Raw genomic sequence first — 70644 nt, 5'->3', positions numbered from 1 at the left:
GTGTACCTCGAGGAATTTAAAACAGATGTTCACACAAAAACTTGTTCATGCATGTCTGACAGCACTAGTCACAATCGCCAAAAGGTGGAAATAACCCAATTGTCCACCATCGGATGAATGGATAAGCAAAATGTGCCCCAGCCGCGGGCGGAGTATTACTCGGCCATAATAAGGCGGGAAGCCCTGACACCTGCTGCAACATGGACAGACCTTGGAAACATTCTGGTCCACGGAAGATGCCAGACACAGAGGCCACGTACTGTGTGATCACATTTGTATGAAATGTCCTGACCAGGCAAATCTGTACACACAGAAAGCGGATTCGCGGCCGCCAGGGGCCGGGGGAGGGGGAGTGGACTGTGACGGCTGATGGGTCTGAGTGTTTGGGGAAGGGTGATGAACGTGTTTGGAACTACATAGAGGTGGGGAACTGCTCACTTCAAAATGGTTCATTTTAGGGGCGCCTGGGTGGCTCACTCGGTTAAGCATCCGACTATTTTGGCTCAGGTCATGATCTCGGGGGTCGTGGGATCAAGCCCCATGACGGGCCCCATGCTCAGCAAGGAGTCTGCTTGAGGTTCTCTCTCTCTCTCTCTCTCTCTCAAATAAATAAATAAATAATTAAAATCTTACCAAAAAAAAGAGAAAAGTTCATTTTATGTTAGTTGAATTTCAATAAAAAGAAAAGAGGCCAACAGCCAGGACATACCAACAGGAAATATGAAAATACGGAAACTCTTCAGGGAGGCACAACCTCTTTTTTGCAGGAGGAGGCCCAGCAGCCTTCGCTTCTCTTTGGAACACCCGGCCAGTGGGGAGAACAGCAAGGGGGAAAGGGCAGGCTTGCACTGAACCCGAAAAACAGAGCCAGAAAGCACGACCAGAAAACGGCCACAGCAGCGTTTGGGGTGCCTCTCGCCCCACAAGCCACGCACCCCACGGTGACGGCCGCACACATCAGAATGTCACCAGTTTGCTCTCCAGAATTCCCGAGGAGGGAGGAGCGAACCTGGAGCACAGTTTAGTAACGTGCATTTTCCGTAAGGACAGCGAACACGGGGTAAATGTGTGCTTGACGCCCAAGCATTTTCTGCAGTAACTAATTTTATCTGCTTAACAGCCCTATGAGTTGGGAATTTACATTTTACAGATGGGGAAACTGAGGCATAGTGGGGCTGGGGAACTTGCCCAAGTCACAGTAGGGAAGCAGTGGAGCACATGTGCAGATCAGTGAAGGCTAGACACCATGTTCCTTAGCAATTTCTGAGTCGTGTCCTCCATAAACGGTCAATTACAAATGACTCTAGCGACGACAGCAGGCCCGCGATAGGCCCTTGCTGTGTCTGGGCATCGTGCATGGCCGCCTTTCCTCACTGAATTCAGTGCCTAGGAGCACCGAGTCAGGTGGGAAATTAAACCCCCACCCAGAGGAAGGGACGGAGGCCTTGCCTGGAGAAGGGGGAGCTGGGATCTTCCATCGGTGGCCTGCCACCTGGGAACCGGCCGGGGGGGGGGGTCTCCCGTAGGTGCTCACTAAATCCCCAGGGGGTGTCGTCATGACTTGGCTATGCGCCCCTCCGGTAGCAGCCACCCCCGCCTGACAGCGGCTGGGATTGCATGGTTCTAGAATTCAAGAACTTGGCAGGCCTGGCCTCCTCCAAACACAGGGCCAGCCCTTTCTTATTGTCAGTAAGGCCCGAGCCAATTTCCGTTTGCAATCTTATGCAGTCAAGGCTCCAGGGCAGTGAGAAAAGTGTCATTATGAACCCATTTTTAGGGAGTGGGGACTGAGGCTCAGAGAGGCTGAGAGAATGTGCAATGGCCCTGGGCTGGTGAGGACGGTGGGGAGCAGGCCTGGGTTCCTCTGGCTTCAAGCTCAGGGATGTGTGTCCCCTCGGGCCCTCCAGGGCTGCAGAGAGTGGGGCTGGCTTCCCAGGGAAGGGATGCTTGGGTTGTCCGGGACCCCGTGCCCAGAAGGGTCTGCCCTGGGTGTGAGGTTCAGCTGTTGCCATCTCGAAATTCTTACGTGTTTGAAGAAGGGGCCCACGTTTTCGGTTTGCACGGGGCCTTGCAATGGTGTAACCGATTTTGTGCACAGCCGTGCCTCAGCCTCCCGAGCTGCAGGATGAAGGAGCGGGGCCAGGCCAGGGTTTCCCAGTGTGTGTTCACGGGGCCCTGAGACACAGGGGCCTCTCACCGGCGAGTCTGTGAATCCCAGGGCCGCTCCACATGGTCAGGCATCTGTGTAGCCTGCATCCTGGCCACAGAAAAGCCTGTCTTAGGGGGAAAGGCTGTGCATGCTCTCTAAACATATTAGACCCTCCAAGCCCTTAGACAGTGGAATGCATGCAGGGTACGCCCTGGAAAACAGGGGTCAGCAGGTGCCCCAACTCCCTCCTGCATGCCACCTTCATTTCCCCTTCCCTGTCAGGGGTCATGCCACGCAGGGAAGCTCAGGGCAGGTCAACCAGGCACAGATCAATGATGGAAGTGCCAGCAGTCCTGGAGAAGGTTCCAGAAACAGGGAAGTGGCTTGCATTGTCCTCTGTTCCCCCTTCCATGGCTCCCGGGTGTCTGACGTGACGCTGTGAGAGCAGACACTGGAAGCAGCCACATCTTGGTTAGGGGCTGGTGCGCTGAGGTGGGGTGGGGGACGACCCGCTAGTTTCGGGGCATCAGGAGATCCTTCGGCCACGCTCAGGGCCGCTGCTCAGGGCTCACGATGCGTGGAATCTCCAAGCCGTCCCGTGTAGGGTGGCACCGAGGCAGAAGAAGTGCCCCCTCCCCCGGATCTGCTGGGTCTTTAACGGCTGAGGCCTCGAGGGCCCGGCTGTTGCCTGTTCACCTGCCCCAGAGCTGAGACAAACACCTGTCCCGGCTGCCCTCCCGAGCTGAGGCTGCCACCCTGACCTTGCGAATCTGACTCTGAACTTTCTGGATTGGACTAAGGTTTGGGAGACACGCCAAGTGCCACCTAGCATCCTTCTTCCGACTTGTCACCCATTGTGTATCTCTGATAAATGTCTGTCCCATCCTCTGGGGATTTCAGACGTAGATTGTTGAGTTGTAAGAGTTCCTAACGCGTTCTATGTGTCCCTTATCAAGGTATCTGATTTGCAAATATTTTCTCTCCTTCTGCAGGTTTTTGTACTTTCTCAAAGCACAGACCTTTTCAGTTCGATGAAATCAGATTTACCTATTTTTTCTTTTGTTGTGTAGTGCTTGGGAAGGTTTCGACTAACGAAGGTTTCTCGGCTGAACATGGGTTTGGAAACACTTGGCTTCATGGGGGAGGATGTGTGTCCTCAGCCTGGTGCCCAGCTGTGAATATACAGCCCTGCCTCCTGCACTCTAAGCCCCCCACCTGTGCCCTGAGCACCCCAAGCCCATCTTACCTGGGCTTTGTCTCAGTGCCCACAGCTCCCTCTGTCCAGGAGTCCTCGTTCTCCTTTCTTATTTGGAGGCAAACTGATATGCATTCATTCATTCATTCATTATCTAAGAGGCGCTGGTTCTAATTCCAGTTCCTGGGAATATAGTGGTTAGAACAACAAAACAAAACAAAGGAGGGGCGCCTGGGTGGCTCAGTCACTACGCGTCTGCCTTTGGCCCAGTGCGTGATCCCAGGGTCTTGGGATCAAGCCCCGCATCGGGTTCCCTGCTTCGCTGGGAGCCTGCTTCTTCCTCTCTCACTCCCCCTGCTTATGTTCCCTCTCTCGCTGGCTCTCTCTCTCTCTGTCAAATAAATAAATAAAATCTTTAAAAAAACAAAAATAAAAACAAAGGAAATCAGGAAACCTCAGCCCCAGGGAAGACCTTTCCAAGGCGGACACAGACGGCTGGAGCTTCCCTCTTCGGAGAAGCCTTTCCCGACCTCTCCATGGCCCGGCCACCGTCAGTTCATGCCACCACCACGCTGCACACAGCCGTGTGCAAGGGACCTGACACCTGTCGTGGCAGTAGCAATTATTTATTCCCTAGTGATCTCCCTACCCGATCACTGAGTTCTTGAGACACGGGCGGACCTGGTCATCCTGAAGTCCCAGAGCCACACCCAGGTTCCTGGCACCTACAGGCAAGAAGTGGTGGCTCTTGCTTGCTGTGTTTCTGCCAGAGTTTGCCCAGAGCGGCACCCGGTGCGGGCTCAACACGGATCAGGTCAGCGGACACACACGTGCTCACGTCTTCTGAGTGTAGTTGTTGACGGACTGAAGCCCTGCGCCCTGACGGTGGGGCGATTTCCTGTGCTGTAGGATGGAAACTACTATGAGAAGCACTCTTGTTTGTAAAATAAAAGTGTACAATGAGGCTAAACGTATTTGTGGTAAAAACCCCTCGGAACAAAGGTTCGAACCGCATTTCGAGTCGGAGGACAAGGATAATTACATTTGCATCATTTATGTGAGAAGTAACTCATTGCTCAGAATATCAAGCTTACTGACAGTCCAGACGATGGGGCTGGGTCTCCAGCCTCTACGCGTACCTGTGTTCAGGACACATAATCAGAATGCGTGTCAGGTCTTCCGAGTAAAGAGGGACTTTGCAGTGACACGTGTCAAAATGTTCTTGAGAAGCTGTGCTTGGAAGCTGAAGGTCCCGTTGGCGGCAGGCAGAGCAGCTGGGAAGTGGCTGGACCCTAGGACTGCAGTGCCGAACTAAGCCCTCCACCGAGTGTTCCAGAAAATCCCTTAACGGAAACAGAAACATCTTTCCTTTCTTGCCTTGAGCGGTTGAGGAAGGATCGCCCCAGGACAGCCCTGAGGATGCAGAGGGGGAGAGGGACAAGGTGCCCTTTCCTGAAATCCCTGCTTCTGGACTCGGGGTCCCTCTAGGCACCCCCAGGGTCGGTGGGTGGGGAGACCAGTTTCAAAGCACCCACTGAGGAGTGCAGGACTTACACAACCAAATGATCGTTTGGTCAACTTGATGTCCCAGAGCCAGTGGTGGGGCTGTCTCTTCCTGGGCCTGGATGAGCTGGCTGTTCACCGCCACCGCGGACCCTGGAAAACCACGGACAACGGTGCAGGTGTCTGCCTCCAGGGACCATGGGCTGGAGAATGGGGGGACGGCGGAATTACCCTCAGGCTCTTGAGTGCCCCCGGTGAGGGCAGCGAGGCTCCACGTAGCGCTTTCCTGACTCCACCAGCGCAAGGAATATCAGATTCCTTCACAACGGGCACATCTTATCCTCAGCATAAGTTCTCAGACCTGTAACCGGCTCGCTCAGACGCAGGGAGGGCACCTGCGTGTTGCTTTAAAATCCTATAGTCTCGGGGCCTCCGGGTGGCTCAGTCATAAGCAACACGAGGCCGCGGACACACAGTGTCCCCTTAGCCTGTGTTTGGAGCACAGCGAGAGGGACTGCTGCCTCTGAGCCTCGTTCTCAGCCCCCTGGGCCAACTGGACGTCCAAGGCTGCCAGGGTTTTCTCCGGGGTCACCACGGTCATCAGGCTTCGTCATGCATGGGAAGGTCACCCTCAGTGACCAGTACGCTTATCCTCATGATGTCTGGAGTGTTTGTGGGCAGACTGAGTGATTAGGAAGCCACACAAACCTCTCTTTCCCAGATGGGGGCAGGCCCCAGACAGCTGCAGCAGCGGAAGGGGAGGACTCAGGGCCAGGGGATGGTCACACAGGGGGACAATGTGGATCGCTGCCCTCAAAGTCAGCCTGGTCACCGTCTTGTGCTGGGGGAGGGGCCCCTCTGGCTTCTCCAGACAGGGCAGCAGCTGAACAGCTGAGCGCAGACACGGGGGGCTGGGAGAGCACCAGGTAGGGGTCCCTCTATCCCACTGCTTCTCGCCAAAAACTGGGTGAGGACCTACCTCGCAGGTGGGAGCGCATGGAAGCTGTCTGGCTGGTCTCCCAGGCCAGCACCACGGCCACATTCCACATTGACGGCCGGGCTCTGGTCTGGGGCTGGCTCGCACCTGCTGAACCCTTGTCACCTCAGTGAGTCACCTCAGGCCCTGCACCTGTTCCACAGGGACAGAACCCGGGACACAGGAGGAGTGCGTGTTAGAGCTTGCGTTCGACAGGTTCCCAGCCCACCCCAGCAGGGACACAGGGACCCCCAACCATCCATCCGCCTGGCATTCCTCGGGAACCTGGCCCACCCTAGGCCCATCTCAGAACTGCCGGACTGTGGGTGGGGCCTGGAAACAGGTTTGGAGAGCCTTACTTTGGGCATGAGGAGTCTGGGGGTGGGTCTTAGGCAGAGGTGGGGCTGCCCAGGGGTGGGGCTGTCTGGGGGGCAGGGCTACCTGAAATAAGAAACCCTCATGCCTGGCCCCTGAGAACCTCTTCCCGTCAGCCTCAGGTGCCCAGCCTTGACTGACTTCATGGGAACCCCAGCTTGGGACATTCGGGGCTCACCTTGGGGCTTTCCAGGGTCAGAACCCCAGCTTTTTTGGTCTAGAGCCCTCCACAAGAACTCTGGCCCTCATTCCCAGCATTCCAGGTCCACAGACATTCCATCAGTCATTCAACAAACGTTTGTGGCTGTGGACACTGGGGACACAGCTCTGAATAAGACAGACTCAGTCCCAGCCCAGGCTCTTACCTTCTTGGGGGGGATGGGGATGGACACTAAGCAAGAAACCATGACACAGGAAAGGCCATGTCCGGGAGGGGAAGGAAGTGCTCTGTGGGGAGAGTGTGGCCACACCTGGAGGTCCCTCCCAGGCCTGGCAGGGAGCCCAGCCTTCCCCCTGGTGCTGTCTCCTGGGTTTTCCTTTGAAGACAGCATTAAAGGTCTCATGATACCATCCATCTGCAACAATTTTGTTGCCACCGGTTAAGAGGGAGAGGTGGAAAGGCATTTCAGGCAAAGGGAACAGCATAAGCAAAACACAGAGACATTGACACAGCCTCACAATGCAGGCGTCACTCACACTTAGAACGGGAGGAACAGGACAGGTGGGGACTTGCCAGCAGGACGGCGGCAGCGCCCCCTGTGGGGTCACCCCAGTGCAGGTCCTCAGTGTTTGCCACTGGGGATCTGGCACAGTGTTGGTCCATATTTACGTTTTTAAGAGAAACTAGAAGTCTGAACGTTTATTATGTGACATCTCCAAACTTTTAATGTTAGACGATTAGAATTAAAAATAAAACGCAGGCCAACCAAAACATGGCTTCCAGGTGAAACTTCCAGTTTGGGCAGCCTCGCGTCCTGGATCTTGTCTTTGCATTTGGAATTGTAATGATAGTATATGTGTAATTTTTTCCCACTTAACAGGTCATGAATATTTTCCGTGTTTATGTAATCCTTTAAAAGCCATTTACGATGGTTACATAATATTTTGGATGTGTCATGATTTGCTTTACATTTCCCTCCTGGTAGAAGTCGAGGTTTCGGGGTGGAGTTTACACCCGTTTCCGCCACGGTTCTTTGTTCTGTTCCCCCCTGGTGGGCAATGCAGGGAAGGAGTGACCGACACGGGTCAAGTTCATCTTATCTGCCCCCCCCCCCACCCTGGCCCGCTGGCCCCCCCGGAGAGACTCCGAGATCTTAGGATTTCAGGTCAGGAAGGGACTTTACAGACCATCTGTTTCCATTCTCTTGTTTTTTGGGTGAGGAAACTCTGACCTTGTCCATGTTTTCAGGGCCAGGGTATAATTATTCTTTTTTGGTGAGAATAAACACACTTCAATGAAATACATTAACGAAGAGTTAAAGCATTATTTCTTTTTGTATTGAAACAGCAAAAATCTACAGACAATTTTGGGGAGAATTGAATCTTTTATCTGAAAACATGCGGCATGTAGCTACATTTTTGTCAGATTTACTCCTGGGTAACTTGTGCACGTGCCCAGCATTTCTCTTTGTTTTTGTTGCTATTGCAAATGGCATCTTTTTAAACCTTGTGTTTTCTAACCAACTGCTGCTGCTCTCTAGGAATGCAGTTGAGTTTCGTTTATTGGTTTTGTATAGTTGACCTTGTTTAGTTCTCTTGTTGATAATTTTCCACAGGTTATTTTTTTATTTTCTACGTAGACGATAATTTCATCTGCATCTAATAAGGATTTTTCTTTACTTTATCGTATTACCTTTTCATGTCTTATTTCATAAGTTAGGACCATGAGTTTGAGATTATATGGACGTCTCTGATCCTTGATCTTAAAAGGAATCCTTTTAGCATTTCTACATTAACTATAGTGATTATTGTACGTAATTTTGATAGATGCTCTTTTTAGATAAATGAAGTTCCCTTCTATTCCTTTTTCGGCTAAGATTTATTTTTAAAGATTTATTTATTTTTGCGAGAGAGAGAGAAAGAGAGAGAGTGCACATGAGCAGGGGGAGGGAGGGGCAGAGGGAGAAACAGACTCTCCACCCAGCAGGGAGCTTGAAGAGGGACTCCATCCCAGGACCCTGGGATCATGACCTGAGTCAAAGGCAGACGCTTAACCAACTGAGACACCCAGGTGCCCTTGGCTAAAACCATGATTAGATATTGAATTTTATTGAATGCTTCCTTTTTGCATTTATTTTATTTTATTTTTTTTAAAGATTTTATTTATTTATTTGACAGAGATAGAGACAGCCAGCGAGAGAGGGAACACAAGCAGGGGGAGTGGGAGAGGAAGAAGCAGGCTCATAGTGGAGGAGCCTGATGTGGGGCTCGATCCCACAACGCCGGGATCACGCCCTGAGCCGAAGGCAGACGCTTAACCACTGTGCCACCCAGGCGCCCCACTTTTTGCATTTATTAAGATAATCATTTGGTTTTCCTCTTTTAATCTACTATTGTGGTAAATTATGTTAATAGATTTTCTTTTCTTTTTCTTTTTTTCTTTTAAAGATATTATTTTTTTTTAGGTAATCTCTACACCCAATGTGGGGCTTGAACTCATAACCCCGAGATCAAGAGCCACATGCTCTAAGACTCAGCCAGCCAGGTGCCCCAAGATTTTTTAAACCGATCTTGTATTCCTGGGATAGACCCAACTTGAACATGACTTATTATCAAATATTTTAGGACTCTAAATTTCCTTTTCAGTATCATATGTACTGTGTCTTAGTTAACTCAGGGTGTTATAACAGAATGCCATAAATAAGGGGTATTGAACAGCAGAAATTTATTTCTCACGGTCCCGGAGACTGACTTCTTGCAGTGTTCTTACACGATGGAGAGAGAGAGCTCTGGTCCCTTCCTTTTCTTATAAGGGTGCTAATCCCATCATGGGGGCTCTACCTTCATGATCTCATATAAACCTGACCACCTCCCAAAGGCCCATCTCCAAACACCATCACCTTGGCAGTTAGGGCTTCAACATATGAATTTGGGAGGGACATAAGCATTCAGTCCATGACATGCTGCATCTGATAATTTGTGATATGAAATATGTATTTTTTAATCACTCGGTTCTAGGCATTTAAAATATTCCACTGTGATGTTTTTCCTTGATTTTTAGATGCATGTTTTCTAGTGCAAAGTCTTGGGTTTTCCTAGGTATTGTTCTGCTCAAGTCTTGCACACACATTTCAATTTGGTATTTTGTTTTCTTACTATTGAGTTTTGAAAATTCTTTTTTTTGAAAATTCTTTGTATATTCTGAATATAAGTCCTTTGTTGGATGTATGATTTGCAAATATTTTTTTCTCGGTCTGTAGTTTGCATTTTTTATTCTTTTAATGATGTCATCCTCAGAGCAAATGCTTTTACTTTTAATGAAGTTTGATTTATTGGTTTCCTATTTTATGCCTTTGGTGTCATGTCTAGTATCTCTTTGCCTAGCTCCAAGCCACAGAGAGGTTCTCATCTATCTTTTGGTAAAATTGTTATAGTTTTATGTATTACATTTAGATCTGTGATCTACTCTGAGTTATGTAAAAGACATGAAGTTTTGGTTTAAGTTTATTATTATTATTTTGTATGTGGATGTTCCAGCACCATCTGTTGAAAAGATTATTCGTCATCAGATTTTATGTGGGTGTATTTCTGGGGCTTCTATCCTATTCTATTGGTCTATGTCTCCAATCCTTAGCCAATATTACATTGTCTTGATTACTGTAGCTTTATAGTATATCATAAAATTGGATAGTATTATCCTTCCAACTTTAATGTTTTCTAATTATTTTTAGCTATTTTAGTTCCTTTGCCGTCCCATCTAAGTGTTAGAACCAGTTCGTGCATGTCTACAAAAAAAGTCACACTAGGATGTTATTTGGACCTGCACTAAATCTACGATGAGCTTGGGAAAATTGGCACCTGGACTGGGTTGAATTCCAGTTCTTAAACACGGTGTATCTATTTAGGTCTTCTCTGATTTCTTTCCTATCCACTTAGCAGTTTTCAGAATGTAAATACTGTACATATTTAGATTTATACCTAAATATTTCATTTTTAAGGCCCTATTGTAAATCATGTTGTTTAAAAATTTTTAGTTACCAGTTGTGTGTTGCCAGCACATAAATATACAATTGATTTTTGTATTGACAATTGACTTTGTATCTTATGACCTTGCTAAACCCACTCAGTAGTCCTAGGAGAGTTTTGTTGTTGTTGTAGATTTCTTGGGATTTTCCATGTCGATGGTCTTTTTACTGGGAGTAAGGATAGTTTTATTTCTTTCTTTCCAATCTATATTCCTCTCATTTCTTTTTCTTGCCTTATTGTATTGGCTAAGATTTCTGCTATGATGCTGATTAGGAGTGGTGAGAGTGGACATCCTCACCTTATTCACAAACTTTGAAGAAAAGTCATTTGCTATAAAGTATGATGCAGAAGAAGTTGATATTTCAGCAGACAAACTTTTTTTTTTAATCTAGGAGACATTGATAAAACATAAAACCAACCATTTTAATGTGAACAATTCCATGGCCTTTTATACACACATGATGTCATGCAACCACTACCTCTGTCTAGTTCCAAAATATTTTCATCACCCTGGAAGGAAAACTGTAGCCACTGAGTCCTCACTCCCCATCAGGTTAATTTTAAGGAGCGGGAAACGAGACGGGAGCCACTCTGAGATGCAGTTGCTGCCCAGACACCTGGGTGTTTCTGCATAGAGTCCTCCTTTCCTGCGCATCTTGCCTTGCTTCACACTCCTTTTCCCTCACTCCCACCACCGTGGACTTGCACATCCCTCACAAAGGATCAGGATTGAATTTCTCCCTCAGGCTCTGGTTTCTAGAACAGAGCTTCTCAATTCTTAGGGATCTTGTCCCAAAGATTCTTGTTCGGTGGGTCCGGGTGGGGCATTTTTAACAAGCTTCTATGATGCTGAAGCAGGACCCAGGCCAAGACAAGTGCCAACCCTTGTAGACAGGAGCAGGATACTCTCCCTAGGGGATGGTGACACTTGTCACTTCTCTCTCATTCTTTTGGAATGCCTCTTTTTTTTTTTAAAGATTTATTTATTTATTTATGTGACAGAGAGACAGCCAGCGAGAGAGGGAACACAACAGGGGAGTGGAAGAGGAAGAAGCAGGCTCCCAGCGGAGGAGCCCGATGTGGGACTTGGTCCCGGAACGCCAGGGTCACGTCCTAAGCTGAAGGCAGACGCTTAATGACTGCGCTACCCAGGCGCCCCTGGAATGCCTCTTGGAAGCGAGTCATAGGGCCACACCTAAGTTCAAGTGGACGGGGAAGGGCAACCCCACCATGCGCTGGCAGGAAAGCAGGCTGGAAGTCACCGGGGAATAGCATTCATAGCGAGTGCTCCACATCTGAGTGACGTATTGGAGCTCACTTTCAGATACCTGCATTTCTGGGCTGGATTGTCTTACCTACCTTTGCAGAATCATGAGAACTAACAAGGCAATGGACAAAAAGCTCTCTCAAACCCACATGTAAATCCCAAGTCCCACGCATGGTGAGGAAAGGTGCATGTGCTCTGGGCCTCGGTGGGGCCTGCCGCCTGCCTCTTGCCCTCTGTGCCAGCCACTTGGCCTACTTTTGGCATGTGTCTCATTCAAGATGGGTGCACTGGCTCTCCCTCTGCCCAGAGCAATGGTCGTGTGGCTCCCATACGCAGTTGTCGCCTCCTCAAAGAGGCCTTTCTGAGCTGCTCTGTAGACCACGGCAACACCATCGCACTGGAGTTCCTTAGCTTATTTCTTTTCATAGTGCTTATCCTGACTGGATGGACATTCTATCAGATGTTTGGCTGTTTGTTTTAATCTATCTCCCTCCCCAGAATTGTGAGCTCGTGAAGACAGAGGCTCAAGCACTGCTTGCTCTTAGAACATCCTTGTGCTGGGTTGAATAGTGTCCCCACAACATGCGAGCACCTCCCAGAACCTCAGAAGGTGACCCCACTTGGAAATGGGGGTGTTGCAGATGCAATAAGTGAAGATGAGGTCAAAATGGAGTAGGGTGGCTTATGTGACTTATGTCCTTATAAGGAAAGGGACACGTGGTCACATAGACAGGGAGAAATCCATGTGATTACAGATGCAGAGACTGGAAAGACGCTGCCGCACATCAAAGAACAGTGAGAAGAAGCTGGAAGAACAAAGAAGGATCCTCCCCTAGAGCCTTTGGAGAGAGCACAGCCCTGCCAACACCTTGATTTTGGACTTCTGGTTTCCAGGACTGTGAGAAAATACTGTAGTTTCAAGTTGCTCAGTTTGTGGCAATTTGTTACAACAGTCACAGAAACGAACACACTTCTCAATAAGTATTTGTTGGCTGGATAGATGAGGAGATGGATGTGTGAATGGGTGGGAGGGAGGATGGGTGGATGGATGGGAGGATGGGTGGGAGGATGGGTGGAAGGATGGGTGGGTGGATGGGTGGGAGGATGGGAAGATGGGTGGAAGGATGGGTGGGTGGATGGGTGGGTGGGAGGATGGGTGGATGGGAGGATGGGAGGATGGATGGGAGGATGGATGGAAGGATGGGTCAGAGGATGGGTGGAAGGATGGGTGAGTGGATGGGTGGGTGGGAGGATGGGTGGGTGGATGGGAGGATGGGTGGATGGGTGGGAGGATGGATGGGAGGATGGATGGGAGAATGGGTGGGTGGGAGGATGGGTGGATGGATGAGAAGTTGGGTGCGTGGATGAACAATAAATACATTCCACTTCTTACAGTGATCTTTAATGATCTCTTGCGTTGCTCAAGAACACGGGCTGTGTCTTTTTTGTCCAGGTGTCTCTGACACGTTGTTGGCCATGACATATCTGCTGGGCAGATGTCTATGGGAACATGGGTGGGCAGTGCTGGTGGCCAGGAGGCTCACAGGGACCTGCTTCACAAAATGTGGCAAAAGTCGCACCTTGAGCCCTGAGACGTGGTGGGAATGGAGCATGGGAAACTGTTCAGGCCATCCCTGGCTGCCTGCAGGCAGCAGGAAAAGACAAGGCTCCAGGCAGGGAAGTTCTGAGCAAAATCGTAGACACAGCACCCGGCTTACGGCCAACGGAGTGCAGTGTCGCCTTTGCCCCAGAAATGGGCCAGGGCAGCTCTTTCTTTCCCGGCTGCAGATACTGGCAGGGGATTTCCTGGAAACCATTGTGATGTTTCGGCCCGTGCCCTCGAGGGCTTCTTGGAACCCTCTTGACCACAAGGAGCAGCGTCATTACACAATGATAGCACGGTCGCTGGTGAAGATTGTGTGTGTGTGGGTGGGTGGGTGGGTGGTGGGGTTGTTTTTTTAATTTGTTAATCAAGATCAAAAGTTTCTAGTCTTGAAAGCAATGGAATCATCTAAAATATTTCTTTAAAAGTCCCCCAGGAACTAGCACCCCGGTATCTACGGCTGAGGCTTTAGAACTGGAGGACCACGAAATCCATCCCAGTGGAAGCCAGAAGCTGGGGTCTTTGGGGAAACCCTCTCCCTGCCCAGGTCAGTTTGATTCCTAGATGTTTAAGGGAGGAAAAAACCTCAAAGCCGACAGGCCTTGCGGGGTTTCGGGCACGTGGCCTCCAGCTGTCACTCACCGACCACTGTCCTCACTGAAAGGATGGGCCACACCCAGGGTTGGGATTACTCAGACATCTTTTCAAATGCTCTGGGTACAGCAAAACCCCATATCTATCTGCCAAGTTATTTTTCATTTAATTATTAAACCTGAGCGTAGTCCAAGAGAAATTTAATCCTCATGTTTCTGATTCATGTATATTTAATTCATCAACACGCTTTATAAGCCCTCGCTGGTGTCCAAGACGCCTTCGGAATCCCTTAAAAGGCTCTCCTCACCCCCCTCTCCGCTCACCCCCTTGTAAACAGGAAGCTGAATTTTGCCAGCATTGAATGAACTTGAACAGCAGAAGGACTGAGCTGAGCTTGAAATCCAGGACCCTGGAATTTCAAGAGGGTTCTCAGGCTGTGGTGGGCAATCTCAACTGCAGGACGACCACCGGGAGGAAGGATCCAGAATGTTAGCAGATCACGTGCACTCTGGATCAAGCAGCTAACGGGGCGAGTGGTGTGCGTGTTGGGTGTGTGTGACCGCTCGGTGGCCTTGCCTCGTCTAGAGTCCCGAGACGTGAGAAGAATCTAATCGTGATCTCTCCGTTTTCTGTTCAGAGGCACTGAGAAGACCCTCAGGGTCTGCCCCAGCCTCACTCCTCACACGGGATCTGGGGGGAGGGTGTCCTAAAGCCCCTGGCTTTTCCCTCCACATTATGCACGTGTCCACTCAGCCGCCAGACCCACTGTGCAGGTCCCCCCTCCTCCAGGAAGCCCTCTCCCGGCAGCCCCATCCGTCACCGGATGATTCTCAGTGCGTTTGCAACGTAGCACGGTGGCAAGTGGACCAGGCAGGTTCGCTACCACCTTGCGCCACGTCCCTCAATACCCCAAGCAGAGACGCGGTGCCTCTCTAGGCCTCATTTTCCCACTTGTAAAACCTTCCCCAGGTCTAGGTCCTGTCTGATGTGATAATTCCATGAATCTTAAAGTGGAATGTTCTGGCCCAAGTTGCGGCCCCGGCAAACCTGCCTTTTCTATCACTGATTATGTGGTTCAGTGACTCATTTGTCAACAGCCCAAGGTCCTGAGAAATGTTTTCAGGAGATGGGCGGTCCTCTAAATAAATGCCCAGCCCATTGGTTCCTAGGCTGGAGGACGGCAGACGTGAAGAGCACGACACAGGTTTTCCCCGTGATTCCGCCGGGGTGGGGTGTGACCGAGGCAGGGTTTGGCTTGGCAGTCTCCTCCCACCAAGTTGCAGGGGTGCTCTGGTCCCTTCCAACACTTCTCCCTGGTGGAAGGCTCAGCACGGTGGTGGTGGCAGCGGAGGAGAGGCGGCCAAGCCTTGGACCCTCCGCCAACCTCGCGGTGGCAGAAGGCTGTCCCCTGGGCGTGGAGGCACTGGCGCTGTCAGCTCCGAGAAATCAGCACTGCAGAGTGTGTGTGGGTGCAGGGTGGGGGGTTAGGGGGAACGTGGAGGGAGAGGGGGCAGCGGGGGACAGGTGGGCCAGCGGTGATGGTGGGGGCTGGGCCCCCAGGATACTTCCCCCCATCTGCAAAGCCCTCTATCATAGGAATGGTATTTTTCCTACTTGGAGGCCAAATGGGCTTGCCTGGCTGGGTAATCCTGAGGGGACAATCTTGGGGAAGGGGGAAGGCCTGCCCTACACCCAGCAGCTGCTTCCGGAGGTGCTCTCTACCCCCAGGGATTCCCACGGAGCTGCCCAGGTCCCCAGGCTTCCTGCCAGGCAGCCGCCTGGGCTCCATGCTGGCTTGGCTCTTCCCACCCTGGGGCCGGAAGGTTGTCATCTTAGCTCTCCCAGGGCCTTTGTCTTCTCAGGGCAAGTTGATGCGTCCCAGGAGGGGATCAGGTCCTTGGAAAAGGGTGGGGTGGGAAGCTGGCCTCCAGCACCAAAAAACAGCCGTCTCTTTCCTATCAGTTTGTAAAAATGGTTGGTAGAGCCTGGGCAGAGGGATCACGCTGATTTTCAATTCCTTCTATGCAATTCTGGTCAGGCGATTCTCCAGCAGAGCCTTCTTCCCCTCTGAGACGTGGAAGTCACTTTTGTGGGGGGCAGGGTCTCCAGTCTGGGGGTTTGGTGCTGGTGCCCTGAGGGGTGCATTTTCTGCAGATGCCCGGGGTCCTGGGGACACAGAGCCCACCGGCTGAGCTACAGGGTCCTGCCTGGGGCTCCCGGCCTTGGGCTCTCATGTGGCAGCCCCCCCCATTTCCTCCCCCGCAGGGCCTCGGTTCCGTAGCTCCTCTGTGGGTCTGGGCTCTCCCACACGACTAGGAATCAGCAGGGGCCTTCTATTTATTTGTTCGATCATACATTTATATCGGTTTTGCAGACCTGTAAGTTTAATTATTGTGAATGGCTGACGTGTTCACGTGGTCACAAAATCTGAAAGCAGGCAGGAAGTGAAGCCACAGCCTCCGCCTGCTCTCCCTCTGCAGCCAACCTGCTGGCCTCTCCCTCCCACCGGGCCGCATGCACACGCCACCAAATGCCTTCTCCGTCCCTCCTCTCTTCACACGGGGTGGCGGATACCAGTCACAGGGGAACATGTTGCTTTGCTCATGCCACCTGCCTTTGGGGGGAGCACTTGGGAGTCTCCAAGACGGATATGGCCTGCGGGCTGGTTCTGATGGTGGATCAGGCACGGGGACAGATGGGGACGTTACTGGGCAGCAGGCGCTCCAGCCAGATGAAATCAGGCTCCCTCTTCCTCCCCCGGAGGCTGGTCTGAGCCCCATCCCCGCAGCCCCGGACACGGCCACCTAGTGCTTCAGCCCCCCATGCCGTGCTCTCAGGGGGTTGCCTGTGGTCAAGCTCAGCAGGCCCCGCTGCTCCAGGATGCTGGGTGAAGCAAAGATCTGGTGGCTGGGGCCATGGCAGGGATGGGGGGCCTCGGCAACCAGCTTAGCTCACAGGCAGAAATTTTGATGCATGAGAATTTCCTGCTTGATCCTGTGCCCTAATCAATCCCCCCAGCTCTCACCAAGTTATATTGCAGGATTGTTCTTATCCTGATGAGAAGGGATGAGCACGTTCTGCGGGGTCTTCCCAGTTTCCCTCTAGCCCTTCTGTTGGCTCTGACTCCCAGGGGAAAGGAGGCAGCCCCCTCCACTTTCTGGGAGGGCTAGTCCCCTTCAATGTCTGGTGGTCATAACCAGGATTCTGGCTCCCTGGGCTGGGTCGGGGGCTCTGAGACCCTGCGGGGAGCCCCTGTACAGTGGTGGAGCCACGTTGGGTGCCTTGGGGACCCTCCTGGACCAGCTGTGCTGAGTACCCTGGAGAAGCTGCCCAAGAGGTGTGCTGCTCGGGATGGACCCACCACCTGCATCGACCACTCACATCCAGAGTTCTAGTATGTGGACTAGGCTTCTGTGTGTCTTTAGGGGAAGGGGATGTGAGGACCGTCCTTTCCAGGAGACAAGTGGGCAGGAGTAAGATTTCACCCTTTGGCTCTGAAATGGAGCATTTCAGACCTCTGGAGACTGCACCTTTAAGTCAACGTAGGATCTATAAATTCCATCAGGCTTTGAGGGCTTTCCCCTCCATAGAAAAAAATCCAAGGATTCTTTCTACACCTTGGGTAACTTTAAGAACCAAGGCATTTAATCATCTATCCATCCAACCATCATCCATCCATCATCCATCCATCCATCATCCATCCATCATTCATCATCCATCCAACTGTCCATCCATCCACCCAACCATCCATCCACCCAACCATCCATCCACCCACCCATCCATCCATCTGTCCATCCCTTTGTTGAAGTAACAGCACTGAGTGTGGCTCCTGGGAGCAGACACTGGGCTGGGGAGACAGCCATGACTATGACATATCACTAATCCTGGGGAGGATGCGTCTGGGGGGACACATGGCCATGGTCAGTGACAGAGCAGGGGAGGCCTTTTGCCCACCAGCCCCGGAGAGCTGGGGATGAGGTCAGGAGCAGTGGTGCTGGGTATGGATCCTAGAGCAGCAGGAAGGAGTTCATCCCACAAGGCTGGGGTGCAGGTCCCGTGCTTCCTGGCTCCCAGCCCTCCAGCAACCCTGCTGGGTGCTCTCTGTGCTGAGGGGCCAGAGCCAGACTCAGGTCTGGGTCCCCGATCCCAGCCTGTCACCTTTCGCCCTGTATCTTCACCAAAGCCTCACTCTTGGGAACCACTCAACAGGAAACAGCGCATCTGCAGGGCAATGTCCCTGGGGAGCCCCGGAGCTGACTCCCTGCTCTGCTGTTCTTGGGACCCTCCAGGCCGAGGATGGAGGAAATGGCTTTGTGGTGGCCTTGGAGAGGAAGGCGGGAGTTTGGGGTCACAGGAAGTGCTCTCCAGAGGAGCGGGGGCAGGAGGGACGCGGGAGGGACTGCATGCTGGGAAAGTGAGTGGGATGGAGCAAAGTGCTCCCTGTGGGTGGGCTCGCTGAAGCTCCATCCAGAACGTTCTGTCATCACTCTCCAAGCACCCACGGGGGGCCGGGCCAGGGGTCTCAAGCTGTAGAATGTTGGGGGAACTTTAGCAGCCCCACAATCTCCATCAGTTTCGTCTGCAAAGCCATCCCGAATCTAAACAGACACTTCGATATGGACAACGACACACTGTTTTGAGAAAGCACACTCAGACCATCTTGGTTTCCTTTTGTCAATTTGTAACATTCCAATAGATGAAAGTGTCATTTTGGTTACAGAGGCCCCCGGACCAAGCGGGCCGCCTAGGGTCCTCAGTCCCCCCACAGTGCCTCCCTGGCCCCAGGGGCTCAGCCACGCGACACTGAGAAGATGAATGAGAAGGGGCCTGCCCTCGGTGATTCTCTCACAGCCGCCGCCCCCCAAGCTGTCAGCTACATTTTGGAAGCACTGCCCTAGAGCACCTGCCCCTTAGGCAGTTTTCCTGCATTTACATACATGCATAATCATATAGTCGCACGCAGGTCTGCGGTGTTGACATAATTAGCACCACAGTCACCGACATCGATTACTATCATTTACAACAGTACTTACACATAGTTGGTTGGTAAAAGCGGTGACCATGACATTTCATAGTGCGTGTTGAATGAATGAATGCAGGTGAGCTGGGGCCTGCTGACTCTATGCTCCAGGAGATGCCCCAGCAGAGGGAGGAAGCGTGGCAGACATGGAGGCAGGAAGAGCCACTAGTTCATTTACTGACCCTCTGAGCACCAGCTGTATACCAGCTGTATACCGGTGGAGACCTAGGCTCAGCAGCTTCCCTCCTGCCAGTGCTGCGCCCCAGTGGGGGCAGGTGGGAGCGAGCAGAGGCGTCCCAGAGGGGAGCCCAGGCCAGGAGGGGGTGCCAGGCACGACGCAAACGGCGGGGGTGTTCCAGCAGGGTAAGGTCTCAGCAGGCATTCGAGGGAAAGCGGGGCAGGGGGCAGTGAGGCTGGATTGCGGGGTCCAGGAACAGGTCAGCAAAGGAGGCTGGCGCCACGTCACGCCAGGGTGAGTGAGAGCTGTAGATTTTGTTATGAGTGCCCCTGACCTTTGCAGGTATGTTTGTCACCTTGGGCTGTCATAGCAGAATACCATGGACCGGCCAGCTTAAATTAACAACAGTCATTTCTTCTCACAGTCTTGGAAGCTGGAGATCCAAGATCAAGGTTCTGGCCAATTTGGTTCTCACTGTGTCTCCACGAGGCAGAGAGAGAGAGAGCATGCAAGCTCTGGTGTTTCTTCTTCTGATAAGGGCACTAACCCCATTGCGGGGCCCCACCCTGATGACCTCATCTGTACCTAACCATCTCCCAAAGGCCCATCTCCAGACGCCATCCCATGGGGGGCTAGGACCTCCACATAGGGATCATGGGGAACACAGACGTTCAGTCTACACCAGAAGAGTTTGAAGCAGGGCAGGACCCGATCTGATTCCGCTACTACCACCATCTCACTGGGCAGCCAGGGGCCCGTGGCTGTAGCTGTCTCGCCCGCCAGAGGCTGGGGAGGGGCTCCAGAGGAGGGACTGAAGACACAGAGGACAGAATGGAGGTGCTATGCGGGGGAAGGGGCAGTGCTTAAATGGTGGGATGGGCCTGGAGCCAGATGAGGAGGGAGTCGCTGGGTGGGGCCAGGGGCAGGGGGTTTGGGGCGACCAGAAGCCTGGGGGCGAGGTGGGTGACACCAAAGAGCACTGTGGAGTAGTTGGGACTGGGGAGGAGGAGCCTGGGACGCCGGGGGGGTGTTGGAGGTGTCGACGGAGGGATGGTGGGATGTCACGATCAGGTCATCACTTGCCTCTGTTGTGGGGGTGAAACAGAGAAGTGATTTTTACACTCTTTTTCAACAAATGTTTTTATGCGTAGAGTCATTTTTTAATTGTGATTTTTTACTTTTCCGGTGCTTTATTTGTTACATAAAGCTTTGAAGAGGAGGTCCCCCATGACTGCACAGCACCTCTTCCATCTCATCTCAAAGGAACTCTATTCTAGAGTTTGGGGCAGGTGGCATTTTATTGTGTTTTGTTGTAGTAAAATAGCCATACCATCCAGTTTACCATCTTAACTGTGTTCAGGAGCACAGTTCTGCAGCGTTCAGTACACGGGCACTGTTGTGCAACCATCAGTACCATCCGTTTCCAGAACCTTCCGTTTTCCTGAACTGAAACTCTGTCCCCGCGAATCACTGAGTCCCCGTGTCTGGCTCATTTCACTGAGCATAATGTCCTCCACATTCACCCGTGTAGTTGCAGACGGCAAGATCTCCTATGTTACGGCTGAATAATCTCTCGTTGCAATTTTGTACCACAATTTCTTTATCCGTTCATCCCCCGACAGGCACTTGGGCTGTTTCTGTATCTTGGCTGTTGTGAACCGTGCTGCAGCAAATGTGGGGTAGGGATGCCTCGTCAGGACGGCACTCTGACTTCGCTCAGATGTATACCCGGAAGAGGGATTGCAGGATCGCTTGGTGGGTCTGTGTTTGATCTTTTGAGGAACGAACTTCCATACTGTTTTCCGTTATGGCTGCACCGTACTTACATTCCCGCCTACAGTGCACATGGGTCTCCGTTTCTCCACATCCTCGCCAACTCCTGGTGTCTTTTACCCATCTATCCATCTATCCATCCATCATCTATCATATATCCATCTATCCATCCATCATCTATCATATATCCATCCATCCATCAGCCATCATCTGTCTATCTATCATCTATCTATCATCTATCTATCTATCATCTATCTATCATCTATCATCTATCTATCTATCATCTATCTATCTATCATCTATCTATCTATCTATCTATCTATCTATCATCTATCTATCATCTATCTATCTATCTATCTATCATCTATCTATCTATCTATCTATCTATCTATCTATCTATCATCTATCTATCTATCTATCTATCTATCATCTATCTATCTATCTATCTATCATCTATCTATCTATCTATCTATCTATCATCTATCTAGGATAATAGCCATTCTAACAGGCGGAAGGTGATATCTCATTGTGGTTTTGATTTGCATTTCCCTGATGATCAGTGATGTTGAGCATGTTTTCATACGTCTGTTGGCCGTCTGTATGTCTTCTTCAGAAAAATGTCTGTTCAGGTCCTTTTTCCAAACTGCATGATTGCATGTATACGAGAGTTGAATACATAGAAACAGAAGGTAGAATCGTGGTTGCCAGGGGCTGGGGGAGGTGGAGGGGGAGATGTGGATCACGGAGTGCAAGTTGTATAAGTCTGAAGCTTGGACGTTGAGCGTGGTGACAATGGTTAATGTCGTACTGAATGTGGGAGATGTGCTGAGAGAGTAGGTCGTGAGCAGCCGCCACGCACGTGCACTGGTAATCATGGGAGGAGACGATGTGTTATCTGGTTTGACTGTAGTCTTCCTGTCACTATGTGTATGTTTATCAAATCATCATATCATACACCTTAAATGTATACCATTTTTATATAAAAACCCCACTAACCCCCCACTTCCCCTTCCCTCCAGCCCCCGGTGCCTGCCCCTCTACTTCCTGTCTCTGTGAGTTGATGACTCTAGGACGTGGAATTGCAGACTGTCTGTCTTCGTGTCTGGCTTATTGCTCTGAGCATAAAGCCTTGAGGTTCATCCGTGTTGTAGCCAGAGCCATTTTTCAAAGAAACTCTACAAAGTCTCCCAGTGTAATAGCTGTGAAGGGAATGGGGGCCTGAAGCCCTTTCCACTTACCCCCACCGCAGTCCCTGGGGCATTTTCACAGAACTCCTGGATCAAAGACTGGGCTGGGGCACCGGCTGGCACCTGGCAGAGGCTGGACCAGGGGGACAAGGCTGAGAACAGCGCTGGTGGCTGGCGGCACTCCCCGTGGGTAACCCAAGCAGCTCCGCTCAGCCTTCACAATGCTGGGCTCGTGGCCGATAACAGAATGGCTGTCCCTTGGGTCAGGTCACCGACAACTTGCATTTGGATGGGGGCCAGGGAATGGGTCCTACGGGAATGTGACACAGTCCCTCAGTCACAGGAGAGCTCTGTCTACACTCCAGGGGAGCCAGATGTGCAGGAAGGGCTGGTCTTACCTTCACAGCCAGATAGGGGGTTATAGGCACGGAGACGCAACCCAAGTGCCCAGGTGTGGCTCAGAGACAGACGATGGAGATGGGTGCAGACCCAGTCAACTCCACCACCTTTGGCCTCTGATGCCTGGACGGATGGAGCCCCTGGGCTGGCAGCTGCCACCGTGCCTTGACCACAGGTGGAGGGCATGGGGACGGCAGTGAGCAGGCCCCAGCTCTTCCTGCTGTCCTAGCTCCTGGTCCCGTCTCAGAGCTGCAGGAGGAACTGAGTGGGGCTGGGTGGGTTGAGGGGCATTCCCACCAACCAGAGGAGTCTGTGGTCCCCAGGGGCCCATGCCAGCTACAGCCACTGCCAACAGTGTGGGTCATAAGGCATCAGGTTTTTGTTGTTTTTTGGGGTTTAGAACAAAATAGAGCAGAAAGTTCAGAGAGCTCCCCTCGATCACCTGCTGCCCCAGGTGTCCCTATTATTAACATTTTGTGCTGGCGTGGTACATTTGTCAAAACTATTCGACCAACACTGCTAGATTATAACCAAATCATCATTTACATGAGGGCTCGCTCTTGGTGTTCTCTAGGGGTTTGGACAGAGGCATGGTGACAGGTGTCCTCCCTCCACAGCGGCACACGCAGTAGGTCCGCCGCCCAAAAAACCTTCCGTGCTCCACCCGCTCATCCCTCCCTGTGCCCCAGCCCCTGCCAACCACTGGTCACTTTACTGTCTCCATGGGTTTGCCTTTTTCAGAATGTCCTGTACTTGGAATCACACACCATGCAGTCGTTCGGATTGGCTTCCCTCACCGGTAATATACATTTAAGGTTCCCCATGTTTTTTCATGGCTTGAGAGCTCATTCTTGTTGGCGCTGAACAATATCCCATTGTCTGGATGGACCACGGTTTATTTATCTGTCCGCCTACTGGAGGACATCTTGGCTGCTTCCAAGTTTCAGCAATTACGGATAAAAGCTGCTATAAACATCCGTGTGCAGCTTTCTGTGTGGACATAGGTTTTAGCTCCTTTGGGTAAATACCAAGGAGCGCAATTGCTGGATCATAGGGTGAGACTATGTTTAGCTTTGTAAGAAAGTGCTTTTTTTTTGTAAGTCCAAAACATGATGACATTTTAAAACAGGAAAAAAAGGACTTACCCTTTATCCCATTGGGATACGATTAAACTGTGTCCTTCACAGTCTGAACACGAGAGCTCTGTGTGCTCCCCATGAGCCAGGAAGCCTCCCCAGTGCTGGCGTTCTCACGCCAGGCATTCTGCCGCTCTGCCCGGATGTTCAGGACCAGCCCCACCAAGCCCCCTCTCCTGTCACCTCGTCCCCGTGAGACGCCCAGGGCACCCCTTGTGCCCTGGAGGCACAGCCCACACCTCCATTCTTTATCTCATGGGCTCCCTCCCCCTCTTCTCCCCAACCTTACCCCACAAGTCCGGCCTGAGATAGGGGCTTGGGGACAGGTACTTTATTCGGGAGGTGATCCCAGGAAGGTGAAGGGAGGGAGGGGCTACAGGACAGGACAGGAGTCACAGTGTGTGCTTTCATGAGCGGGTGACTATGGTGGGCACCTGGGGCTCTGACCCACTGAGGACCCTCTGGGGAGCTGTGCACAATGCCCTTTGGGGCTTGTCCCCAAAGATGGAGCAGGCTGGGGATGGGGGTCTTCATCTGACCCTTTCCCTGGCAGGCTGAGAGTTGTCCCCTGGGTGCTGAAAGGGGGCGACTCCAGGAGCCCCGTGCACACACTGAGCTGGAGAACACCAGGCAGAGGCGCCGAGAGGGGCGAGTGCAGAGTGGGGGGGGGCATGAGCAGTGCCCACCTGCCCCTCTGCCTCTCCTGGGTGTGGCCCTTCACCTTCCTGTCAGCCTGAGGCTGCCTGTTCCGTGGGCACCCCCGTGGCACTGTCTTCTCTTATGCATCCCCCCACCCCGGAGGGCCAGGAGGTCGGGGTGCATGTCCTCACTCACTCCTGTGCCAGGTCGTTCTCCCCTGACTCTAAACTTGGGCCCTTGGACTCTGCTTTCCATGCCGGGATCATCCACAGACCCGGGTTATCCCTCGTTCCTGGAAGAATTCCATCCCTGGATTCACTGTCACTTCCCCTCTGCACATCTGCGCCTGGCTTCCCAGATATTCACCTCCTCCCTTCCACATGGGTCCCACCTCGGCCTCCAACCCCGCAGCAATGTCCAGCATCACTATTCATCCCTTCCAGCATCCCAACACCCAAATCCCCACCCTCTGTCCTTCCCATCCCCCCATGGTCCCCGCCCTCACCCCCTCACCTCTACGCTGGGTTCCCGGATCCGCCATAACCATTGCTTCTTTCCAGCCCCCACTGCCCTGCAGAGCCACCTCTGTTTCCCTTCGGCTGCACCTGGCAAGAGTTTGGCTAGCAGGCTGGTGGGAAACACCAGCCTGACCATCTTTCGTGGAGTCACGACCGTGGACCTCCGAGCATCTTGTGCTGTGCCACCAGCTGACCTCCTGGTCAGACGTCCCCTCTCTCTGACCAGGACTCTTCTGATGCCCTCTGTCCTCTCCCCACGGTCAGTGTGACCCTTTCCTGCTTCCACCAGAAGCCACCAGAACTGGCCAGCCCCCACCCACGGCACCACCCTCTGCTCTCCCTCTCCCCTCCCTGCTCAGCACCCCCTTCCCGCACATCACCCAGCTCTGGGCTGTTCCCTCTGCGCCTAAACACATCCTCACCTCACAAAAGCGCAGGAAGCCTGCATTGAGCCCACTTCTCCGCCTGGTCCTGCCCGTGTCTGTTCCCCTTTACGACAGAACCTTTCCAAGTTGGCTCCGCTCCCGCCTCTCAGCCACGCTCTGCGCCCAGGGCAAGCAGCAAGTGCCCCACGGCGACCCCTATCCTGAAGGCTCAGGTTGGGGCCAGAGGGGCCATGGCAGGGTCAGGCGGGGTCCGCACCTTGCCGGGCACGGCCGCGCTGGCCTCCTTTTACCCTCTGGCTGGGTCGCACTGCACGTTCTGCCTCGTTCCCGCTTCTTTTTCTTTCCCCCAAAGATTTATTTATTTATTTGAGGGGGGAGGGGGAGGGGGAGGGGCAGAGGGAGAGAGAATCTCAAGCAGACTCAGCACTGAGCGCGGAGCCCCACGCAGGGCTCGATCCCGGGACCCTGAGATCATGACCTGAGCCGAAACCGAGAGCCGGACACTCCTCCGACTGGGTTACCGGGCGCCCCCTCATTCCCGCTTCTAAGGTCTGAGTGCCCTGGATTGGCCCAGAGCTTCGCACTTCTCCCCGCCTCCCCCACCCGTGCCCTCGTTTCAAACACCTGCTGTGTGGGGAAGGCGCCCCAACCTCCTTCCTGATCTCCCAGCTCAGAGATCAGACGTCCCCACGGGGCTGCCAAACAGACTCCTCAGGTCCCTGTGTCCAGAGCCACACTGTTGACCCCTGGGGACTGCTTATCCCAGCACCTCCGGCCAAGCCCTGGGGCCTTCCACCTCCCGCTCCAGATTTGGACACCCGAGCCTCTCCTCTCCCCTTTGCATTCTGCCCTCGGTTCACCTGCCCGTGACTTCCCACTTCCGTCCTGCCCCCTGCAGCCCCTTCTGGACCACGAACAACACGGGCTTTCGAGGTCGGCGAAGTCTTGAACCACTCTTCTGTCTCTCAGAGTCAGAGCTGGAGTCCCAAACGCACTTGCCAGGCTTCCCTGCTCCCGTCCCCTCTGCGACCTCGCCTCCGGCTCTCCTGGGCCAACGTGCCGGCCTCCTCTCTCTTCCTTGTACCAGGCATACCTCTGCCACCGGGACTTTTTCTCCTCTGCTCGGAACGTGGTCTCCCAGCGAGCCCAGGGCGTATTCTCCCATTTCCTCCAGATCTTTGCCCAGACGTCATCTGAGCGGCAGGGTCTCCCCTGACACCTTTATCTAGGGCACGGCCCTCCCCTGTGAATACTAGCTGCCCCCCTCTATAGACAGGGACGCTGCTGACCTCCTGCACCCTTGGGCCCAGAATGACCCAACACAGCAGGAGCCACAAGTACAAATAGGTGGTGTGGATCAATGAGTGGCTCACTTCTGCGTGGTGACACAGGGACCCAGGCACCTTGCATCTTGTGGCTGTTCCATCCCCGTCCCCGCGGTCTTGGAGGCCTCTTGCCGTGCACGTGGCAGGTTTCCGTGGACCAAGCCTGGACATCTTCACAGAGCCGACCGTCCAACAACACGGTTTAAACTGCACGGTTCACTTACAGGCAGATTCTTTTCAATGACCACAGTCCAGTACAGTACTGTACTTTCTCTTCCTTATGATTTCCTTAATATCATTCTCTTCTCTAGCTTACTTCCCAGTAAGAATGCATGCGGCACGCGGCGTATAATCCACGTAACATGTAAAGTCCGTGTTAATAGACTGTTTCTGTTACCTGTCAGGCTTCCGGTCAACAGTAAGCTATGATTAGTTAAGTTTTGGGGGAGTCGAAAGTTATGCTCGGGTTTCAACTGCATGGAGGAGGACACCCCAACCCCCACGTCGTCCCAGGGTCAGCTGCACTATATTCTCCTGGCCAGGACACGGTCACAGGGCTGCACATAACTCCAAGGAGATGACGGCCAGCCATGTTCCCGGGAAAAACGCAGCCCCTGGCAGCCTCCCCGCCCCGCCCCACCTGCCTTGGCTTTCTCTTTCCTTGACGCCCACCTCCTGACTTAGTCTATATTTCTTTTTGCCAGCTTCCCCCTGGACATGCGGTGGAGGGCAAGCTCCTCCAGGGCGGGACCCTGTCTGTTTCCGCTGCACTGTGATCATCAGCGGGCCCGGGAGCAGTCCGTCGGGCATCGGACACTCAGCGAGGGAACCCGCGGCTCAGCCCCCCTCCTGTCCGTCGGCTCACAGCATGAGGGGGCAGTGGCTTTGGGGCCCACCCCCGCCTTTCTACTCGGTTTGCTTCATATTTAACAGGACATCTTTTTCCTGTTTCTGGGTAGTCTCCCCGGTGATGCTTTGCGATGGCCGCATTTGGGATCATCTCACGAAGGGGCCGTCACGTCTCCCAATATTGCCAGGCTGTAGGACGTTACGCTGGTGGCATTTCTCAGCAGTTTGAGCAAGAACGCTGCAATCCACACAGTAACACTTGCGGAGCTTCTAAAAAAAAGTTTTTATTTATTTTAGATTTATATCTGAAATCTTTTAGATTTTATTTATTTAGATTTTATTTATTTATTTAGATTTTATTTATTTATTTGAAAGAGAGCTCATGTATGCTTTAGGGAGGGGGGTGACGGCAGAGGGAGAGGGAGAGAGAGAATCTCAAGCAGGCTCTGCCCTGAGTGCGGAGCCCGATGCAGCGCTCGATCCCACAACCTTGAGATCATGACCTGAGCCGAAACCAAGAGTAGGACAGTCAACTGATTGAACCACCCAGGCACCCCTCTGATTCTAATTTTGTAGAAAACTAGGGACATACGGAAAACAACAAAGAAACAAATAAACCTCACATAGAAGAAGAGAGAGAGAGAGAAAATCACCTGTGATGGAAATATCTTTTTTTTTTTTAAAGATTTTATTTATTTGACAGAGATAGAGACAGCCAGCGAGAGAGGGAACACAAGCAGGGGGAGTGGGAGAGGAAGAAGCAGGCTCATAGCAGAGGAGCCTGATGTGGGGCTCGATCCCGTAACGCCGGGATCACGCCCTGAGCCGAAGGCAGACACTTAACCGCTGTGCCACCCAGGCGCCCCTGGAAATATCTTTTTTAATTAAGAAAGAAACGTAGAGGCACTTGGTCTTCTCTTCAAGAAAATTTGGGCTCCTGACATAAAATACACGTGAAGGAGCCTGTTCCCCACGGGCCAGCTCACACTTAAGGGACCTTCCGAGGAGCATGGGGGGCACAGGAGTGTCGTCTCTTTTGCAGGAAGTCGGGACACAGGCCTCACTGCTCTGCACCCCCAGCCCTGCAGGAGCTCCCTGGTCCTGCCTGAGCGCAGGCCTCCACCCTCCTACACAGCCCGGACTCCTCGACCCACCCCTCCTCTCTGCCCCTCCCATCTCAGTCCCACACATCTGTGTGAGCTCCTGGAGGGCAGGGGACCCGTGTCACTCCCCCCTTGCTGCCCCACGGCCTGGAGCACAGAGCTGTGCACGGAAATAACAGAGCACGGGAAGGGCAAGCTGAACACAGTCATTCGCTCCTTTATTCCTCCATCCTGCATCATTGCACGTGCGCCTCGAATGCTCCAGGCTTTGTTCTAGGCACAGGGCACGGCAGGGAACGAGGCATGGGGTGAACCTTCTAGTTGGAGAAAATGCTAGGTAGACCAACAAGTAGATAATGAAAGTGTGAAGAGAAGTGAAGAGGAGTAGGGGGTGGGGGTCGGGGGCTGGCGCTGCTCTTGGATACAGGTGCCTAGGAGGAGGCGTGTTCTGGGTGGGGGAACTGCAGATGCAAATGTCCTGGGGCAGGATTATGCTTGGCGTTCCTGAGGAAGAGGGAGGAGACCCCGGGCTAGCGTGGAGCAGGGTGGAGAGGCTCTGGGAGGTGGGGTCATGGACGGCTGGGCAGACCCCCAGCAGGGCTCTCTGGATCTCCTCCAATGAGGGTGAGCTTCTAAATAATTAACAGACAAGCGTGACCATCCAGACTCCCGAAGCAGGACCGAGGTCCCCACTCCCTTGCCCCAGGTACTAACCTCTTAGTTGTCAGATCATGGGGGAGAGTCAGCTCGGTGCCCACCACCGTGGACGTCAGGATGTATTCACAGAGCCCGCACGGCCATCCCCGTGCTGGTCAGAACACCAGCCTCCACGCTGAGGACGCCTCTGCCTTGTGCTTCTGGCGACGCAGAGGGTCTTAGGAGGTGGCCTTGCCTCAATCACACCTCGTGGCATGAGAATTCCCCATCTGGGACGTTCCGCTGGGTTTGCCCCCAAGGGGACTGTAAGCTCTGCCCCGGGCAGACTAATTCCATCTCCAGTCTCCCCACCTCTCCCGACCCCCTCGCCTTCTCTGAACATGGGGTGACGCCTGCCTTTCCGACCTTGCTGTGCAGACACCGTGCAGGGCGAGCGAGTCACGGGGCTGCACCTAGTAGGTGCTCAGGACGAGGGAGCCGGCGGCTGTGCTCCCCACAGTGCCCTCCCCAGCCCCTCAGCAGCAGGACGGCCACCTTGGTTGGAAGCCCGCGCCTCCTCGGCCCTGGGAGGGAAAGGCTACATTCCTGGAAGAAACCCATGCTTTATTTATCTATTTATCTATTTACTCAGCCACACATCTATTTATTTTCGACTCCAACGTCGTCTCATTAGGGAGGCACCAAGAAGGAAAAAAAAGTGAAATGGATACGGGGTCCTTTTCAAGTGGGGAGCAGGCCGCCTGCGGCCTCGGGAGAAAGGCTGCCTTCTGATCTGCTTCCAGTGTGTGGGTGCCCTGGGGCTTCTGCGGAGCGTTTTCTAAGATCCCTCTCCATACCAGGCCAGCCACCTCCATCCTTGACCACATCAGGGGAAGGCCGCACGCTGCTTCAAAGTCCCAACAATACTGTGCAATTGGAAACATGCATGTTTTGCAAAGTATCAATTTAGCAGCTAGGTTCAGTTGGCCAGGCTGGGCAGGCCAGCTGGCTGAAATTTTGTTCAGGAATGCCATATAGTCAGGAGTCCAGAAGGCCCCGGGTTCAAATCCCAGATTTGGCGCTGACGAGCTTGGGTAAGCCCCTGCCCCGTTCTAGGCCCCGGTTTCTTGTTCAGCTGACAGTTGATGGAAGACTAGCGAGGAGACATCTGTTGATCGATTGGTTCAGATCATACGGCAGACCCAGAAGAAAGAGTTTCCAAGAACAAATCTCAGGACACCGGGCAGAGAGGGCTCCTTACGTGTTACCAGGCCCAGGCCTTGAATGGGGTTCAGGCTCCTATGTCTCAGGAAGCAGAAAACCCTACCCCAAGCAGTTCATCGGCCGAGAAGTCTGGCGAAAGGCGGGGTCCGGGTGCAGCTGAACCAGAGCGTGGTTCCCACTCTCCAGCTCCGTCGGCCTCTGGGTGTTGGAGTTGTCATGGGGCTGGGTTGCCTCATGGCTACAAAGTGTCTGCAGGAGTTCCAGACTTCGCTTCTGCATCTTTCATTGGTCAGAGAAGGAGAGCGGGCTCAGTGAACAGAAGTCCTGAGCCTTTCTGGTTGGACCAACCCAGGGCCAATCACAAATGGGTCAGGGAAATGTAATTTCTTTTATTTCTCGTCCCTTAAGAATCATCTGGGAGGGGGGTTGACGTTATCATCACGGGCTCAGACCGATCAGAGCCCATTCCTGGAGCTCTGCATGAGGTCAGTCCCACACAAACCACATAGTGGCCCCCTGTGGGTAGGCTGGAGAGTCCCCCCACCCCCGGCCACTGTCCTGCCCCGCAAGGATCCAGACCTGCTATGGGGGCCGCTCCCGCTGTCAGTCTTTGCTCAAGGGTCGATCTGGCTCACAGCCCATGCCCACTGTCCAGGCGCTAAGCCCAGGCCTTCCATTCAGCTTCCCCTCCGGGACGCCATGGAACCTGGGCTCCCGAATGTGGCTGACCCTGGCCAGATGCCTTTGGGCAGGTGGCTGCCGTAGGGCTGTCCGTTAGAGGAACCGTCCCAGGGTAGGGGCACCCAGATGCTCAGCTCTTTCTCTCGTTTCCCCCACATTAAACAGCTGCTCTGTTGAACTTGATTTGTGCAGATGGCTCTGAGACCCAAGGTCAGACAACCCCGAGAGCTTCGCTGACTGTGGCTTTCAGTGCAACTGGAGTCCGGAGGGCCCGGGCTGCACTGAGGTCAGCCCAGAGCACCCAGGCAGCCCTGGGTGAGGGAGCTCAGGGGGAGCTGCCTCCCGGCATTGGGCTGGGCGGCTCTGTCTCAGTTTGGTGGCCGACAGGACGAGCTGCTCCCGGGCATGTCCAATGCCAGAGCCGTGCTTCAGGGTGATGAGACCCAATTTCCAGGCCTGTCTCTTCCGCTGCAGGCTGTGTGCCTCTGGGCAAGTAGCACAACCTCTCTGAGCTCTGGTTTGCTCCTCTGCTCCGTGGTCATCAGGGCCTGTAGCCCACTGTACTCGGAGGGCTCATGCCAGAAGACCCACGCCATGCTGCTGAGTCCCCGTCACAGCCCCGACCACACAATGCTTTCAAGCCCAGCTGTGGACATCAGCATCCTGCTGCACTGAAGGCACCATGAGGGGAGGACCACGTTGTGGTGGACCTCTGCCCTCCTGCCCCTTTTCTGGCTGCCCAGGATCCAACCACCTGTCTGCTGGCACATGGCTCAATTTATGACCTTGGTGGTACTTTGGTCTGGGAGCTGCTGTTGCCAAGAAGCAGGAATCAGTGCAGAGGCTGGGGTCTGCCAGGGTGCATGCAGGTGGAGGGAGCCATATCCAGAAGCTTCCAGAGGCTTCCAGAGGCTCCGGTTATGTCTGACCCCCCTTCTCTGTAACTTCTAAGAGGCTGTGTCTGTCTGTTGCCTGGTGTCTGGGTCAAAAGCCAAGGGCAGGGAAGCATTCCACGGAGCACCTCCAGGCGGGCTTCCCAGGTCTCTTTGTGCCTGGGGGGACACACTTGAAACTGGGGTATTCGGGCTGGACGAGAGCGGGGGAGCAGGGCTGGAGCTGCTTGGTTTGCGAGGGGGGCTGACCAGGGCCAGAGAGAAGCTCCGGATAGCGAGATGTCAGCTGAGGGTAAGAAAAGCTTTCTCGCAGTTGAGTGTCCCCAGATGGGATGGCAGCCCGTGCAGATAGTGAGCCTTCCATCCCCAGGGCTATTCAAGCAGAGGTTCTTTCCGTGGTGGAGCCTCAGAGCAGCCCCATGCCTCTACCTGGAATTTCCTTGCTTCCTCTTCAGGCCGGCTTGCTCCCCTCCACGTGAGAAGGGCACGTGACCTCTGCTCTCCTCGCAGACTTGGCAAATTGTCCCTGATGTCAGCCAGACTTGGGCTGGTGGGGCGTGGGTGCCCCAGTCTCGCTGGCCTTGCATGGCGCTGTGAGCAGAGCCCCCGGCCCCCAGACAACCCAGCATGAGGCGTCCAGGGGTCCGCTCTCCAGCCGGGGAGACGAGCCCACAAAGGTGGGCCCAGCGGGAGCCAGAGAGTTCTGTGTCCTCACAGGGGAGGGCTCTGCTGTCTGGCCTTGGAGGGGGAGACAGAAAGTAGGGTAAGAAAGAGTCCACAGGCACCCAGAGCCACACAGGGGGACGTGGAGGGGCTGGTCGCAGTCAGAGTGTCCCCCGCAGGGTGGGGTCGAGGCGTCTGTCCATGCAGCCAGCTGCCTGCACAGGTGCACAGGGCTCAGCAGGTGCTGAAGGAGCCCTGGGTGGGGGGATGGCCCTCCTGGAGGCCTGTGGCTTCAGGGAGCTGAAGGGCCGTTGGGGGAAGAGGGAGAGGCTTGCTCTGTGGGCTAGGGGTCCGCCCGGGAGCGTGCAGACCAGCGGTGAGGCGGTGGCCCCTCTATCGGCCCCACCCTGGGAGGCTGGCAGGTGACACCTCGGACTCCCAGGACAGACTAGTGGGTGGCAAGGGGGGTGTCCTCCTGTGGCTTCTGAAGAGCAGGTCCTAGATCTGTCCTGCACTTCGGGGTGGCCTGAGGGGCCTCCCACCACAGAGAGCATGCTGGCCTGCTGCTGGGATCATGGAAGGCACCACTGTCTCCCCTCGGTGGCCCCCCGCCCTACCCTGGCCTGCGGTCACTTTCTGTGGCCTTCCTTGCCCAGCCAGGGCCTCCTCCCTCCTGGGCCCCCAGACCTCCAACTGGAGTCACCAAGCAGCCAAGCATCTGGCTTTGGAGTCAGACGGGTGGGGATGGGCGTCTTCACTTTCCCTTCGATGGGGGGAAATGACACTTGGAAAAGTAGTGAAATCAGGACCTAATCCTCCATCTTCTTCGTGGGCTTCGGGCGGGGCCCCTAGAGGCTTATACCAGGCATGATCGGGAAGCGAACGCTTCCTCCAGTGTCAGCAACTTAGGACCTTAAGTGTGGCCGCCAGGCCTGGCCCGGGGCCCCCACAGCAGCACGGGGATGACAGGCTGTTTCCAGATGCATCGCTCTCCCACGTTCGACGTTCTGATTCGGAGCATGGAGCAGTTAAAAATAACCCCGTGGCAATGGGGAGACACCCCCGGCGGGGATCTCACTGGGATGCTTGGCGAGAAGCCACCAGAAGACTTCATGTGTTATTCTCCCGGCCACATGTGACATAAATAAGTCCAACCTGAGGAGCTTGTCTCAAAATAAGAAATAACTACATTATTTGCAGGCATTTGAACTGGATGTTACCGTGAGACATTTGGAAATATGGGCATCCGTGTATCATTTCAGTCTGTGCATTGAACTCCAACTTGACAGATTCCCGATTTCTCTCCCCGGTGAGCGGCAGCGGCTACCAATTCCTAACCCCACACGGTGTTCCGCATCGTGTGAGGAGCCTCGTGCAGGGAGGCCAGGCCACCAACCTGGAATGCAGGGGGGTGGTTTCGAGCCCCTACTCTGGATTGGCTCCGTCTTGACCCATCACCCCCCAGCCTCTGTCTGGACCTCAGAGAGGCCGGCTCAGAGGCTGCCCCCACCCAGGGGCCCATCCGGGGGCCAGAGAGAAGGAGTTTCGATCTTGCGCCTTGGCCCCTCTCTGTGGCCACGAGGATTTCTGAGGTCCCAGGGATGCCCCCATTTCTTGTGAGCAGAGCCCCTTCACCCTTTGGCCCCAAGACTCCCTTGGCTCCTGCAGCCCTAGTGTGGCTGTTTGCTGGTGACAGAGCTATGGCACCGAGCATTGTACAGCTGGTGACAGACGTCAGAGGAACCCCCAGCGATGCCAGTCTGCCTGCAGCTGGCGACGGGTCTCCAGAGAAGGGACGCAGGTATTCACGGAAGCCAGGCCAGAGACAGCTGTGGGATGGGGCTGCAGGTCGGCCCTGTCCGGCCCATGTGACCAATACAGTGGTCTCAGGCCAGCCGTCCCAGACCACATCCCCTCCAGAGATGGGGAGTTAGGGGCTCACTAACCCAGACACACCTGAGCGGGGTCCAGGACTCTCTGGGGATTTGCCTGCCGTCTGTCCAGGGGGGACACTGCCCAGGGGGGCCGAGCCAGTGGCCCTGCACTCACCGTTCACAGCTCACCGCAGCGCTTTGCCACTCTCCGTGAAACGTGGACGCTGGCTCCTACCTCCTTCTGAGGCTGGGTGGTGGTACAGGTGCACAGGAGCAAGGTGATGGCATTTCCGGAGGGCCCGCCCTCTCATGAGCAGGTGGTGCTCACGCCCCTCAGGCAGCCGGAAGGGGAGGGGCTGCAGCCCTGGGGACAGGGCTACACATTTCAGCTCTCCCAGCCTCAGTCTTCCCAGGTGTAAAATGGGACAGTGGCCTAAATCCTGGGTACTTACCAGATCCCATATACCCTGGTCGTACAAATGTTTCTGCTCAAGCCGGTGTGGGGACCGGGATGGGAGAAAACATGCAGGGAGAAATCAGGAGATATAGCCCATTCCAGTGGGGGGAGGCATACCTGCCCGATGTGCTCAGATGGGGGTGGGGTGGGGGCAAAACTTTGTGAAGCAAAGTGAAAACCAGGTTTTCCCGTTCTGGTGTTTCGAGCTGCCTGAAGTCCTGGAAGATGGGACCGTCTGGCTGTCTGGGTGTCCTGTGGACGCCCCCCGGAACGGGCCGCTGGAGGGAGCTGACATCACGCCCCACCGCTGACATCGCCAGTCATCTCTGCCGGGACTTCACCCAGACTCAGTCCACAGTGCTCCCCACAGCCTCCAGCGCCTGCATGGGGCCGTCTCTTAACGCACAAGTACCGAACCAGTGGCCAGAAGACCTCTGCTGGAAGCACTGGGCTGGTATGGATCCCTGATATTTATGTGCAGAAACTCTTGACCCCCAGCATCCATGGGCCCGCAGGGGGGAGGCGGTTGGTCTGGGCTGCCATGGGCACAGGGAGGCCTGGGGAACAGCGTGTCACCTGACGCTAGGTACCAAGCCCACAGAGGGAGAACAGAGGCCCCCCTTGTGTGTGCCAGGGGTCTGCACCTGGAGCTGCTTCTTGCACCCACTAAGTGGGAGCCTCAGGGTTCTAGGCCCTTCTGCGGGGGCCTGGGTCACGGTGCCCTCGGGCAGGCTGGAGGGTAGATGCTGGGTCTAAGCTCCCGGCTGTGCCCTGTTGGCCCAGGGACAGACATTATAGACTTGAAACCTCCTGGGGACCCGGACACTGGAAGCACTACCTGATGGCATCCCAAGTCCGAGTGCCCGAGAAGGCCAGCAGCATCTGATTCTCGGGCGCTGTGCTCCTTGTAGAGTAAGTCCCGTCCATTATCGCCTTTAAAACTCGCCATAACCTGTCAAAACAGGACCGGAAAGGACTCGGCTTTGTGGATTGCTCGCAGCGTGCCGGTGAGCTGCCCTCACGCCATGCTCTGCCCATGCCCCTGTGGTACCCTCCTATCCCTCCTCTCCAGCAGAGACAATCGCCCCAGCCCACCCATCCGTCTCCCAGGGTGACCATGACAAATGACCACAACAGCAGACAATTACTCTCTCACAGCCGGGAGCCCAGAAGTCAAAAATCAAGGTGTGGGCAAGGCCGTGCTCCCTCCAGAGGCTCTAGGGGAGGGTCCTTCCTGCCTCCTCCAGCTGCTGGGGGCTCCAGGCACTCTTGGGCAGGTGGCTGCGTCCCTCCTGTTTCCGCCTCCAAGATCACATGGCCTTCTCCCCTGTGCGTCTCCAAAATTCCCTCTTCTTATCACTGGGCGGGCCCACTCTTCATCCAGCGTGACATCGTCTTTACTTGATCTGTCTTGATTTTGCAGTATTATGTCTGCAAAGACCCTACTTCCAAATCAGGTCACGTTCACTGTGCTGTGCGCTCAGCCCGCTCTGCGCTCAGAGGACAGGGTGTTGTTCCTCTGCACAAGCCTCCAGCGGTTTCCCTTCCCACTCAGAGCTGGACCAGGGTCTTCATAACGGTCCACAGGCTCTCCCCTGCCTGGGCTCCTTGCTGTACTCCAGGCTCATTCCTGCCCCAGGGCCTTTGCACGGCCATTCTCGCTCCTGAATGTGATCCCCATGGCTCGCTGCCTCTTCCAATCTTTGCTCAACCATCACTGTCTCAGCCAGACATCACATTTAACAGTGGACCTTCGGTCTTGGTCTTCCGAGCCCCTGCTCTTGCTTTGTTTTTCTACACAGCATTTATTATCATGTGCCATGCTCCACTGTGTGTGTGTGTGTGTGTGTGTGTGTGTGTGTGCATGCATGTGTCCTTCCCCCACTAGAATCTAAGCTCCTGAAGAGCAGAGATTTTGGAGGTTTTCTGTAAGTTGCTGAATCTTTAGTGCCTAGAACAGTGCCTGGCATAGAGTATGTGCTCAGTAAACGGTGAAGTGAAGGCGTGGCCTTTCAGATCGGCCCGTCGCCCACTCCCAAGAGCCCCTTCTAGACTTAACTTAGAAGGTATTCATTGTCAGACCCCAGGTGTGGCCTTGGGAGACCTTGCCCCCTCCCAGCTCTGCCACCTCCCAGCTCTGTGGCCTTGACCTGCAGGTCCTGCACACTCAGGACAGCTTGAGCTCCTCTTTCCTGCTAAGCCTGCTTCCTCTTACTATAGCACCTGGGTCTCCTCCTGGTTTCTGTGGCCTTGCATGTCCAGCCTGACCAGTGTGGCCTCACATTGTTCACTCACTTTTGCAAAAGGCTTCTCTCCATTCTGCTAAACTCCTTTGCACCTGCCTCACCCAGGCCAGCTCCTCCTCGTCTCCTCAGGGCTAGATGTCCCCATCCCAATCATAAGGAAAACTGCATGCAGTCCAGTTACCATCTGCAACTCTAAGCCCCAAGAGGTGAGGGTGGGTCTTATTCATTCAGTTGCCCCTAGAACCCCACACAGTACACCACCTCCCCTTCTTGCCCCTGACCACCAATGTCTCCCCTCTGCAGGGCATCCTGGACAACACGATCAGGCTGGATCACATCTTCAGTCAGTAAAGACCTTCTGAGCACATGCTCCCATATAAGACTACATCTGGCATATATTTAGAGTTGATGTCTGCATATTAATGTACTAATATATTTTATACCCAGATGCAAAATTGGATGATGTTAAACATATGCCCACATATGACCCAGTGATTTCACTCCTGAGTATATACTCAAGAGAAGTAAGTGCAGTGTATACATAAGGGTGTGCAAATAAGTGTGTACAGAAAGACACATACCAGAAGGTTCCAAACTGGAAACAGCTCAGGTGTCCAATAGGAGAATAAACAGACTGGGACAATGGAATATTTCTCAGTAATAAGAAAGAAAAATTATGACCCATGCAATAATACGGCTGGATCTCAAAAACACTAGGAGAAACAATAAAGTTCATAGTCTACGATTTCATTTATACGAGATTCGGGACAGGGGAAACTCATTTGTGTTGATGGAAAATAGCCAGTGGTAAAATACAGGAGGCTCAGATGCAATGTGAATTTCAGATGAACAATGGATATTTTTTAGTATAACTATACCCCCAATTTATGTCTCAAATATTGCATGGGACACACTTCAACTAAAATTATTCGTTGTGCATCTGAAATTGATTTGCAGCCGTGCATCTTGTATTTGTGTGTGTAAAATCCACAACCCTAATGAGAAAGAGAGACATTAGTGGATTTTCTGGATGAATGGAAACACTCTATAACTGGATCTTGGTTCCGTGTGTGTGTGTGTGTGTGTGTGTGTGTGTGTGTGTAAATTCACTAAGCTCTTCACTTCAGATTTGTTAATTTTCCTGCATAGAAATTGTGTCTCAGTAAAATGGTATGAGGAGGGCACTTCCTCAACCTGATAAGGGGCACCTGTAGAAAACCTACAGCTACCATCATACTTATGGTGAAAACTGGATACTTTTCCTCTATGATCAGGAGTAAGAAAGAATGTTTGCTCTCATCATTTCTATTCAACAATGTGCTGGAGGTTCTAGTCAGGGCAATTAGGCAAGAAAAAGAAATAAAAGGCATCCAGATTGGATAAGAAGAAGTATAGCCCTCTCTGTTTCCAGATGACATGAAACTTCTAATAAATTCACTAAAAAATGATCTAAAATAATTAACAAGTTCAGCAACGTGGCAGGATACAAGATCAATATACAAAAACCCATTGTGTTTTATGCACACCTGCAATGAACAAGCCAAAAATGAAATCAAGAAAATAATTCCATTTACAGGAGTATCAAATGAATAAAATACTTGAGAATAAATTTAACAAAAGAAGATCAAAGTTGTGCTCTGAAAACTCGGGGCGCCCGGGTGGCTCAGTTGCTTAAGGGTCTGCTTTCAGCTCAGATCATGATCTCAGGGTCCTGTGATGGAGCCCTGCATCGGGTGTCCCTGCTTAGCGGGGAGTCTGCTTCTCCCTCTCCCTATGCCCCTCCCCCTTCGGCTTGTGCTCTCTCTCTCTCAAATAAATAAAATCTTTTTTAAAAAAGAAATTTAAAAAGATGTAAGTGAATGGAAAGGCAACCTGTATTCATGGATCAAATATTTTATTACAAATATTTATTATTATCAAGGATCGATATTTTTAAGAAGATAATAATTTCTTGGGGCGCCTGGGTGGCACAGCGGTTAAGCGTCTGCCTTTGGCTCAGGGCGTGATCCCAGCGATCTGGGATCGAGCCCCACATCAGGCTCTTCTGCTATGAGCCTGCTTCTTCCTCTCCCACTCCCCGTGCTTGTGTTCCCTCTCTCGCTGGCTGTCTCTATCTCTGTCGAATAAATAAATAAAATCTTAAAAAAAAAAAAGAAGATAATAATCTCTTAATTGATCTACAAATTCAGTGAATCTCTGCCAAGCTCTCAGCTGGCTTTTTTTTTTTTTGCAGAAATTGACAGATTGATCCTAAAATTCATATGGTAATGCCAGGGACTCAAAATAGCCCAACAATCTTGAAAAAAGAACAAAGTTGGAACACTTCCTGATTTCAACTTGCTCCAAAACTACAGTAATAAGACAGTGCAGCACTGGCATGAGGATAGACTTGTAGATCAGTGAAACAGGATAGGCAGTCCAGAAATAAACCCCGTGAATATGGTCAATTGATTTTCAAAAAGACTGTCGAGACCATTCAGTAGGAGAGATAAGAGTCTTTTCAACAGATATGCTGGAGTAACTGGATATCCACATGCAAAACATTAAATTTGAACCCCTACCTCATATAATACACAAAAATTAAAACATGTCAAAGACATAAATGTGAGAGCTAAAATCATAAAAGTCTTAGAAGAAAAAGTCTTAGAATCAGAGTAAATCTTTGTGACCTTGGATTCTTAGCTATGACATGAAAAGCACAAGTAACCAAAGAAAAATTAGGTAAATTGGACTTGATCAAAATTAAAACTCATGTGCATCGGAGAACACCAGCAAGAAAGTGAAAAGACAACCTGCAGAATGGGAGAAAATATTTACCAATCCTCTATCTGACAGGAGTCTAGTACCCAGAATATACAAAGAACTCTTGAAGACAACCCAATTAAAAATGGGCAAAGAGTTGGAACAGACACTTCTCCAAAGAAGAGATAGAAGTGGCCAACGAGCCCATGAGAAGATGTTCAGCATTATTAATCATCAGGAAAATGCAAACCAAAGCCACAATGACACACCACTTCACACCCACTAGGATGGCTGTAATAATTTTTAAAAAGGCAGACAACAGCAAGTGTTGGTGAGGAGGTGGAGAAATTGGAAGCTCGTCCACTGCTAATGAGAATGTAAAAGAGCACCATCAGTTCAGAAAATAGTTCAGCAGGTGCTCTAAATGTTCAGCGTGGTGCTGTGTGTGATTCAGCCACCCTGCTCCACGGTACACGTCCAAGAGAAATGACAGCAGAAGCCCACAGAAACGTTGTGCATGAATGTTCATACCAGCGTAATAACCAGAAAGTGTGAATGACCCTACATACCCGTCAGCTGAGGGACGGGTGAGCAGACTGTGGTGTATCCATACGATGGAATATTTTTCAGCCTTAGAATGAATGAAGCACCGATACGTGTTAGAGTGTGGAGGGGCCTTGAAAACGTGGTGCAAAGTGAGAGAAGCCAGTCACAGAAGACCATAGTGCATGATTCCATCTACAAGAAAAGTCCAGAATAGGCAAATCCAAAGAGAGACAGTAGGTTAGCGGTTGCCAGGGAGGCGGATGTGGAGTGACTGCCAGTGGGGATGGGGTTTCTCTCTGGGGTGATGAGAATGTTCCAAAATTAGATCTTGGTGATGGTTGCACAACTCTGTGAACGTACTAAAAACCACGGAATTGTACACTCTGAATGGGTGAATTGTATGGTATGTGAATTATGTCTCAATAAAGCTGTTTTTTTTTTAAGTATGAGAAAATAAAAATAAATGTGTACTCTTTCTTCCTACCCCGTTGGCTTATCTTGTCACTCCTGGGTGTGTGGTCTGATGAGTAAGGCCCAGCTTCCAGGCCCTTGGCAATGTGCTCGGACCTCTTCATCTCCCTGTGTGCACCCTGTGGGTAAAGGGCCACCAGAAGTTCCAGAACTTTCCCTCCCTGAGCTTCACTTCCCTTCACCTCTGTGCCTCACTCACTCAGATCCAGCTTGGCCTCCTCTGGGTTCAAAATGATTTGACCTTGATAGGAAAGATTTCCTGGGTAGGTTGCCCCAGACCCTGGGATATGGCCGAAACAGGTCACAGGGGGACAAGCCCACCCGCATTCGGGAAAGAAGAAGGTTCGGGGTCCCCGGCAATGTCCCACCCAGAGCACACGACTGAGGACCAGCGGGGGCAGGGGAAAGCCGCCACAACCGCCCCGCCCACGAGGGAGGCATGGGGGTGTGGCTGTGTGGAGCAGCCCCACCGCATGCTTCTGACTTCTGCTGGACCCGTTGAGGGCTCTTGTAGGCTCAGGAAAGGCCAAGGTCTTTCCAGAACTGGGTAACAGAAAATGGTGCTTAAGAAGAAAGTTACACCCGAGGAACTGAATAACTGTAGAGTCCGTTGTGGGAGGCGGCAGCCAGCGCAGGGCTCCGTCCACCTTGGGAATGACCTCAGAAGAGACCGAGCCACCACTGTCTCTGTGCAGCACCCCATAAAGCAGTAAAACTTGCACAGTGGTGTTTAGACACACATTTCTTTCCAATCGTGCAGGGTTTGGCTCTGGAAAGACAGAACATCCAAATAATCGGAAAACATTTTAAGTTTCGCGGGTTTGACATTCAGTGTGATGGGGACGAGGGTGGGGGCAGTGAGGAGACTGGAGTCCCGGGGTGGGGTGTGGAATATAGGTACATTTGAGGAAAGGGAGCGAGCCTTCCATTAAGTTCTGCCGGCTCAAGGATTTGCCCCAGTCACACTTGCAGGGCTCTAGAAAATCTTTTATCTGGGTCAGTTGTTCTCAACCTGTGGTCATTTTCCCCCCACTAGGGGACATTTGGCAATGTCAGAAGACTCGTTCCTTTGTCACAACTCAGGTAGGGGGTGCTACTGGCCTCTGGAGGAGCTAAACACCCTACTATGCACAGGACAGCCTCGCCACCTCCCCCCCAACAAAGAACAACTGGGCTCCAAATGTCCACAGCAGCCTGGTTGAGAAATGCCCATTTTATCCCGAGCAGTGACAAGGCACCCACCCTGGCAGATGTCCCTGGGGGACCGCAGTTCCCCTACTGCACTGACACCGGTTAAACACGTGTGTTTTCTTTCTGATGATAAAAATGGTACACGCCTTGTTGGAGAAAGATGGGAATTGCAGAAAAATACAAAGATGAAAGGAAAAATCACCCGCCATCCCAGAAGAGCTGTGCCAAACCTTTCGGGGAGACAACTGCCTTCTGCACCACGGTCCAGCAGAAGGCTGACGAGCAGGCCATTCCACGCAGAGGAGACCATCAGCGTGCTGCGGGCTCACAGCTGACACTTGGCTCGAGCCTCGGGGTGTAGCCACACCCTCAACGGGCTTGCTTACTGCCTGGGGGTCCACATCATCCTCCCAGCCCGGAGTGTGCTCATCATCACCTGTTTCCATTCCTCAAAGGTGAAGGAAAAGCTTCACGATTTGATTCTCCAGCCACATTCAGAATTTTTCTACCACGTGATGAATGTTTACCATGCTTGCTTCCCGCCTGCCTGACCCATCACTCAGCCAAAGCTTCTTTTCCAGCAACTCCCCAGCGTCCATGTTTTCTGAAGTTTAGCTTGCATAGAATTAAAAACTGCCTTTTGCGCTCAGATTTCATCGGTTTACATAATGGCTGATGAAAGTCGATGAACTCTAAGCACAGGAGCACCAGCAGATGTGTGAACATCTGCCCTGGGATGCACACAGGGGGAGCACACAGGCAGGGGTGTCCCCGAGCAGCTGCCCGCCGCGAGCGGTCGGCAGGGTGCGGGCATCAGTGGAGACACTACAGCAGGGGTGGGGCATGTGAGTCCAGCTCCATGGAGGTCCTGTAGGTGTGGGTGGTAGGCCCCTGTTTTCTATGGTCTTCCAGTCCCTGTCTCTATGGATGGATAGGTGGATGGATGGGTGGGTGGATGGAAGAATGGATGGGTGGGTGGATGGAGATAGAGACGTGCAAAATCGGGATTCTATTGCACGTGCTACTTCGTAACCCGACTCTACGTACTGGTACCTGCATTTTCAGATCATTGTGTTTTGATATTTTGTCGGATCTCAAAGATCCCACCCTCCACCCCAGACCCTGGGGCTTAAGAAAAGAAACCCCATGAACTGGGTGTTAAGGTAGGGATGTGATGAGTGGCCAGGCCAGTTTAGCTATCGAGGGTCCTGTCGTTTAGAACACAGTAGAGAGGAACCCACCCCAGGCCTCCGCACCTGGGACAGGCAGGCAATGGGTGGACTTTGGAGCCTCCTGGTAAGGGCTGTTTCTGTGGGAAGTGCTGTCCTAGACAGCATAGCTGGGCCCTGTTTGGGGGATGGCACCTCTCTCTCCTGGACAGTGGGGTTGGTCAGTGCGGCAGGTGGCCATGTGATGGACGGCCCGAGAGATTGGAGGGAGCTCTCAATTCTGGAGGTCACCGCTGCTCTGGAAATTCTGTGACCACTTGTATATGACTGTGAATCTTTCTCACTGGCAAAATAAAATCCAGTCTAAAAAAATCCCCAGGATTCTGGTGCTTTCCACACTGAGCAGGGGATTTCAGAGTACACAGGAACGTGGACCGTCCTGTTTTGGCAAGCGATCCCAACTGCCAGCATTGATGGCATCATTTGGGGGGTAAATTAGGTCTTTACAATAATCCTCACCTCCCCAGTGCAGGGTAATTCAATAATGATCCCAGAGATCATCTCACTTGTCAAGGGGGAGGACATAACTGAGTGGAGGCTAATCAGCTTCCATCCAACACCATCCCCCCAAACCCAACAAATGCATCGATCTACTCATCCATTCACCCATCCATCCTTTAGTCCATCTGTCCACCCACCCACCCATCCATCCATCTGTCCATCTGCCCATCCATCCATCCATCCATCCATCCAAACATCCATCTGTCTATCCATTCATCCATCCATCCAGTCATCATCTGTCCATCCATCCATCCATCCATCAATCCACCCACCCACCCTTCCATCTACCCATCCATCCATTTGTCCATCCATTCATCCATCCATCCAGTCATCATCTGTCCATCCATCCATCCATCCATCCACCCACCCACCCTTCCATCTACCCATCCATCCATCTGTCCATCCATTCATCCATCCATCCAGTCATCATCTGTCCATCCATCCATCCATCAATCCACCCACCCACCCTTCCATCTACCCATCCATCCATCTGTCCATCCATCCATCCATCCATCCATCAATCCACCCACCCACCCTTCCATCTACCCATCATCCATTTGTCCATCCATTCATCTATCCATCCATCCATGCATCCATCCACCCTCTGTCCATCTGCCCATCTACCCTCCCAAGGGGTGCTGGTGGAAGCTCTGTCTGCTTGGAGCATTGATCAGAGGGAGGGCCAGGTAGAGGAATGGTGGGCTAAGAAGTTGGACACACTGCAGGGGCAGGTCAGGAGGTACTTGAACCCTCAACACACACCTGGACCTGCTCTGGGTCTAGGGCGGCCACAGGGTAGCTGGCAGCAGAGTGGCAGACTGGAGGACCGGGATGCCCATGTGGATTCCTCTGTGGTCAGGCCTCTGAGGCAGTTCCCAGCCCTGCTAGGCCATGGGCCTTCTGTCTCTTGGGGCTGCACAGAGGGTCTTCTGGGCTGCACGGGGTCTGTGGGCTGCCGAGCCAACACCAGACAATTCCCTAAAGGCAGGTTTGATGCTGGCTCAGCATCTGTGAACTGCGTGGCCTTGGGTTGGTCACCTCCCCTCTCTGGGGAGCTTGGACGTGGTGGTTGAAAACACTGGTCTTGAGTCACAAGTTTAAGTAAGTCCTGGCTATGACTTTGGACAAATGATCAGCCCCTACGGTCCTCAGTCCTCTGCCCCGTGATGGGACAGGAAAACCCCTGTGTGTGAGGCCATGTGAGAGACACAGTGATGCTGGGTGTCCTGCTGGCCGTGGTCACTGGGCTGGGGCTCAGCAGGTGGTCGCAGGGATGGCTCCCCCTGTGACATGGGTGGGCTCACCCGGCCCTGCTTCCATCACAGGGCTGCTGCGGACATGACGGAGGACACGACCGTGTGTCGTGCCATGTTGTCTGGTGGAAAGCAAGTTCTGTTAGGCCTGTAAGGTCTCGCTGGCACCCTCTGAGGCCGGCCAGGCAGGGGTTGGAGAGCGGGGGAGCTGGGGACAGCCGGTGGGGTGCTGGTGGGCTCAGAGGAGACTCGGATTCGGCCTGAGTTGCAGGATCTCCGGTCACAGGAGGGTGCAGTTGTGCGCCCCCCTGGAGCCCCCAGGGCCCTCCTGTCACCCAACAGCAGCCCCGAGAGGAAGGCAGTATTGCCTGGGTTTGAGAGGGGGCTCATGCTCGTCCGAGTCCCAGTCGTCAAGAGGGGACGGTCAGGGACTTGCCTCAGGCTGGCAGGGCCCGAATCCACTGCCTCTTCCCCCATGAGGGGAAAGTAAGGTGCTCGCACTTGCCCCTTTTGGGCAGAGGGAAGGGGCTCCCTCGGAGCCATCACGCGCGCTGCGTCCGGAGTGATGGGGGCGGCCGGCTCCTGTGGTCAGAGCTCCCATTCACGGAGCACCGGCTCCGGGCCCTTCACGATGCTTTTCGCACACGCTTTTCAGTTTAGAACAGTGTCGGCCCAGAGACGCGCGCAGACCCCGGGCAGCGGGCTTCCCCGAGGACGAGCGGACGATACTGATGTGGCTCGTCACAACCGGTGAACCGTGACAGGCACAGTGTGGTTCGTTCAAGCCCGTGCTTCATTCGGCCTCCCTTAGCGCTTACCTGATATTCCGCTTCTCTTCCAGGACGAACGACACCCAGGCCACGCTCCCCCGTCGCTCGTCCTGTCTCCTCAGCTCCTCTCTGCTGTGATACCTTCGCGGACTTCCCTTGCCCTTGGCGGCCGGGTGGTTTTGAGAGGGCCGGCCGGGTAGTCCCTAGGATGCCCCTCGTCAGAGTTTGTCTGAGAAGATCTCACAATTAGGGTCGTGAGTGTAGGAGGAGGACCTCAGAGGTGAGGCGCCGTTCTAGTCCCTACCATCAACGTGACTTACACTGTGACATTGGCCGTGACCACCTGGCTGGTGCTTATATGGACCTCTCCGCCGTCCCGTTGTCACCGAGGAGGAAAGCGCAGGCCGAGCTGGCATCGCCGTCCCGGGTGCCCCGTGGGCGCGGGCAGGTTCACAGCAGCCCTTGGCGCTGAGGTCCCCAGTCCTGCTGGCGGGGTGGCAGCTAGCCCCAGACACTCGAAGCAGTCTACCTGCCGGTCAGGACCCCACCGTGACAGGCGTCGTGGTGAGACGTGGCCGCCCTGTGCCCCGCCCCGTCCCGGGCTGGAATCCTGGTCTCCGGAGGCAGTGAGCTCACTGTTATTTATGGGGGGGCCGGGCTGGCCGGCGTGGGTGCACAAAGGCCGGCTCTGGGCCGTGCCGTGCGGGCCGGCATCCCGGCACATTCCCGCAGCCTGCAGCCCAGCCGGACAATGGTGTGCCCTCTCTCCTTCGCCAGGCCAGCCTCTGTGAACAGAGCTCTGTTGACAGCCGGAGCTGCTCTCACTCGCGAAGAATTCCAAAAATGGAACAATGTACGCCTGGCCTGGGCCCCTCGGGCCCTGCTCGGAGCGGCCCTGGAAGGCTGCGGCTTGGGGCTGCCTTTGTAGCTGTCCGTCTGGCTGGCGTTTTAATGGAAACCCAGGGTGGGTTGTGTGGTGGGGGGGCAGGGCGAAAAGAGAGGAAATCAAGAAAACCCGACTGCCCTGTAAATCATCCAGGGCCCCTCTGGCTGGGGTTCCGTGGCGCGGACACCCCCACCCTGGGGTCAAGCAAATTGAGCAAGCCGGGTCTATGCAGGCGCCGACCATTGTCCCGGTTCATCTAGCTCACCCCCTCCTGATTCCAACGAGTGAAGGATGGCCACGAGGGAGGAAGTGACTCATGGAGGTCACGAGGCCTGGGTGGCAGAGCGGGGACGAGGGGATGGGACCCAGCGTTCCCGCACCCCGGCCCCGTGCTTGGGTGTCTGTGGCCTCCCCAAGAGCTCGTGTCCGCAGCGGGGCAGGTGGTGATGCTGCTGCTTGGGACAGCTCTCCTAGCATGACACAGCCCTGCAGATGCCCCGGAAGGCGCACTGTGGCTGGCTGGCAGAGTGACCACGTGGGAGGTCCACATCCCTTCGCCCAAAGTCCATCCACTGACTTTGGGGCTGGCTGGCTCCTTGTGGGGGCTGTCCTGAGCACACAGGGTGCACAGCCTCTACCCACGAGATGCCAGGAACACCACCCCCTCCGCCCACCCTCAGCTGATTGTGGCAACCAAAAATGTCTCCAGGTGTCTCGGGCCTTTGGGCTGCTGTAAACGACAGGGTGGCTTTCAAACAGCAGAACTTTATTGCTCACGGCTCTGGAGTCTGGAAGTTCTAGATCAGGGAGCCGGCACGGTTGGCTTCTGGTGGGGACGCTCCTCTGGGTTGCAGACAGCTGACTCCTTGCTGCGTCCTCACTTGAAGGAAGGGGATAGGGAGCTCTCGGGGCCTCCATCCCAAAGGCCCCACCACCTAATGCTGTCACCTGGATGTTAGGTTTTCAACATTGGGGTGGGAGGCACAAATGCTCGGACCACAGCAACAGGCGTTCCCAAATAGCTCCTGGGGGCAAAATGCCCCCTTCGCCCCCGACCGAGAACCACTGGATTATCTATCGTATTTGAGCCTTGTGATAATTTATTTTATTATTATTTTTAAAGAGTTATTTTTAAAGAGAGAGAGCATGAGAGTGAGTGGGGGAGGGGCAGAGGGAGAGAGAAAATCTCAAGCAGACACCCCGCTGAGCGCAGAGCCCAATGACCCTGAAATCGTGACCTGAGCTGAAATCAAGAGTTGGACGCTTACCTGACTGCGCCACCCAGGTGTCCCAGCCTTGCAATCATTTAAAAACACGGTTGTGAATTCTCTGACACTCCGCATGTGAAGAGGTAAGTTATGCCTTCTCCTCGCATACGAGCAGGCTTGTGACTACTTGAAGCAAGAGGGTAGAAATGATGCCAGGTGATTTCTGGCTCATGAGAGACCGTGTAGCTCTCTGTTTGCTCATCCTGAGCTCATACGAAATCCTACTCCCCCAAGCAACTGTGCCCATGCTGATAGCCCAGACGTCCCAGCCGATAGCCCCAGCTGAGCCACACCTGCAAGTCACCCCAGTCTGAGCGCCAGACACATGAGGGAAAGGCTCCAGAAGGTTCCATGCCCAGCTGCTCAGGTCTTCCCAGCTGAGGCTCAAACAGCTCAGAGAGGAGGCAAGCATCACTGCTGCACCTTGCCCTAATTATCCAAAATCCACGAGGATAATGCAGTGGTGATTGTTTAGGGTCACCAAGACTGGGGCTATTTGTTACACAGCAGCGGGTGATCAGAACAAGCCTTGCAGCAAGCCCAGGGTGGCTCGGACGGTCCACAATCTAGCTTCACCCAAGAGGCTCAGGGCTCTGGTTCAAGTCACACAGAAAGATCCAGGACCTGAATTCTACTCCACCTTGCTTCCAGAATCCCCTCTGTCTGCCTCTGCAGACGTACCTGCCACTGTCATGGATGCCCATGGCATTGGCTGCTCACATCTGTTCCAGCTTCTTCTGACCATAACACCCAGATTTCAGGGGGGCAGCCATGCCCTCACCCTACACTCAGTCCCAGAGTTCAGTGGAGCTGACTCTGCACCTAGGTCCAGAGATGGACACTTGACCCATGCCAGAGCACTAAGGGCCAGTGAGGGACAGCCCTGGGACTTGTGTTCAAACTCAGGAGCAATAAGCTCTCATTTGCTTGGACCAGAAAGAAAAGAGAGAGGGTTGAGTCTGCCTGAGAATGGCACAAACATGGAGGGAAACAGAGCTGGGGGACAGAGGGAGAGACAACAAGGTTTGGTGATGGGTTCCTTGAACCAGCTATACCTGAAACTGTTCTTCCTCAATTGCCCCCTTTCGGTTGCAGCCAGTCTGAGTTGACTTTCTGCACTTGCAGTAGAAAGATTCTGGACCAGCCACCTTCTCTACCCAACAGTAGCCCCCTTGGTCGTCCAGGAAAAGACTCAGCTGGTGTTGCAGGGGCTTGGGAAGTCATGGCCACCAAAACTTGACTCAGCTTGCTATGAATTCAGAGCACTGGTGGAAGGGCAGAGCCAGAAGTCTCATCCCTTTGAGGCCATCAGCACTGTCATCCCAACCACTCCTGTCACCCCAGCTGTCCTTGTCACTCAGCCTTGCCTGCTCTCTTTCCTTCCCTGAGCCCACATCACCCCAGGAAGTGCTCAGGATGGGGTCTCATGCACGTTTGGGGGGAGCAGAGAAGTGCGAACGAAGATGCCAGGGCTGGGACTTGAGCCCACATCCTTGGAGATGTTCAGACTGCAGGACCAGCAAGCCCCGTCTCCCCAGCCGTGTGTCCATCTGGATGTTTGCAGAGCCCCTGGAGGCCCATGAGTGGAAGGGGAAAGGTGAGGGCAGTGGGGTCTTAGGAGAAGATGCCTGGTGGAGGCAACGTCCAGCTGGTGGATTCTGGAATCCTCAAAGCGTCACCAGCAGCTCTAGAGGTCACTTTTGCAGCTGGGGAAAGTGTGCAAAGCCCAGCTGGCCCCAGTTGCTCCCACACATTCTGCATGAGGCGGGGACCCGCTGACTCATCAGGGAAGACGCTCCGGAGCAGTTTCTGTGTGCGCACGCAGAAACGCACGAGCATGTTAGTATAAGGGAGTGCGAGAACACTTGAACACGTGTGTGTGCTTGTGTGTGCGCATGTCCCGTGGGGGCCGGCGAGGTTAGGGAGACATTCTTCGACCTTCCAGGGCTTTCCAGTGGGCCTCCTCCGGGCCAGGGGTTGAAGGGACCGTGTGTGGGGCCGGTGGTATGTTACAGTCTTCACAGCCGTGTGGCGGGAATCCTTCCCCAGTAAGTCAGTGCCATCGCGGCCTCAGAGCATCTTGGCCGCTGTTTGTTGCTGGAGGTGGGAGAGCCGGGGGAGCCCGCTGCTCACCGCAGGGCTCTTTCCCCAGCGTGGCAACCCCAGTGTCCTGTTGCCCCCTTGTCCTAACTCACTTAGCTCTCAGAAGGGCCGAGACCCAGGGGATGTTAGGACTGTTTTGCTCTGGGCAGCCCCACTTGCCAAGAGTCACTGTCATTCTGTCAGAGTGGTTTCTCTGTGTCCCCCAGCTGCCTCTGTCACTCTGCAGGTCGGAGGCGTTTCAAGGGTTCCTTTCCATCCCCCCCCCGGCCCATAGCCTTGGAAAGCCCCCTGGATTTGCCCTGAAAGACCAGGTTGTGGTCAAGGCCTTTCCATGTATCTGGCAGCGTGCTGCCCGTGGCCGGTGCTCTGCAGAAAAGCCCGGCCTCCCCGGCTCCCCGACTCCACCGTGCGGGGGGGGGGGGGCAGCCACGGCACAGGAGCGTCAGGGAAGCGGCCGGATGGCGTCGCCGCGTGGAGAACAATTGGACGATGACAATCGAAGGAAGGTGAAGGATCTTGTCCCAGCTCTTCCTGTTTTCGTGCACGGCTGACTCAGATGGGCACTGATAATCCTGCCGGGAGATGGCCCCTCAGCAGAAGAGGTGGCAGCCCAGGCCCAGGGGAGCTTCAGCTCCATGACCCTCTGTGTCGTCCCCTGCTTCTCTCCAGGATGGGCAGGGGCCAGCGGGCAAAGCTGCTGGGTGTGGGTGCGGGGTGTGGCGCAGGCTCAGCCCGCACCTACTCCGTGCCAGCTCTCTGTTGGCCCTGGAGCGGGGAGTGGGCAGGGGTGAAGGAGCCTCACCCCTTGCCCTGGGGCTGCCCACCAGGTGTGCACTGGGTGACCATGGCAGCTGAACACAGCAAGGGTCAGAGGAACGCTGCTGTGTTCTAGAGTCCGGGAACATTATGGGTCTCCAGGCTTCTCCCCAGACTGGAAGACTCCTGACCAGCGTCCCTGTCAGGTTTCCCTGGACTCTGCTTGGACCTCAGTGGGGAGGGGAGGGCACAATGCCGGGGAAAGGCTCCTTGAGATGTCCTGAGCTGCCCCTGTCCCCCTACTGCTGGACAGCTCCCCTTCTCAGAAAGCTGTCTGCACCCTCTGGTCTCACGCTACCCCAGGAGCCCTGCGGCCACCTAACTCTCGTCTGCACAAATGCCCTTTGATGGTTAAAGAACTCCCCCCACATGCCACCAGAACAGTAATGAGGCATAATGTAGGTCTGTTTATAGCACTTTGTTCATATTTGCCCAAAATTGGAAACAACCAAGATGTTCTCCAGTAGGTGGATGGGTAAATAAACTGCGGTCCAGCCAGACAGTGGAAGCACTATTCAACACCAAAGAGAGGTGAGCTATCAAGCCCTGAAAAGTCATGGAGGAACCAAAAATGCATATGACGAAGTGAAAGAAGTCAATCCAAAAGGCTGCGTACAGAACATGACATTCTGGAAAAAGCATGACTCTGGAGACAGGAGAATGATCAGTGGTTGCCAGGCAGGGGGCGGGGGGAGGGAGGGATGAACAGGTGGAGCACGGAGGAGTCTTAGGGCAGGAAGAGTACTCTGTGGGCCACTGCAGTGGTGGATAAAGACGTCATGTATTTGGCAAAACCCGTAGAATGTGCAACACTCAGCCTGAGCCCGGATGTCTGGCCGTGGACTCCAGCTCGTAACAACGTATCGACAGGGGTTCATCATCTGTAACATGTTGGGCACTAAGGGGCTGTAATAATAGGGGCAAAGGTGGAGAGGAGGGAGGTGGAAACTCTGTGCTTTCTGTTAGAATTTTTCGTAAACTTAAAACTGCTCCAAGAAATAGAGTCTATTAATTTTTTTAAAAAAAGAATTGGATTTCCCGCCCATGCCTTCCCGGCTCTCACCAATGACAGCAGTGCTCTTCCATAAGACCCCGGAAATTAGTATCCCACAGATTCTGCATTTGCTACTATCCCGTTTATTCTAACGTTACAGAAACGGGGCAAATATAAAATTAGGATAAGGTCCTATGCTGACAGCTCTAACACGGCCCTTCAACCAAAACCAGTTGAGAAACCATGCCAGAGCCACGAAAAGTGCTGTGATTCCTATTGAGCAAAGCAGCATGCTCAGGGATGTGGAGCCGGATGTGAAGGGCTGCGTGCAAGGGGAATGGGGACTGTCTGGGGTGTGGCTTCTTTGACCGGCCACTTTCTCAGCTTTACAACTGGGGACTTGGCCTGCACCTGCTGGGATGCCGCGGGCTCCCCGGGCATGGACACAGCGTTGCCCTGGATGATCTGCTCCCGGCTTCTCTCATGACCCACAAGGGGAGCAAGGAGGGTGCCCCACCCTTCCAGGACTGCCCTGGCCTCCTCATTGGCCTCTGGCTGCTAGCCTTGCCCCTTCCGGTCCGTTCTCAACCCAGCAGCCAGGCTGGTCCTGTAGAGACACGAGACCCAGTCCTCCGGGGGTTCTGGTCCTACTCAGAGCAACCTCAAGTCCTCTCAGCGCTGAGCAGGTCCAACACGGCCTGCCCATCCCCGTGCTTTCCTCTGCTCCAGCCCCGTGGGGCTCTTTGTTATTGCTCTAACCCTCCAGGTGAGCTCCTGCCTCAGGGCCTTTGCATCGACCCTTCCCTCTGCTGGGCATCCTTTCCCAGTGATCTCTTCCTGAATCACTCCCCAGGCTCTGAGTCTCTCCAGCTCTGCTCACTTCTTGCCCCCTCGCTTGTCCCATGGTGCACAGGACGCAGGTCAGGGTTTCTGTTGGCTTTGTTTATCCAACTGACCCTGGACTGGGTGACCACTGGAGTGGTGTCTGGCCACGTGGATGGGAGGTAAGGACTTGCGGCGTGCACCCGAATGAGGGAGTGGAGGCAGGCAGAGGCTGCAGGAGGGAGGAGCAGAACCCTGGGGTGGGTCTTTGAGCCGGGGTAGGGAGACCCCACCCCAGCTCCCAGGAGGTCACAACCCCCGTCCACCCTCTTGCTCTGAAACTTGCCCTGGGCTAGCTCCACTATCAAGGAGATTTTTGGAGGAAACTACTTGTTCATTCATTCGTTGACATAGCAACGTTTCCCCAGGGCTGGCTGGTCCGGGGCGTTTGGATCCTGGGACGAGTAAAATGCTTTTAGAGTCCAAGTTTAGGTTGGGACGTGGGCTTGCAGAGACATAGGAGGGGACAGTGCTGGCTGCAGGAACTTCACAGGTGCTGCCAGCCAGCTGTCCCCACAGCACCCTGCAGATGCTACTCACACATCTCTTCCCCGTCAGTGTCCCCGACCCCCACCCCCACCCCTCGAGCGATTAAGCAAAGCCTCCAGGCCTGCCGGCTCTCCTCCTAGGCCTTTAATATCAACTCTCATGGGCAGGGTGCTCTCTGTCTACTGGCTTGTCTTCCCCAAACCGGGGGCTCCTGGAGATCAAGTCCTGGGGTCTTCAGTGTCTTCATGCCTCCAGCAGCTGGCACACAGCAGATGCCCAGAAAATGTTGATAAAAGACGGATGAGTGGCTGGCTACAGAATGAGCTAACGAATGAATGAGTTCCAGGGGGAGGCCCTGCATGGGCAGAGTCACAGGGGTTGAGGAGAGGCGGGGTCGGGGGCTGGAGAGCCCCTGCTCCGAGCTGCCAGCTGCAAAGTCTCCTGAGATCATCTTGGAAAGGAGGTGTGCCAGCTGAGCGCCAGCTGTGTTCAAGGCCTGTCCTGCGTCCATGGCTCTACCCTCCTGACGCCCGTGTTAGCTGGGTGCCTGGGTGCTTCCAGTGCATAAGGAGCCCCTAGCAATCAATGGCAGTGGGTTTCAACATGGGCGGCCCCGCAGGCCTCGAGGACCTGGCCCAGGCCCCTGACCGTGTCCTGCTTCCCCTTCTGTCCTGTGTTGGGAAGCAGTTTTGAGTGCCCCTTCAGGGCCTCCCCACTCGCCCACATTGGGGGGTCTCTCTGGGCTATCATCTGCTTTCATTTCTTTACTCTCCCAGGTGAGTTTCATCTGGGAGGAATCATGGATTCATCGGCTAACAGTGTTTCCAGCTGCTGCAGGCACTAGGGAGCCATGGAAGGCTTCAGAGCTGAGGAGGAACTGGAAGAAAGGCCATCCCCGTGACTCTTGGCATGTGCTTGGTTTTGCAGGTTCTTTGTCTTTACTGAGAGCTGAATGTCAACTGTGTACACCCTGTGTCCCAAGCCTTAGAGCCCTGTCCCCCGCCCCGAGGTTTCAACTCTGGGACAAAGGCCAGTTGGCAGGGCCATCAGAGGAACCTGTGTGGACAAGGCTCAGAGTTTGGGATGGAGCCAGGGGGTGCCAGGGTGAGGGTGGGGCAGCTTCATTCCACACTTGGGGCCGAGATTGAATGCCCAGGGAACTGGAAGAGCCGGGAAGGGGGTCAAGGGTGGGGGGGGCTCTATAGGCTGAGCTCTTGGTTCATTTACGACTGGTGCTGGGGTGTCTCTGTCCGAGAGCAGAACTATCTGAGACACGCAGGGAGCTGGCGCTGGCCTGCCCGCAGCAGGTCCCCATGGGATGAGCCGGGAAGGGCAGCCCCCAACCCTGGGCTCAAGCCCTCTGGGGGATCAAGGTACAGTCACACTCTGGCCCCTGCCCCGGGAGCATAGATCGTCACTCACTGAGCGTGCGGGACCCCACGAGTGAAGAGCAGGTGGAGAGCCGGCTCCAGCCTGCCGTCCGCCAGGAGACGGGGGCCACCGGGCGCGCTGAGGCCTGCCACCCTCTTTCCCGGTCATGGCCCCTCTGCGGAGCGGCCACGGAAACCTTTCAAGTTCGACCTCGCCGTTTTGGTTTTGTATGCTGGACTCTCTTGCCTGGCCCCGGGGGGCCATAGGGAGGACCTCTGCTGGGCGCTCAGAGCCGCCTGCCGCAGCACTGCCCACCCCCACGGCCGCCCGCTTTCCCACTGCCTGGGGTTATTCTTAACTTGCTGAGCCTCGGGCTCCAAGGCTAAAAATACCACGTCCGAAGGCCTGTGGGAAGCTGCCTCGGGCTATTTCGGTGGTTGAGCGCTGCCTCCGGGGCCCTGCGCGCTGCTGGGGCAGGGAGGGCGACGGCCCCGCTCGGCCCACGTTGGGGCCTTTCTGTCCACTTCGGGGCCCGTGGTGCCTGACTCTAGTGGCCGTCTGTCTCCAGGGAGGGTGGCAGAGCCTGGGAGCCTTGAACTCCTGACATCACAGCCAAGGAAACCAGCTCCCAGAGGGAAAGCGAGCTCCCTGAGGTAATGGTGTAGGTCTCCTCCACGGGCGGCCTGATCCAGCTCTCCCCTAACCAAGGGGTGTTTGCAGGCAGAAACCGTGGCATTGAGCCTATCAGTGGGCTTCTTGCTTCTCAGGTCCAACTTCCTCTTCTCCCTGCGCTGCTGTTTTGGGGCAATTATCTTGCCTTTACTTCCCATGCTTCCCCCCCACCCCCCGACCCCGAGCCTGGGGTGGGGATGCAGAGCGGGCTGTGGCCCCACTGTAGGGATGTGAAAACCGAGGCCCTGCGGGGTCAGCTCAAGGTCACACTCGTGAGGGGCCAGGCAGGCCAGCAGCCACCCGTCCTGCTGCCCCCGCGTCAGGGGTGTCTCCTGGTGTCCTCTTGGGGCTCATGTCACCCTTCCCGGGCCCGCCCCCTGCACCGGCTGGTGACTGAGGGGCATTGTACTCTCAGATGGGAGGTCATCACTCCTGGGGGTCCCAGGGCCGCATGTCCCCAAGTTGGCCCACCGTGCCCACAGTGGCGGGTGTGCACCCATGCGCCTCATGTCCCCAGCGATAGCCCTGATGGGTGAGCAGGACGATCGCCCCGACAGGCCGCACAACGTGCCATTGTGTTGGGCCCAGTTGGGGCGGGTTCATTAACCGTCCCCGTGCGGGTGGCCCAGTGGGCCCGGCTAGCGCCAGGGGCAGCTCTGGGAGGTCTCCGTGCCCTTCTGCGGGGCTGGACAAAGGCCCCTTCTCTGTGTTCTGCTGCTGCCCTGGGAGATGCCATGGGTATGATGCCCACCTCGGGGCTCTGATGAGCAGCTGGGCGGCTTCCCGGCCCGGCCTATGGCCGCCCAAGGGGCCGGAAGGCAAAATGGCTCCAGCGCCCATGGGCCGGGCAGCCTCGGGGTCTGCCCACCTCTCTGAGTCTCAGTGAGCACTCCCTTGCCCCCATCGAGAGACAGGTCACGGGGCGTTGGGAGCCGCTGTACTTGGGAAAGCCCTCAGGGCAGGGGACACACAGGGTGCCTGGTGCTCTGGGAGGCTCACAGACATTGAGGAAAACAAGCGAAGCTTCCTACCAGGGGCCCCGGGTGGGACAAGACCAGGGCAGGGGAGGGCAGGAGCCGGTGTTGTTCGCCTACATCAGTGGGGCAGGGGCCCCTCACCCTGGGGCTGGGAGGCTGAAGCCAGGGGCCCTCCATGTCCACGCTTTAGCTGCTCCCCCTGCCAAATGTCCGACCCCTGCGGGGCGGGAAGTGTGTTTGCTGAGCTGTCTCTGCGGAGGAGGGGTCTTCGGAGCTCCTTAGGGATGGAGGGCCCCTGACTAGATTCCTCTGGGCCTGGATTTCTGCCCCTGGCTGCTCCTGAGCCACGTAGGCCCCGTAGGGCCCACGGGGAGCCATGGGCAGAGAGGAGACCACCAGATGACATGCAGCTCCTTCCGGAGAACAGGGCTGTACACGTTTGTGCCGGGGGCTGGGGGGCCGAGCCCAGTACCCCCATGAGCCCTCATCCTGGCCCTGAGCCACGTAGGCCTCAAAGTATCACGTCCCAGTCCACCGCCGAGAGAAAGCGGTGCAGACGGTGAGCGGCATTGCCGAGGGACGTGGCAGCCTCTGGACGGCTGCTTCGGAGGGCTCTGATCGCCCTAGAGACCAGAGCCCCTTGCTGGCCTCTCTCTTCCCGCTGCTGCCCCCAAGGGCGTCAGCCGGTCCCCTTGGTCCCTCTCTGCCGTCTCCTGCTCGCCGATCCCCCCCTCTTCTCTTCTCTGCCCAGCTCAAAGCACCGCACCCAAGCCTTGGGGACATGGTGCCGGCCTCCAGCATTCCTGCCCTGTTTTCATTTAGGGGACGTCCCCCAAAATACCCAGCCCGCTGGAGGCGGCAACAGCCCCGAGGGCCCCCTGGGAATGCACTTGAAAGCCTTGGCTTGGCTGGGGCCTCAGGGCCGCCAAACCAGCGGCTGGCAGGAGGGTGTTCCCGGGATGAAAGCTGCAGGGAGCGCAGGACAGGGCCAGGACCCACCAGCGCGGCTTTTCGGGTTAGGCGGAGGAGGGTGGCTGCTCCCAGGCCAGGAGGGAGGCCTCAGGAATGTGGCGGCACAGCGCTGACACTCACATTTTCCTGTAGCCGGCTCCCAGCTCCGGGGACAGCAGGGTGGGGCCGGCAGACTGGGCCAGGGGACACAGCGAGGCTGAGGCCCCGGGCTGGCTGGGTCAGAAGCCCTGCTAAGGAGTGCCCCGGCCTCTCGCCCATCATGGGGGTGCTTTCGGGGCTCCTCGGACGTCTAGAGCAGTCCGTGGTCTCCATTCTCACAAGTTGTCCCTTCCCTCCTTGTCCTCAGAAAGCCTTCCCAGGATGGCCGAGGGAGGGCAGGTGCTCTGTGGGCCCCCAGGGCACTGAGTGCCCCGAGAGAGCCCACTGGGCCCCATCTGCTCCTGGGTCCAGGCTTTAAGTGGCATCATCGGGTTGCAGAAACCCAGGCCGAACTTTGGCTGGCCCCAGGGGTGAGGGTCTATCAGGTGGGCCTTGGTGGGCAGGTAGACGCTGTGGCAGCCGCCCACCTTGAGCAGAGCTTGGAGGCCGAGGCCAGGAGGGGCAGGGCCAGTCGAGGCCGGGCTTTCCTCTCCCCCAGGCATCTCGCAGCCGGACAGGGATCTGGCTCTGAGAAGGGCGGAGTGGGGTGGCGGGCACGGGCCCCTCCACGGGCAGGATTTCTTCCCAGCACTGTGCCACCGCCCACATCACTGGGGACACTGGCCACGTCCTGGGCAGCAGGCTGCGTGACCAGTGCTTCCTGTGGGAGCTACTCCCCTGGGCAGCCGTGGGCTGCATCACTCTGGGCAGGGCTCTCCCTCCCTCCGGGCCTGGGTCGGTCCCCATCTGTCGCGAGGGAGGACCACCACTCTCCCACCTGCCCGTGTGGCTAAGAAAGCAGCCCCAGGTGAGAGGATCTGCTACCTGGGGCTCTCAGTGTCACCACGCTACAGGAGTGCCTGGGGTCCTTGGGGACAGACGCCCACTGGCCACCTGCCCGGGGAGCTCCCTGATGCAGCTGAGGACGCAGGCAGAGGCCAAAGAAGGGGCTCCTGCCACCCCCCGTCCTGCGGGCTGCTCCAGGAGAGCCCTGGCTGGCTTCAGGGAGCAGAGTGGCAGCGGATGGTCCTGGAGGGGGACTCGCCAGCCCCATGGGCCACTCACGGACACTGACCTTGCCTCCTGACCTCAAATATTGGCTCTGGCAGGCGGAGGGGTCAGTGGTGTGGGCCGCACAGCGGGCGCCGGCCAGTCTGCTGCCGCGTCCCCCGTGGAGGTACCACGGGGCCAGCCTCTGCCCTTTGTGCTCCCCAGTGAACCGGGGGACACCTTGGCCACGGGTCAGAGTCTGCAGAGAAGCCGGACTACGTCCCTGCCCCCATTCCCTGGAGCCCACCACCCCCTCCAAGCGTGCTGCCTCCTCGGCGGGGACCTGGGACGAGGGGTGGGGCTCTCCCTGGCTCCTCCAGTGGCCAGGATCAATATTTGTTGGATGAATGTTGAAGTCCGGCCAGCCGGCCGCATCACCAACCCCCACTCTCGAGCCCCCGGCTCATCCTTCTTCTCTGGCCTGGCTAACCTAGACGGGTCTGGTCAGACTCCTGGCTGCGTCATGTTCTGGGTGCCCTTGGGAGAGGCCCTCTGCCTCTCTGACCCTCTGTTTCCTCATCTGTGAACCAGGCATTGTATCTCCTATTTGCTTAGAGGTCAAGTAAGACGCAGTGTCCAGTGTGAGCGGTGCGTGCCCCAGGAGACTACTCCGGAGTGCTCCTCGGCCGGCCCTGGCTGCCTCCCCTGCCCCCAGTGCCCCGTACCTGGCCCAGGACAAGCAGGGGGGAGGGTGTCAGGGATTTGGGTGCAATCCTCTTCCTCAGGTAGCCCCTGTGCACTGATGGGAGTTAAGACAAGGACACGAATCCCCGTAGATCTCACACAGCGCATTCTTCACTCTCAGAGAGAACAAGGAGCTGGCCGTGCCTTGCAGATGGTGGCGCTTCCAGGGACGAGGAGGCCTGGAGGCAGCCCTGAGTTCAAGGTTTGCCCCAGCAGGTTGAGGACAGAGCGAATACGGACTGAAGAGGCCACCGGAGCCCTGGGACCCACTCCGGGCCACACACCCCACACGCTGCTCACAACCTGGGGCCCGGGGGCAACGTGGGCCAATCGTGCACAGGACTGGTCCACCTGGCGGGACGCGAGGGTGCCCGCTCCTCTTTCCAGAAGTTGCCAGGTCTTTCCTTCCTCCTGAAACACTTGCATCCTCCAAAGAAATCCTTCAAATATGTTCCATGGTAAGGAGACCTTCGTGGAAATACCCTCAGGAAATAGCACTCGGGGGGCTTTCATTTCCTGATTTGTCAACATATTGATTGGTTGGCTCATTCATTCATTCATTCATTCGTGTGCTCGTTTCCCAGCAAGGATGTGCAGAGAGCACAGCCCTTTTGGAAGTGCCTGCGAAGAAGGTGCTGGGGCTCGGGACCGAGGTAGGGGTGCGGCCCCAGCGGCAGCAGGAGTCGGGCTCTCCCACCAGCCCAGAGGGCACGGATGCTTCAGCTGTGGGCCCATTCCCTCCCTTCTTGGAGCTTCGGGGTCCCCATTGCAGGTGGCTGGAAGGGCAGCCCTGACTCTGGGGAGGCCAAGCCCTGGGGGCTGCATCAGCCTTTGCTCGCCACCTGAAAGTCTGCAGAACACAGACCTTGGGGAGTCAGGCTGCGCCCGGAGAGGGCTCGGTCACAGCATGCCCCTGGGTCCCGAGTTTATCCCCCTCACAACAGGCTTGGGAAACTGAGGCCCGGAGAGAGGCAGCCCCGGGTGCGGGGTCGCTGAGCGAGTCTGCAGCGCCCAGAGCCCCAGCCCGCCCTCCCCCAAGGGGCCCTTGGCTCGGCTGTCCCAGACAAAGGCCCCTCTTTGAAGCGTCTCAGACAGAGCCCCTGGTTTCCGCCCGGCCCACCGGGAAGCACCAGCCACAGCAGCTGTCTTCGCACGTTGCCCGCCAGCCGGGCCGCCGGCCTTGGCTTATTGTCGGCTTCCTTGCCAGAAATATGCTTGAACAAATGCTGTAAACAAATGGAACAATCGCAGACCATCACGCTTGGATTTCTCTCTAATATGCATAAAATGGGGTACGGCTGGGGCTGCCTGCTGAGTGCCCGCCAGGCTGAGGAGTGGGAGCAGCCCCAGTGGGCGAGAGCCCCCTCTAGACCCCCGGCTGACCAGCAGGCTCTCCCCTGCCTGTGGAGCCTGCGGGCCCCTGGGGGCCAAGGCGGCAGACCTGGCCTGATCCCGTTCCACCCTTGGCCTCCCCGGTTGTTCCTGGAGAGCCAGAGCTCGGGGACCCTCTTGCGAAGACAGCCTCTTTGATTATCTAGCACTGACCTAGGGCTTGTCCTCTGGCAAACATCCGCCTTTTTATCCTGACAAAACCTTATGAGATAGGGACCATCATTATCCCATTTTATAGAGAAGTTTATAGAGGCACAGAGAGGTTAAGTCCTGGGCCCAAGGACACACAGCTCACGAGTGCAGGAGCTGGGCTTCCACCCCAGGCGGTGGGCACTGGAGTGTGCGTCCTGGCCAGAGGGTTGCTTGAGAAGAGGGGGGCCGCTGGGGCAGGTGACCCAGAGCACTGATGAAGGAAGGTAGGGGCTCCAAACCATGGCCTTCCAGATGACCGTCCCTCCTCACACAGGGCTGAGGATGGGCTGTGTGTCTGCTTGACTCAGGGACACGGGCAGAGCCAAGGCCCTCTCCTTCCATGGACCTTGGGGAGGTTTGTGTCACCCGGGGTGATGGGTAGAAGGTGATTGAGTCCCAGCCCCCTGGCCATTCATATGTTGGAGTCCTAACCCCTCGTACGTTCAAACAGGACCTTTTTCAGAGACAAGGTCCAGTATGACCAGTATTCTCACAAGAAGGAGCAAGGTGGACACGGACACATCGGACTGAGGGGTGAGCTTCCAGAGCAGGCGGGCAGGGAGGGGACAGTCAGTGCCGTTCCTAGGTGGGGCACGTCTTCAGGTCTGTTCAGATGCAGCTAGAACAAGCTTTGGTGAACCCCGTTTCTCTTGCTGTGCTGGGAGTGGGGGGAGGTCTGTGTAAAGACCGGAGCTCAGGCATATTCATACATTTTTTTTTTATTGCAGGTACCGTTTGGCACACACAGGGATTTATTCATTCAACCGAAGTTTCTTGAGCACATGCGATGTGGGCACCAACCAGTGTGGCTCTTTTGCTAGTATGGAGAACTTAAATATAGAATCAGTGTATCTGTTTTCCCTCCTTCCTTCCTCGCGCCCACTGCTTTCCTCCCTCTTCATGGAAGGAGCTTGGACTCTCAGAGCTGGTTGCAGCCTCTGTCGGTGTGGCTGGGGCTCGGTCCAGGCCTTCCCCCTGCAGGGACCTCCCCCGGCTGGCCCCACGGCCTCCCTCGGGAGCCCCTCAGCCAGCAGGTGCCCAGGGCTGCCCCCCGGCCTACAGAGTGCTCTCTCCTGCCCCGGGGGCCTACTGGTCTGGCTCCCCTGCACGGCACGGGCAGCATTTACCTCCAGTCCAGAGCTTCGATGTCTGCTGCTGCCACCACCTCCATGTGCCTCTTGATCTGTGGGCCTCACAGCCCCCACGGGGCCAGGTTCAGAGAAGCTCTCTGGCCTCAGTGAGCTGCATCGGCCCCTTGGGGTGACCCGGGGGTCCACGGGGGGCAAAGGGAGCTGTGGAGGGTGGTCTCCACAGTGCGCCTTTCAGCTCTTGGCTTCTCACCAAGGGCGTGACCTCTGAGCTCCTGGTAAAGCTGAGTGAGAGGACCCTCCCAAGCCCCCCCCCCGCCCCGGGAGAGACAGCACCACGTGGACAGTGCATCCTGGAGGCACGTGGACAGTGGATCCTGGAGTCTGACTGTCTGGGTAGCCGCTGACTGTGACATACAGTGTGGGCTTGGATGAGTGACAGCCTCCTTCTGCCTCAGTTTCCCCACCTCTAGAATGGGACTCGCAGGGGATTGAACGAGATGAAGGTGTGCTCGGCAGGGGCGTGCTGGGGGAGGTCCAGTGCTGCCACCTCGGCAACCACCCCCACAAGGCACCCCGCCTCCGGCAGACCTGGCTCTCTCCTGGGGGGATGGCATTGGGGTTAAGCTGCGGGCTCCCCCGGGAATCAGAGAGGTTCCCGGCTACTCCAGGCTCCCCACCTCAAGCCAGAGAGCCAGCATTCCCTTGGTGACCCTGACCTCTCCAGGCTTGCTCTGCGAAATGGGGCCGATGCACACCCACCTGTGAGGTTGCTCTAGGTCTGAGAGCAGAGCCTCTGCTTCTCTCCCAGTATGGCTGGGATGGAGCCGGGAGCCCTCACTGTGGCGGCCGGGGCACTGTGGTCAGCAGTTAACAGCGGGATCCAGGAACCCGGTCCTGGTGGCCAAAGCACACTCTTTTCCAGCTGTTTCTCTGTGATGCACTTGTAGGGTGCCCCGACTCGGCCTCCACTCAGGCCCGAGGGTAGGAGCGTTGGGTGGTAGGAGGGTTTCAGAGGACTTTCAATGTGCCTAAGATTCAGAGAAAGGGAGACAAACAGTCCGAGAGGACGCCTGCAGAGCTGACCAAGGAACTTTTGTCCAGCATCTCAAGGGCTCTAGGTGCCCGTGAAGGCTGCAGCCACCTACCCAGGGGCACTGCACTCCTGTCCAGGCCAGTGTGGACTCCTGGGAACTCTCCCTGGGAAGCCGGCAAGGTCCTGGGGTATAATCGGGGTCAGGCCTACACAAGTGCCTGAGCCAGCAGTGGGAACCGGCTGCTGGTTCCAGCCTCATCACTGTGGCCTGGCACACGAGGTCACCTTCCAGTCCCTTCCTCTGTCACCCTCTGGGAGATGGGCAGCCCAGGACCCCTCTGGAGCCGGTGCCCCCAGCGGTCAGATGAAGCCATTGATTCCGACGCCAGGGGGGTGTCCAGGCTGCAATTTGACCGTCAGAGTCACTGTCAGATCTTGGTTCATCCGATCACCCCGTGCACAGTGCTACCCCAGGGGAGCCCCACCTCACCCTGCGGTTGGGTTCCTTCCGAGCAGCCACACAGTCTGTAAGCATCCTGTATTTGCTGAGCCCCACACACCTCATCGGGTGAGAGCTCCAGGGACTTCGGGGTCGTATCTGGCACAAAGCAGGTGCTTTTGGACCCGTGTTGCATGAACCCTGACTTACTCACCGCACTGAGGCCCGGGGCCCCAGGTTCCGCCCACTGGCTGCTGGCGTGGTGGTTCCATGTCTTTCTGATCCATGGCACCGTGAGCTAGGTGAGGGCAGGGCTGCGGCCGTCCTTTCGACCCTGACCCTGACACGGCACATGAGTCAGCGCCCCCCTCTCCTGGTGCGGGGTCTTGGCCATTGCATCCTGGGGTTGGGCAGGGGTGGGTGTGTCGATGCCTGAGATTCGGGCCTGTCTGCCGCTAGTACACTGTGTGACCTTGAGTGAATCATTGAACTTCATCTGAACAAAATGACCTGTTGCAGAGCTCAAATCAGAGAAGGGACAAAGGATGCATTGTAAACTGTAAAATGTTGCCCACTTCCCAAGGGGTGAACCTGAAATGAGCAAGAATTAGCAAACCCTCCACGTGAGGAAAGAATTCTTACTGGTCCACACGGCCACTTCCATGCTGGGACCAGCCCCCCGCACCCCTACAGCAGGAACTCGAGCTTGGGAACGGCCTAGTCTCTTCATCACCAGCCGAGGGACCCCAGGCTGGAACCTGGGAGCCCGTGGACGGGTGGATGCCCGCTATGTGCTTCCCCAAGGAGCACCCCCGTGGCCTAATTTGAGGAAACAATGGGCCTCAATCCATATTAATGACCTTCCAGGGACCTGCTTGGTGCCTTTGTCCGTGGTGTGCGCTGGCTGTAATCAGCGGGGCTCCGGGGGCTCTGGCCTAATTTGGAGGGACAGGTTTTATCATCACCCTTGATTCGGGTGCCCAATCTGACAGGCCCACGGCCCTCTGTATGGAAGGACCACGTCAGAGACGGACTTCTCCCCAAGCGGCTCTCCCTGGAGGTCTGGGAAAAGGGAGGGGGCGGTGCGGGAGGCACAGGGTGAAGACGGGGCCACGGGCAGACCCTTGGGCAGGCCTGCACAGGTCTAGGGAGGAGGGCGCTGTTGATTAGATCGGCCTGGGAGGCGGCAGCTCCCCACCCCCGGGCACACGCTCCAACGTCCCATTAGCAAGTGTCTTCCGCTGCCCATGGCTAGGCTCCTGGGAGGGCCCAAGAAGGAGAGGAGGGGAAGCATCTGGCCATCCCCTGCCTGAAATCACGAGTCAAATGTCTGCAGGCTTGGTCCAGGGCATTCTGTCCGGCAGCCTGCCCTGAGATCGAGCTTGATTTGAGAAGGGCTCCCAGCGAGCATCGGAGGGCAGGGGTCCGGCGCGCCACTGCGCGGGGCTGGGCTCTGCAGCCTGGGCTCCAGATGTGCCCAAGGTCCCCTCAGCCTCCTCAGGCCAGTGGGACACAGGACACCTTCTCGTGCGTTGTGCAGGGACCTTCCAAACCTCTGCGCATCCCAGGGCTGAGTCCTGCCTCGGCGGGGCAGGCAGGCACACTCTGCCCTTCTTGGGAGGACAGGCAAAGCGGAGGAGGGGGATTTCGGGGCCAGGAGGCAATCCCGTGCAGCATCCCCCTGATGTCCCGTTGGCTCTCAGGACAAACTCCAAAGTCCTCGCAGAGGCCCGCAAAGTCTCAGGCCATCCTACCCCGGCACCTTCCCCCACTCCATCCCAAGCCTCCAGGCCAGAGCTGAATGATGCTGCAGAGCGGGCTTTCGCACCCCTGCCTGCAGGGCCGGGCTGCCTCCACGACCTCTCGCCTGCAGGCCACCGTGATCAGGATAGGCTCCCAGGGAGGGCTCTTGAGCTGAGCTTCTGGAGGCGCAGAAGTGGCTCAGCCCTGCAGGCAAGAGGGAAGCATGGCAAGCATGGGGACAGTGGCCCCCCTCACTGCCGGGCACTGCAGCCGTAGTGCGGGGTGTGGAACCAACTGCCCCAGAACACAGGGCCTAGAGTGACAACCAAGGCTGTGGGTTGGCGGTGAGGCGGGGCTCTGCTTGGCGACTTTCTGGTTTGGCCGGGCTCCCCGCTGTGTCCACCATCGGCTGTGGGTCAGGTGGACACTGCTCCGTCTCCAGAGCTCGGCTGGGACATTGGCTCCTGGCTTTGCCCCATGACCCATCAACGTCCCACGGGCTGCCTGCCGGGCGTGTGAGTGGGCCTGTTTCTCCTGGGACACGAAGCTCGTGAGGGTGCCCTCAACAAGCTCTGAGGTGACCGGCGAGCAGCTGAAGAGCTAAAGCAGCCGATGGGGGCCAGTGACCGCTGATGCAGACGGCTGCTCAGGTCAGGCGTGGCAGGCTGAAGCTTGGCCGGGGCGCTTGGAGGCTCTCTGACTTCCCAGAGGGCTAGCACGTGAGTGGGAGTCCAGCTGCACCTGGCCAGGAAGAGGGAGGCCTGTGAGATCCAGGGAGGGCCTCGCGAGGAGGGCTCTGTCCCGGTGACTCAGAGAGCGGAGGGGTGCTGAGAACAGGCCCTCCTCTCCCAGCGCCACTGGCCACATTGACCCTTGCCCTCCCGCCCCCCGCCCCCCTGGTCTCAATCAACTTCTTCCTCGTTTTGAACGGAGTCCACTTTTTCATTGTGCGCTGGGGCCCTCCATTTGCTGCCCATGAGAGCGGAGTCAGGTGGGGCCCAAGCTGCGGGCAGACGCCCCTCCCTGCATGGCGTGGGAGGTAGACGTGACAGCACCCCTCCCCTCAGTAAGGCGGAGGGCAAAGCAGAGCAAAGGAACGCGGGAGGAGGATGGGTGAGTGAACGCACCCCATGGGCCCACCTTGATTTTGCTAACCCTCCACCCACAAGGAATGCGGCGAACTGCTCTTTGGAAAGGCTCTGGCACTCCGACAGGTGGGAGCTGTGGCTCCTGGGTTGGGGGCGGGGGGCAGGGCTGGGGCAGGGCCCCCTCTGCTCCTCGGCAGTGCCTCGGGAGACCCCTGGCTTCCTCCCCGGCCCCCGGGCCCAGTGCCACCCTGCCCCGAGCCCTCCCGCCCCCAAGGTGACCCCCAAGCCCGCGTGGGGAGGTGGGGGGGCGGCCACCGGCCCTGGCAGGCGAGTCCACCGTCCCCGTGGGCCAGGTGGCGCGGTGGCTGTGGCCGGCGGGCCAGCTTTCATCCCGGCCGCGGAGCCTGAGAAAGCCTGGGGGCGGCTTTATCCGGGCCAAAGCCCCGAGCGGGCTCCTGAAAAGTATTGAAGGGGCATTACCCAGACTGACACATTCCATTTCCCTCAGGCGCAGACAATGAGGAAGATCCAGTTAAGGATACGGCACCGGCCTTGTGCGCGGCTGAAGGTTTTTTGAGAAAAATGTAATAGATGACAATAGAGCGCTTTGTCGCGGTCGAGGGCACCGGGGATGGGGCCGGAGCGGCGGGCTTCATCATTACTTATGATGAGAGGAGATTTAGTGCCTTCTTTCTTCCCTCTGTCAGGGAGAACAATGTGGGGGAAAAGCGGAGGTTTCCCATTATAAATTGCCATAAGCCCCATGGAAATCCCTCCCCACCCCGGGGTGTGAGCGGGCAGACACTGAGCCCTGGGGCCCCGCGGCCCGCACTGCCCGCGGCCGGCTCGGGCCGCCTGGACGGCGAGGGGGTGCTCCCGAAGCCCCCCCCCGTGGGAATCGAGGCTCCAGAAAGGCTGTGAACTCCACCCCGAAAAGCAGGCACATGTCGTGGAGAATGAGAAAGGAGAGGCTTGCCCACCCCTCCAATTAAAGAATGGGGAGCAGAGACACAGGGGTGCTTGGAGCCCCGGCCTGGGGGCCCGGGGATGGGGGGCCCGAGAAAACTCCATGTCTGGCTCAGCGTGTCCGAGGTGGCATAAGCGAGAAAGCCTGCTGGGCTTTGTCTAGCTTGCACTTTACAAAGAGGAAAACGGATCCGGAGAGGGGTGGGCACCTGCTTAGGTCACGGGCTCGGCCAGGGTTAGGACTGGCGTCTCCTGCATGCAAACCCACTCCCCGGGAGCTTCTGGACCAGGCACCTGCTGCCGGGAAAGCCAAGGGACCCCGGACAGCCTTCCCCGGTGTGAGGCTTTTCCTGTTGGCCTCCTGCAGCCTCACCTGGTGAGCCGGGCGGGCTGCTTCTGCTCCCATCACTGCCGGGAGTGATGGAGCTCCTGAGCCCCCCGGACCGAGGGCAGGACCTCCCGAGCAGGGCCAAAGACCGCTCTTTTGCCAAAAAACAAGACTTTTGGGATTTTAGAAAGGTAATGGGGTACAAATTCCATCTCTTAGGCAACCCTCCCAGTGGGGGCTTAGCGGGACCCCACATTCAAATCCACAGAACATGAATCCTCACCTATGGAAGGCCAAGATCTGACCGTCCAGGTAAAATTGTGCTGCTAGAAATTTCAGGTCAGCTCAGGTTTTGACGCCAAGCAAGTTGTAAGAAAATTCTAGGGTTGCAACTCTTGGGATTTGGGATCAGCAAAGCGGGCCTGGGTGACTGTCAGCTCAGCGCCCCCCCCCCCCCCCCGCCTCATGCTTACATTTCTGTCCCGCTGCCTCCCACCCAAGCCTCCTAAACACACACAGGACCCGCTGTGTGTCCTCAGCTTTATTCCTGCTTATCTGATGGAAAATAAGATCGAGCCCCCGCTAATGACGGCCCCGAGGTCTTGCTGGAGCCGTTATTCCACCTCTAAGACGGAGGGGACAACTGTACCTGCTTCACAGGCTCGGAGGCCGCTGATGCTCGGCATTTGTTAGGACCCAGGCTGGGACCCTTGGGAAAGGCTGCTGGTGGTGCCGTCGCAGCCTGGTTAACTGCGAGAAGTCCCAAGTGCTCCTGCGGCCCCTCCTTGGGTCTGCGCTGCTCTGAGTGCCCCCACTGTTCTCGCTGCTTTATCTCCCCTTCATACTCTCTGGGCTCCAGTCACCCCAAAACTCTCCGTTCCTGTCTCTGGTCTGAGCTTTCTGACTCCAGAGATCATAGTTTTTTGCTCATGTTTCCTCCTCAGCTTGGGATTCTTGTTCCCATCCTCACATGCTCTAGAACTTTCTTCCTTCCATCAAGGAGCAGCTCAGCTGTCCTCTGTGGGGGTGGCTCTCATGGACTTCCCCCAGGGTCCTTTTCTCAACACGGGCCAGATCACAGTTCAAGTGGGGTGTGTGTGTGTGTGTGCGCGCGCACGTATACACACATGCTTACGTGGATGTGCCCGTATGTGCACGTGTGTGCATGTGCACACATGCATGTGGTGTGTGCATGTGCACACATGCATGTGGTGTGTGCATGTGTGTGGTATGTGCATACACGTGTGTGTGGCATGTGCAAACATGCATGTGGTGTGTGCGTGCGTGTGTGGTATGTGACACACGCATGTGGTGTGTGCATGCACGTGTGGTATGTGCACACACATGTGTGGCATGTGCATGCATGTATGTGGTGTGTACATGCGTGTGCATGCATGTGCACATGCATGTGTGTGGTATATGCACACATGTGTGGTGTGCGCATGTGCGTACGCACGAGCGGGTGAGGGGAGGAGGTGAAAAGGCAGCCAGGCACACCCACCACCACCTTAAAACATACCCAGAGCCCAGAGCCCTCCAGCTCCTGTGGCATTTTCCCTACTTCTACAGCACAGAGGATCGTCAAGGGCACCTCCTTTCAGGGAGAATGAAATCAGCTCTCCACCAGGACCATCTCCTCGCTCTCCTCCCCTGGCCCACCAAGCACCCTGTGTGGGGGCTTCTACCTCGAGGGCTGGTCTCTGGGCGCCACTGTCTCACAGCGCAGCCGCACACCACGGTTCCATCAGGAAACCAGGCTGCCTGCCTTCAAATCCCAGCTCTCCCCTTCCTAACTGTGGGACTCTGGGCGTGTCCTCTTGGCTCTGGGTACCTCAGTGTCCTCATCTGTGGAATGGGGATAATAACAGTATTTTCCTCTGTTGTGAGGATTCAGTGGTGTTGATATGAGCAAGGTGCTGTGTGCAGGCTTAATCAATGCACCTGCTGCCGCTCCCTTCCCAGCCTGTCACCTGCACCTCACCTCCGTGTCTTGTTTTTTCTACAGTGTATAGCATTTTCTGTTTATGGGTTTCTTGCCTGCCTCTCCTATTTGAACAAGAGCTTTAAGAGCAACACCTTATTGATCTCATTTGCTGCTGTTTTCCCAGCACCTACAGCAGTGCCTGGACCACAGTGAACACTCAGAAAACACTTGTTAAATGAGTGGAAGGAATGGATGGATGGATGGATGATGGAGGGAGGGAGGGATGGATGATGGAGGGAAGGAGGGATGATAGAGAGAGGGAAGGAGGGAGGGAGAGAAGAAGGGAAGGATGGATGGGATGGATAGATAGATGATGGATGGATGGAGGGAAGGATGGATGGATGATGGATAGAGGCATGGGCAGATGGATGGAAAGAAGGAGGGAAGGATAGATGATGGACGGAAGATGGATGGAGGGATGGATGGATGGATGGACGAATGGATGGATGGATGAACCACTTCCCCAGTAGCTAGCACAGTGGATGACACTTGACAAATGCTGGTCAATGCTTACCTATTGATAAATGCATAAAACTGCTGTCACCAAAAGCAGTTCTCTGCCCCTTCTCCTGGTTACTTACATGAACTCCTCTTGCTGAGATCACCAGTATCCCCTAGTTTGATCTTTTTTTGCCCATTTCCTACTTGCCTCGGCTGCCTCTGACACGGGTGTCTGCCCCATCTTCACTAACTGACCCACCTTCTCTGGGTCTGAGCTGCATGCACACACTCATCTCCAGCCCTCTCCTGTCCCTCCACCAAAAGACTAAGAAGGTGAGCGTTTACGCAAGACATGTTTTAGACTTTAGGGGCCACATATGGTCTCTGCCATGACTACTCAACTCTGCCTTTGCAGTAAGGGTGTGTGAGCTTAAATAAATGTGCACCGAAAGGCAAATCCTTTAATTGTCATGAGTCACAAAATAGTATTCTTCTTTTGATTTTTTCAATCATTTGAAAAATTAATTTTTTTCCAGACACTAAAAGCTATTTAAACACTAATCTTAGCTCACAACTGTACAAAAACAGGCTGCAGATTTGCTCTGTGGGGTGTGGTTTGCCAACTCCTGATTTAGAATAAGGTAAACCTGGTACTCAAAAACAGATCTGCATTTGCCTAACAGGACATGGCAAGTACAGTCTCTGCATCAAGTCTCTCTGTTGTTCTGATTTGCTTTTTTTTTTTTTTTTTTTTAGCTGACAAGGAGATTGAGTCTATTTTCCCGGTGGCTGTCTTTGAGATGTTCACCAAGAGCAGAGTCTCCCCCTGGGCTCAGGGTAGAGTTGCACTTCCCCTGGGTGCCATCCTAAGAGCAGCATCAACATGCCCTTCCCTGTCATACCTTCCC

At 55.4% G+C, this 70644-nt stretch overlaps 1 long non-coding RNA gene across 2 annotated transcripts; it reads left to right on the top strand.

Annotated features, from left to right (window-relative positions):
- The first annotated feature begins 54994 nt into the window (after positions 1-54994).
- LOC123000257 (uncharacterized) lies at positions 54995-61478 on the top strand. Of its 2 annotated transcripts, XR_006408115.3 has the most exons (5): positions 54995-55199; positions 59161-59497; positions 59624-59692; positions 61075-61157; positions 61352-61478. It is a non-coding gene; the product is annotated as an uncharacterized LOC123000257 (long non-coding RNA). The 2 variants fall into 2 exon arrangements; XR_006408116.3 differs by lacking the exon at positions 59624-59692.
- Positions 61479-70644: the final 9166 nt, after the last annotated feature.

Source organism: Ursus arctos, unplaced genomic scaffold, assembly GCF_023065955.2.
Source record: "Ursus arctos isolate Adak ecotype North America unplaced genomic scaffold, UrsArc2.0 scaffold_23, whole genome shotgun sequence".
In the NCBI taxonomy this organism is placed as follows: Eukaryota; Metazoa; Chordata; class Mammalia; order Carnivora; family Ursidae; genus Ursus; species Ursus arctos.
The sequence above is the reverse complement of the archived record's forward strand: the minus strand, read 5'-3'. Positions and strand labels throughout refer to the sequence as shown.